General features: G+C 32.8%; 6 protein-coding genes across 10 annotated transcripts; 4 read left to right on the top strand and 2 right to left on the bottom strand.

Moving 5' to 3' along the window:
* The first annotated feature begins 8 nt into the window (after positions 1-8).
* Positions 9-2,366, top strand: LOC25488059 (ethylene-responsive transcription factor ERF071). The gene is made up of 2 exons (XM_013607718.3): positions 9-493; positions 1,510-2,366. The coding sequence occupies exons 1-2, from the start codon at positions 304-306 to the stop codon at positions 2,097-2,099; spliced, it is 780 nt and encodes a 259-aa protein (XP_013463172.2). The 5' UTR covers positions 9-303; the 3' UTR covers positions 2,100-2,366.
* A 10,088-nt stretch (positions 2,367-12,454) lies between these two features.
* On the top strand, positions 12,455-30,971 carry LOC25488058 (phospholipase D zeta 1). Of its 2 annotated transcripts, none has more exons than XM_013607716.3 (20): positions 12,455-12,889; positions 14,307-14,408; positions 14,557-14,672; positions 14,768-14,909; positions 16,484-16,651; positions 17,859-18,032; positions 18,752-18,994; positions 19,110-19,226; positions 20,367-20,506; positions 21,613-21,762; positions 22,970-23,126; positions 23,223-23,753; positions 24,143-24,253; positions 26,768-26,914; positions 26,993-27,190; positions 27,262-27,363; positions 28,929-29,060; positions 29,140-29,205; positions 30,187-30,248; positions 30,354-30,971. In XM_013607716.3, exons 1-20 carry the CDS (start codon positions 12,632-12,634, stop codon positions 30,598-30,600), a joined length of 3,363 nt encoding a protein of 1,120 aa, XP_013463170.1. In that variant the 5' UTR covers positions 12,455-12,631; the 3' UTR covers positions 30,601-30,971. The 2 variants fall into 2 exon arrangements, with proteins under 2 accessions (XP_013463170.1, XP_024631667.1); XM_024775899.2 differs by having other exon boundaries at positions 12,873-12,889; positions 14,582-14,672.
* Positions 30,972-35,145: 4,174 nt separating this feature from the next.
* Positions 35,146-39,453, top strand: LOC25488057 (probable protein phosphatase 2C 34). Of its 3 annotated transcripts, none has more exons than XM_013607713.3 (7): positions 35,146-35,300; positions 35,816-36,066; positions 36,690-36,998; positions 37,426-37,543; positions 37,811-38,034; positions 38,775-38,883; positions 39,266-39,453. In XM_013607713.3, the coding sequence occupies exons 2-7, from the start codon at positions 35,821-35,823 to the stop codon at positions 39,415-39,417; spliced, it is 1,158 nt and encodes a 385-aa protein (XP_013463167.2). In that variant the 5' UTR covers positions 35,146-35,300; positions 35,816-35,820; the 3' UTR covers positions 39,418-39,453. The 3 variants fall into 3 exon arrangements, with proteins under 3 accessions (XP_013463167.2, XP_024632471.1, XP_013463168.1); XM_024776703.2 differs by having other exon boundaries at positions 35,779-36,066; XM_013607714.3 differs by having other exon boundaries at positions 35,748-36,066.
* An 833-nt stretch (positions 39,454-40,286) lies between these two features.
* Positions 40,287-42,679, top strand: LOC25488056 (uncharacterized). The gene is made up of 8 exons (XM_013607712.3): positions 40,287-40,591; positions 40,667-40,797; positions 41,060-41,137; positions 41,227-41,271; positions 41,554-41,598; positions 41,713-41,764; positions 41,980-42,076; positions 42,267-42,679. The coding sequence occupies exons 1-8, from the start codon at positions 40,339-40,341 to the stop codon at positions 42,430-42,432; spliced, it is 867 nt and encodes a 288-aa protein (XP_013463166.2). The 5' UTR covers positions 40,287-40,338; the 3' UTR covers positions 42,433-42,679.
* LOC25488055 (uncharacterized) lies at positions 42,580-49,228 on the bottom strand. 2 transcript variants are annotated; one of them, XM_024776702.2, is made up of 7 exons: positions 48,591-49,228; positions 48,244-48,441; positions 46,018-46,290; positions 45,639-45,741; positions 45,052-45,170; positions 44,388-44,564; positions 42,580-43,568 (listed from the first exon to the last, which is right to left on the bottom strand). In XM_024776702.2, the coding sequence occupies exons 1-7, from the start codon at positions 48,885-48,887 to the stop codon at positions 42,819-42,821; spliced, it is 1,917 nt and encodes a 638-aa protein (XP_024632470.1). In that variant the 5' UTR covers positions 48,888-49,228; the 3' UTR covers positions 42,580-42,818. The 2 variants fall into 2 exon arrangements, with proteins under 2 accessions (XP_024632470.1, XP_013463165.1); XM_013607711.3 differs by having other exon boundaries at positions 42,580-43,565; positions 48,591-49,226.
* Positions 49,229-58,326: 9,098 nt separating this feature from the next.
* LOC25488053 (pathogenesis-related protein 1) lies at positions 58,327-59,169 on the bottom strand. Its single transcript, XM_013607709.3, has one exon. It carries the CDS (start codon positions 59,115-59,117, stop codon positions 58,566-58,568), a length of 552 nt encoding a protein of 183 aa, XP_013463163.1. The 5' UTR covers positions 59,118-59,169; the 3' UTR covers positions 58,327-58,565.
* Positions 59,170-71,896: the final 12,727 nt, after the last annotated feature.

Here is a 71,896-nt window from a genome sequence, read left to right as displayed (position 1 = left end):
CATATACAAAACAACCATCCTAAACCAAAAACCACAAAACCACTCTCAAAACACCGTCTTTAAACTCAACCTATCAACAACCCACCACGTAATCAAACCTTAACTCACCACCGTTTGATCATAAATCAACCCTCTAAGATTCACATATTTTTAAATGGGACCCACAAAGTGTAAGTGTATTTGATAAGCAAGTTGATGTCTATATATAAATCTTATACATAGATACACTCTCTCTCATTTGTGTTCTCTCTCACATCATTATCATTTTACAATAATTTTGTTCTTGTGTTTCTCTCAAAAAACATGTGTGGAGGTGCTATCATTTCTGATTTCATTGGTGTGAAACGTGACCGTGACCTATGGTTTGAGCTTGATCCTTCTGTTGATCTACTTGGTCTTGGTGGTGCTGCTGCTGCTGCTGCTTTTAACACCCCCTCTTCCAAAGAGCTACCACCTCTTAGCTTTGAGAAATTCTTCTCATCAGACAATAAAGGTACGTATATACTTTACCAACCACTACTATCACTTTCTTGTTCTAGGTTGTTCTTGTTCCCCCACCACTATACCAATGTTTTTATCCAATTTTTTTTGTCAACAAATTTCTTCATGATGATGATTGATGATGGGTATGCCTTTTTTTCAGTGATTGTTGATGATTTAATTTCTTAAATTTCTTTTTCTTTTTAAATGTGAAATACACTTTTTTGAAAAGGCAAATTACAAATTATTTAACACCCAATATTATGATTGATATTAAAATATCTTGAATTACTAACCAAAAAAGTTTAGAGGAAAAAATATATTTTTTTTTAGAGGAAAAAAATTAAATATCTTGTTGACTAAAGATGAAATAATATCAAAATAAAGAAGAAAGAATTAAATTAATCTTTGATTTTGATATTTTTAATAATTTATTAAAAATTGATTTTTTTTTCTAATTTTTTTGGTCAATTCTTTTTCTAATTATTTTCTTTGTATGTATGACATCATTTTATTGATTTTCACTCAATTCTCATTGTCTTTAACGCTATGCCCATTAAATTTGGTTTTGGGTGTTAGGTACATAGTACTAGATGCATGAATGGTGTTTCTAGAACAGGTTTAAAGGAAAGTTCAAGAATTTACCACTTTAAACTTTTTGACAATGAAAATTAACAGAGATGTCAATTTTGTTTTGGTCACGTTTTTCTATGTTATTTAAAATGAAAAGGTTAAAAAAAGTGAATTTTATACAACTTTATACTAAAAAATAAAATACGTGTTTGCTAATCAATGATGCGATGTAACTCAAAGATACATAAAAAATGACAGTAGCTAGCCAACCACACACATAAAAAAAAATGAAAAACGATAAACCTTTTATTTTTTTTTTAAATATTCTTTTTTAGGAAATAAATTTGTATTTTTGGTCAAAGAAAAATTAAATGTGTATTTATTTTGTGTAAAGTGTATTTTTGAGGTGTCACGTGATGATAACGCAATGAGTAATATACTATTTGTGTGATGCAGTGGTCTCATGTGACAATGTTGAGAAGAAACAAAGCTTGGTAACTGTGGAGAAAGGTAAGAAAAGCACCGGAGGCAAAAGAGCCCGTAAGAATGTTTACAGAGGAATCAGGCAGAGGCCATGGGGCAAATGGGCTGCAGAAATAAGGGACCCACAACAAGGTGTTCGTGTTTGGCTAGGTACTTTCTCAACAGCTGAAGAAGCAGCTAGAGCCTACGACACCGCGGCCAAGCGCATTCGCGGCGACAAGGCTAAGCTCAATTTCCCTGACACTCCTGCTGTTACCGCTCCTCCAGCAAAGAAGCAGTGTGTTAGCTCTGATCAAGCCAGTTCCCAAGCTAGCTCTGAGTCAGCTGGGTCTGGGTTTGAGCTTGATGAGGAAATGGAAATCAAGCAGAAAATGTCGGACCTTGAATGGATCCTTGGCTTGGATAGTGACATTCCTCAGGCCCAAGCCCCAACCCAAGTTGAAGCTCAGCCCGAGCCGGAGCCTGTGCCTTTCACCATGCCTGCTGATTGGGACAGCAGCTTCATGGACTTTTGGACTTCTGAAGACATGGTTGATCCCATCCGTCACCTGTTTTATAACTAAGAAACTAATAATTATTATTGCAAAAATGGACCACCTTATGGTGTTTTATTATTATCGGTTTTATGCTTATGTTTATGTTTAAAATTTCGTGACTGTATAAACTATGTTGTTTGTGTTCTTCCTTTATGGTGTTGTCTCTTTTGTTTCTGTCTTGGACGGTTTGGATGTTCGATTATTATTGAAATTATAAGCCATATAGGTGCGGCGTATTATGATTGTGAATATTATTTTGATCATAAATAAAGGTAGGTAAGGTGTATGAGACTATTTTTTTGCATCGTGCATGTTAATTTATGTTATGTTATGGTATTTAAATTATGTTGAGTATGATATGTGGCATATATATATATTATGATACTTGTCGTTTATGAAAGGTGTGATACTTGTTGTTTATGTATGAAATGTGTTAATCAAACATTGGATTTTGATTGTGATATAATGGATTGGATGCATGAATCTGATATCTATAGAACTGTTAGAAGAAGAATAATGTAGATTGTTAATGATGTATGTTTTAGTTAAATATTTTTTTAAGCCTACTTGACTACTTGTTAATAAAAAATAATCACACACGTACACTTATACACTATTATCAACGAATAATTTGGAATTCGAGTTTTCAAACAAACAAAATTTTTGGAGTTATCATCAAAAAAAGAAAAAATAATCTTGGAGCTTCAAGTGTCATAAATAGTAAAGCAAAAGCAACAACATCAAGATGATTGTGAATGTAATCATCATAGTTTATTTTTTAAAAAGTTGGTGATATATAAAAATAGAGTCCATGGTGCTTGACTGCTTGCTTATATATTTTAAGACGTATGATACTATGATAGTACACTTTTTCTTTGTCTCATTGAAAACTTTTAATTTTTTTTTTCTATAAAGATGTGTTATTTTAACAATCATTTATCTTGTAATTTATTGAAAAATCAAAGATATACAGATAAATGTAATTATTGACACAAAAATCATAGAGTGATTAAGAATGCAATGAGAATATCATAGATTTTAAAAAATAAAAATAAAAAGTACTATGAGAGAGTTGCACAAATTTGTAGAAATATTATTTCACTATTCAATATCCCAATTAGACATGGCAAATGGGGTGGGGACGGGTTTTAGCATACCCACCCTCGCCCCTGCTTCATTGTACCCATCCCCGTCCCCCTCCCCAAAGCCGTTGGGATAGAAAATTCAAACCCAAATCCGCCCCCAACGGGGTCGGGTTTCCCAGCCCCGCCCCAACCCCCACCCGCGAAATTGTAGTAAAGAAAAAAAAGCATGTTTTTTTTTACTTTTCACAACAACAAAAAAGCATCTAATAACAAAAAAGATACGTACCAATGAATGGAGAAAAAAATAAGAAAAGAAACCCCATGAATTAGACAACATTAATTTATAAAAAGGGCATAGGAGTGATATGATTATCAAATATGAGGGTAAAAAAATTGATTTAAAATAAACGGGGCGGTGGCGGGGGTGGGTACGGGCCGGGTTTGACCATCCCCCAACCTCGGCCCTGCCCCCGTACTAAAGAAACGGGTTTTCCCCGCACTCGCACCCAGTTAAATCGGTTTTTCCCCGTTAAATACGGGGCGGGGCGGCCGGGTCTAGGCGGGGGCGGGTTCAAATGTCATGTCTAATCCCAATTCAGAATGAGTTCACCCCACATATCATTCTAGATATGTATTTCTTGTGCAACTACTTTAAACATTTTTTTCTTTTTCGAATAAATTTTCAGAACACTCATGTTTACTTAATCAGAATCTATACCAGAAGCCTCTACAATTCCTTTTCCAATAGCAGCCTGAGTCAGAAAAAATAATAGCAGCATGACTTGATTAAAAAACAATAGCAATATAACTTGATTAAAAAACAATAGCAATAATCGGCATCTTTCATTTCCGCGTCCATAGCTTGCAGCTCCTCCAAATGTTGCAAGTCCACATCAGGCTGCTCTTGCTGCGAGTCCATATACTCTTGCTGCTCTGGCTTATGCTCGACATCAGGCTCGACATCATCACGGCGTCCTCTAGCACCCCGACGCCTCGGAGGAACACCGCCCTCCTCCCCCAGCCGTTGGCGGTGCTCTCTCCTACGGGAAGCATGCCCTGCCTCCCTTATGCGCCGAGTATTAGAGGTTGAACTTTTTCTGTAACATGCACACAACACAATCAGCACAGAACAGTACAAAACAGACGGACAAAACCAATACTGGGTGTTTCGGTAATTTATTTTCTGGATTTCAACAATCTAGTCTGGAAAGCAAATTCCGGATTGCTTCAGTACATAGGGAATAAAATGGAACAAATTACTTGCATGCATACAGAAATTGAACTAACCTTCCATGTGATGTTTGTCAAGGATTGAAATGCGGTCCGTTTGAGCATGATTTCACCGATTTTGGCTCGATTTTTGCAGTTCGGATTTTGGGATTAGAGGGAATGAGAGTAAGTAAAAAGTGAAACTGTAAAAATGGGGGGTGAACGCCCTTTTATACTTTGAATGCGTCCGGAATATGTAATCCGGACCAGAAGTTAATTGTCCGAATTTTGTTTTTCGGATGGCAATTTAGTAATTTTTGCAGGGCGCATGAGAAGGGCATAGGGTGGGAGAAGTAAATCCCTAAATGTAGGGGTGTGTGGCAAAACTTTCATACTTGATTATTATATGACGGGCTGCAATTACATGGATAGGCCCAATTAAGAAGGCGGACATTTAAATGCCAAAAAGAGTATAGCAGATTTGCTATTTGACAACCCGTATTTGTCAAATGTAATTTTGGCACGAAAGGGTGTTGTCATTAAACATCTCATATTTGTTGTTGCTTTTGGCTTTGTTTGGAAGTTTGCGGGAGAGGACTTCGAGGGGTGAGAAATATATAAAAAAAATGGTGAAATCTTTCATTTTTTGAAAGAGTAATTTTATTAGAGAATGATAAATAATGTTTATGATTAATATATTTTTAATTTTAAAAATATTATAACAACATAGATTGAATTTGAAAAATTCATATAAACCCGCCAAAATCCTCCCCAATACAATTTTTTAGTTCCCCCAAATGAGTGGAATTTTGTATTATGAATATAAAATTAAACCCCAAAGTCCTTTTCTTTCAATGTGTTTTATAAAAGATCCTGTTTTAGAGAATGATAAATTAATGTTTATGGTTAATATATTTTTAGCTTTAAGAATATTGTAACAATATAAATTTAATTTGAAGAATTCATATAAATCCTTCAAAACCTCTCAAAACCCTCATCCATACAATTTTAAAGTTTCACAAATGAGGAGGATTTGATATCAAAAACTCTGGCTCGACTTGATGAGAGGAGTGAGAGATATTGCTGGTGTTGGACCACAAACATAGAGTCTCGCACTTTAGAGAGATGTTATGATATTCCCTAAAAAAATTCAGAGAGAGATATGTTATGTTATGATATATCAAGTGTTAACTAAAATTTTGGATTGGTTGGACACCGCTTTTCACTCAAAACTTAAAATATTGAATTTATGGATTTTTTCGGATACTATTGTTGGATCATATTGGGGGCCCGTAGTATCATTCACATTGGGACATGAACAATCACACAAAAGAGTTAGACACCACATTTTAACACAAAACCTTAAGTCATTGAGTTTATTAGTCATCTCACTTTTATAAAATAATCAACCTCCACTTTTCTAAACAATGTTAGACTTCTAACTCACACTTACCACAACTTATTTCATGAATGGATTTTTTTAAATAAGACCAGCTTATAGTTTGATTTATTCGAAGACATCTAATATTTACGGTAATTCTTAGACATATCTAACATATAAGTATTTTTTTTTTTAAGGAAGTATCTTTTATTTATTTCTTTTTTTCTCTTAATCAATATAAAGAAAAGCTAAAATAATATAGTGTGAAAGATCATAGTTTACATTAATGAAATTTATATTTACTAATTGTTTATCATCTGATTTTTAAAGTTTACGGTCAAGTTCAAGTCTAAAAGTTAACTAAGATCCAAAATTTAGAGTAGGTGAATAAAAATTATATTTTTTCTCATGCTCCAAGTAAAATAAAAAAAATAAAAAAAAGTGTGGTCACACAAAGTCTCTAGCATTTAAAAAAAGAAAAATGATATTTATACAACCATTTTTTATAACTTTTGTGACAACTTTTTCTTTCATACTTATATTATGTTTTTACTTTCTCTCTCTATTGTTTTGTTTTTTTGTATCAAGACCTTATTTTTTTTTTTTGTAAATTTAGGTTATCCCAAAAGTTTTTACTAAAATTGATTGTTCAAATAACACAACTCTTAACAAAAATACAGCGTCTCTAACAAGAAGTTCACGTGATATATTGATATCTAAGGCTTTGTTTGGGAATTTGGAGGGGAGGGTATTGGAAAAATGGAAGGAGCGAGTGGAAGAAATAGAAGACATTGGTAGAAGAGGGCTTTAGAGGTTAATTTTTTACTCATAATAAAAAATTCCCCTCATTTGGGGAACTCAAAAATTGTATTGGGGGAGGGTTTTGGGGGGTTGTGGAGGGTTTATATGAATTTTTCAAATTCAATCTATGTTGTTATAATATTCTTAAAATTAAAAGTATATTAATCATAAGTATTAGTTTATCATTCTCTAAAAAACTGTTCCTTCAAAAAATGTGATTTTTTTATCCATTTTTCTATATATTTTCACCCCCCCCCAAAGCCCTCCCCTCCTTTCTCCTCCAAACTCCCAAACAAAGCCTAAGTTAACTGCAAAAAGCATACCAGGACATATTTACAGTTTAAAAATAAATTATTTTCTACAGCGTTGAGATTATCAGTTTGTATTAAAAAAATGGAGACTACATATTTTTTATTGATAAGAATGATTGGAAAAACTATTTTCGATTTGTCCAAATTAGAACTCCTTAAAGAGGAGTGTTATTTGAACAACCATTTGGTTGACAACTTTTGGGACAACCATAATTTACAAATAAAAAGTTGGTATTTGCACGAAAACCAAAGCAATCGAAAGATAAAGTAAAAAGTAACATGAGTATGAGAGAGAAAGTTGTCACAAAAGTTGTCATAAAATGGATGTTCAAATATCATTTCTCCTCCTTAAAATATCTGTTTGTTATGCTGACTGATATTTTTCCCTAAAAAATAAAAAATCTCCTTCGGTAAACAATGCTTAACTTGATGATTTGCTCAGATCTTAATCCAAAAGTTTAGGAGGGTTCAAAATCTACTAAGCCTAAATCCATTAGGTGGGACGAGTTTGAAAATACTACAATGATCTGATAAAATATCCTCAACGACAATTAACTATTGTTCGTTGTTGAATGATAATCGATCTAGCAACGACAAATAATTGTAGTTTCTAGGAACGACAGTTAAGCATGAGTTTTAGAGAAAACACGATACATTGAATTGGAATGCACAATCAGAATACAAAATGTCGTGTCTAGACACATGTGAGTCAGAAACACCATTCAACAAACAATAATTTTTTGAGCAGCAATTTTCACTCACAATCGAAACATCATCATTCATAATTCAATAACATTACACCCAGTGGCGGATCTTGAGTTTTTTTTTCGGGGGTGCCAAATATTTGAAAAATATATATTAAACAGATTCAAAAGATGTGCAACATTGTTAACTGGTGTGGTGGTAATTTTGCATGATCAAATCATGGGGATGCTAGTTCGATACCCACCAGGACCTTGTATTTTGAATAAAAAAAGAAAAATTCGCTAAAAATTATAAAAAGGGAGGGTGCCAGAGATCGAACACACAACTTTCTTCACATTGAAGCTCTATAGAGCATTTTTTTTGTTGTATTAAGTAGTTTGGGCTGCCAAATAAAAACATGGAAAAAAAATGGACTAGGATTTAAGCTCTTATATGGATCTTATCTCAATTTTGTTGAAACAAACTTTTCGTTCGACATCCTCACTTTTATTCTTTTAAAGTCTCTCTAAGATTCATTGGACCACCTGCTACCAGGTTTCTGTTATCGAGTCACTTGCCATTTATATCCACATTCTAGATGTCCAGTCATGGGTGTAATGGGATGTGTTAAAGAGTATCACATTTGATAAGAGATGATCTGACAAAGTGTTTATTAATGAGAGCAATCTTCACCTTACAAACCGGTTTTATGAGATTCTGTTAGACTCAACCACGATTTCTAAGAACGTCTTTAAATCAATCACCTAAATTGGTATCTCTTGGTTTGGACCGGACCTATTCTCCATGCTAATAGCTTGACTTTTTCGCGGTCTCTAATTGTGTTGAAATTTTAGTTTCTGAAGTATTATTTGCTAGTTAGATTTTACCCATGTTGCTGAGCATGTCAACGGGTGAGGTGAATGCTCTATCCCATGAAGCAGCTCTTGGTTTGAGTTCATACTCTTTGTTCGATACACATCATCACCAAGGGATGTAGTTATTCTTTACAACGGCCAAGGGAAGTAGTTAGTCTATGTATCAAATTTCAACTCTTTATCATAAATATAGACGGATCCTAAAATACAAAAAGTTGGTAATTAACTACTAATGATTTGCACGTGATTAGTAGTACTGTATATTTTTGTCTTTGGGTCAAAATTTTAACATTCATTCATAAATTCAAGCAGATATTTTTGCGGCGAAAATTAAATTCAAGCAGATTATGACAAAGCAAACGAATCTCCTTAAAAAAATAAAAATGACAAAGCAAACGAAATAACGTAACATCATCAAATTAATGCCCCATTATGGTCGTAGGTGGTCCAATTTGAACCATATATTAATTTCTTATATATTTTAATTTTTTTTGGAAAGACATCCTAATTTCCTATATAGAAGTCCATTTAGCCGTCTTCAATCAACTCATCAGCCATTGAAATTGAAAATCAAAGAATAATCAAGTTTAATTTAAACATAAAACAAAACTATAGTAAATCTCAATACTCTACGTATTTCCTAAACAACTTCTAGATTGCACGAAAAGTTTAAACAACAAAAATAATTAAATCCAGTCCATCTACATCACACTATTTTTTTCTTCTTAAAATAGATTGTCGTTTTTATTATTGAAATTGAAATGAAAAACAAACCAATATTATTTTTAGAAATCTATCTTAATTAGGATTTTTCACTCCTCAATAAGTCATCTCTACAAATTAATTTAGATCATTTGAGTACACTCTACCACTAATTTTAACTTAGAAGTTAGATATATTTAGTCACACCTAACGTGCTTTGTCCCTCGCAAAAAAATGTATTATAGGAAAAATTGAATCACGGTTTTCCTCAATAAATCCATGTTATTATCCTAAGTCCTAACTAACTAAAGAGAATATTTAATTTTGCGATGAGTTTGACATAACCACGATGAGCTATCATGATTTTGTCAAATCCTAACGTGATATATAGCATGTACAAATCAAGTCACTAGATAAACTAATTATGTTTTTACTCTTAAATGAGTCATGCCACTAAACTTAGGTCTCTTGAAATTATCGGTTTTATGTGAACAACCTTACATAGATAAAACACACCGGTGCAAACTCAAAGGTGTCATTTATATTTCTCTTAGGTTGTGAAGGGGCTAGGAAATGCTAACGACTATCTTTGAAACACTTTTTAAAAACAATAAACAATAAATTTTTACGAAATTAGCATACTCTATGCTTTGAAAGTTAAGCATTGGATTTTCTTAAAAAATAATTTCTTAATTTTAAATCTTTTAATAATGTCTCAGGATACTCGTTAATAAGACTATTTTAACTTAAAGGTGCAAGAATTATACTTAATATAATAAAAAACTATAATGGCACATTAACGAGTGACTTACTTCCAAATTGAGTGTGGAGTGCAAAATAATTCTATGAAGAAATATAAAATGAATAAAATGGAGGTGATCGTGGTTTAATAAGGCTCTGTTTGATAAAAATAGCGGATAGCTTATAAGCTAACTGATAGTTTATAGCTTTTAGCTGATAGCTTATAGCTGATGACTAATAAGCTAATTAAATTGTTTGATAAAATTAGCGGTTCAACTAACTAATAAAGGTAAAATTACTTAAAAGGACAATTGATAATTTAATTGTTTTAATTTAATACATATTTTATATATTATTAAATTAGTGTTTTTTAAGTTTTATTTTAAATTTATTCTTTTTTTCAGTTTTTATAATTTATAAAAATTTATTTTTAAAATAAAATAAAAAACAATCGTATATTTCTTGTATATTTCTTATCAAAAAGAAAAAATTATAATTGTATATATACGTAGCACAGTTGTATTTTATTTTAGCAAAATCTAACACAATTGTATAAAAATCATGTAGTCATGATAAAAGATTAAAAACACAAATGTTACATGTATGATTCAATTTTTTTTTTAACCAAAGGTTATATTCGTTTTTTTTTTTGTTACAAAAGGTTATATTCGTTTAAATGTACAATATAAATTATATTCGTTTAAATCTAACGAGACTTTTTTAAGGCATGATATTTATTACAATAATTAATGTGTTATTTTTAATTATAGGAGTGATAAATTATAATGGGTAAAATTGGTTTTTAGATAAAATAATAAGGGTATAAATGGAAGAAAAGATGATAAGCTATAAGCTCAAACGCTACTTGGTAACTTCTGAAAAATAGCTTATAAGCTCGTGGTAAGAGACCATTACCAAACAGAGCTTTTTTGTCAAACGAGCTTATAAGCTATAAGCTATAAGCTCATTTAGTGGGCTTACCAAACAGACCCTAAGTCACCTCTCTCCCCACCTCAGAATACTCGGGTCATAAAAGATTGCGGAGATATTTGATATGGAAAATGCTTAACATCACGACAAAAGTTTCACAAATATCACACGAGAAAAGCTCAAAAGTGGTGATTTCCTTGTTTTATCTCTTTTTGGTCATACCATTTATCTCTCCCCTTGTTTCCTGCTGTTCCACTTCATCTCCAGATTCTCTTCATTGTATTATTTTATTGGTTCTCTTCAATTACCAAAGTTTAAAGACGTGACAAAATTGCCTTTGCTTATTGTCTTTTTCTGAGCATACAGTGTCTGCTTCAGCCTTCATGTGTCTTCATATGTAGTTGGTGACCAAGTTTTGAGTGGAAAAAAAAGGTAGAGAGTAATAACTTTGAAATGGAAAACGGCAAAAGCTTATAAAACATAATTTGTGAGATATTCGCGAAACTTTTTGTCGCTACATATAGCATAGTCCATTTGATATATTGGAACATGAATTTGTACCCATAATTTCTACATAGTTATGCTATTTGAAAAAATTAATTATTTTACCCAATTGAATCATAATATCCGCCTATCAAACAACATTTTTTTTCTTGTAAAAAAAAACAATTTTTTTTTTGTTTAAAAAAAAAACATTTTTTTAAACTCGATATTTGACTATACCAAATCTTTTAATGTTAATTCTTTTTTTTTTTTCTCTCCTAATATTTATAAAAAAGTGATATATAAATATAAGGATGTGTTTGTTTCAAGTTATAATTATTGATTTTCGGGAATAAAATGATAGGAATATATGTACCTATGTTTGTTATAGGTATAAAATGTTTATGGGAATAGAAAAAATTTCCCAAGGAAAAGGGTGGGAATAAAGTTCCCATGGAGATGGGAATAAATTCATAAATAGTTTACCTATTATAATCCCTATTTTTATGGTTCCTAGGAATATTATAAAGCTAACCAAACATATTTTTTCTAAATTCCTTGGAATAAAATTCCCATCTTTATATTCCAAGGAATGTTATTCCTAGAAATAAATTTGGCAAACTTGAAACAAACACACTCTAAAAGTTTAATCTGTGTGCACAGTAAATGTAAAATTATTCCACACATCTATTCAATAATATGTTGTCACATCAATTAATAAATAAGATAACTCATCTATTTTTTAAAATATTAAAGGTGAGTATCATCGGCTAAAAAGTAAGTACTGAACATAACAACACACCCTCGTGCAGAACAATACATGACAAATTTTTATGATATTAAACAACTTTTTGTTATATACAATATTTAGTACACAAATATTTTAGTATTTTAAACATTTTGTAATTGAGAGAAAAAATTGCGTTGTATTTTAGTTTTTGTTTATCCCTTACCTTTGAGATCATCTAATCATTGAACAAATTTACAATCACACACATGAGTGTCCCCTTACTTTTTAGTAGATGCATTGGTAAAATAATTTTATACCAACTTAACATATATTTTATTTGCAACAAAAAAAAAAAAAATCATATGTTTTTGTTAATAAACATAAATATAAAAATAAATGGATTAATTAAATAAAAAAAAAGGTGAGGAGGCTAGTGAAGAAATCAAACTTGCGAACTAGTTTGACGTTGTTCATAAACAATCACAGTTCAACTTTTTTAACTTATTTTCCTATTCTTACGAAAACTAGCGCTATTCCTCTGTATCCTTCTCTTTATCTCTCTCTGATTTCGGATCCAAATCCATCAAACGACATCGTTTTACCTCCTAACCGTCGATTTCAACTCCGATGATGACGACGGAGAAGTTAATGTCCACCGGCGGTCCCCGCTACGTTCAAATGAGATCGTCTCCGCCATCGTCTCCTGCTCCTCCTCCCACGGCGTCAGAGATTATGTCACTTCCGTCTTTTCGTCACTCCGGTGGCGAGGTTTGTCGGATTTTCGATGAATTGCCAAAAGCTACAATCGTTTCCGTTTCTCGTCCTGATGCTAGTGATATTAGCCCTATGCAACTTTCTTATACGATTCAGGTTCAGTATAAACAGGTAAGAGAATCGATTTTTTTTAATCTTCGTCATTTTGTTGAATTGTTCAAATTTGATGATATGATTGAAAGGTTTGAAGTGAATTGCGTCAATCATAAGCAGGGGAATCATAGGGAATTGAATTGTATATTTGAAAATTAGTTAATGGAAGTGATTGATACAAACACCGATGCTTAGACAAGACATCGGTATTAATATTAGAAAATTAAAGTAATTGAATATAATAACATCTACCCTGCCATCTATCTGTGCCATGTCACTGTTTGGTGTGTTCGACACCAAACACTGATATGTGTTAGATGCTGAATATGCATTTGATTAGAAGTGTCGGTGCTACATAGTTCATAGTAGTATTCATGTGTATATATGTTTATGGCTTTATGCAATTATGCATGTGTCTATTAGGTAAATTTACATGATTATTTGTGTTTTCCAAAGGGCTGCTACTTTACTTAGGGTGTGTTTGGGAGGGGGATTTTGAAAGGAATGAGAGGATTGTTTTTCTTTTCTAAATTAAGCAAGTTGTAAAATGTTACTAAAAATGAACGAAATGTGATTGAAATGTTGAAATGATATATGATAATATTTCAGGGTATTCTTTCAATTTTTTAAAATCTCAAATGTATTTTACAATATAAACATAGCTGTCCAAAACCTTCCCCTCCAAAAATCCCTCCCAAACAGACCCTTAGTTTCAGCTTTGGTCTTCTTTGTTTGAGAGGGTTTTGGAGGGAAAGCGTCCGTTGTTTCTAGTAAATATTCTCTAATTTAAGAAATTTATAGAATGAAAGGAGTATGATGGTAGATTATCTAACCCCCAGGGGTTGGCCTGGTGGTGTGGGCATGGGACCTTGGACTGTGGTCCTCTCTAGGTCTCTGGTTCGAATCCTCCCGGTGCTAACAATTCTTGTGTTGAGCCAGTCCATATAGAGCAAAGCACTGGCTTCAATTGGACCACCCACTAGTAGACGGTGGGATTGGTCCCCTGGATTAATCGGTCCTTGGGCTGGATACCTAGTTTCCAAAAAAAACAGATGGTGGATTATCTTCAAGTCTAATATTTAAATCCTTTGTTTATTTTTATAAATATTATATAAATCTCCTAATACAATAAAATATGAAAATTTGACCCTCTCGTTTTTTCCTCTGAACCCTCCATCCAAACATGCACTCAATTTAATTTTACATTCCTCAAATAAGAATCTCTGCTTTTACACATGTTTGTCGGGAATTCACAATTTGCTCTGTAGTTGGTTAGAGTCTTTAGACTTGAAGTACGTGTAGAAATTTTTATTATGGAAGACAAACAACATATAACTGGAGCGGAACAATATTTTTATACATGCATTGTCATTGTCCATTTCATCCTGTTTTCCTTCATACTGGAGTATACTCACATCTCCTGTTTTATTTCCAGTTCAAGTGGGAGCTAGTGAAGAAAGCTCATCAAGTATTTATTTTGCATTTTGCATTAAAAAAGCGTGCCTTTATTGAGGAAATTCACGAGAAGCAAGAGCAGGTAGGCAATGTTGTTTATACTGATTTTCATATGATCACTTATATTTAAATGGTTTTTGTACATATTTTTTTGTATTATTTGATGATATCATGCATATGTAGCAAAGTTTGGATTTTAATATAATGTTCACTGAAACCTTATATTAAAGGTTAAAGAATGGCTTCAAAATCTAGGAATTGGAGAACACACTACTATGGAGCAAGTTGAGGATGAAGGTGACGATGATACAGTTCCTTTACAAACTGATGAAAGTGTTAGAAACAGGTGATATCCAATATGAAAATTTTATTTGCGCTCTCTTGCAATTAAAATGTGTTAATCTGTGGTCATAATTTCTTATAAGTTGGATTTTGCTACAGAGATGTTCCATCTAGTGCTGCTCTGCCAATTATACGGCCAGCTTTAGGAAGACAACATTCTATTGCAGACAGGGCAAAAACTGCAATGCAAGGGTATCTGAATCACTTTTTGGGAAATATTAGTATTGTTAACTCTCCTGAGGTATGCTTTCTGCATGAGTTTTTGAAAATAGATATCTATTATCTTAGATAGGTATATTCTTTTTATACAATTTTTGATTCACTACCATGGTTTAACCAATGTTAATTTTTTCGTTATTGACTAGATCAAGACATTGGTCACTAATTGGGCTAGAGAGTCACTAGTTAAATTGGTATATTAAATAATTTCAAAATAATTTATAACCTATATAATTCGTTTGCGGAAAATTTAGATCATACTTTAATATACATTCACAATTTTTTAGCTTCATGGTTCTAACCTAGAATATCATTTATAACAACAATTAGCCTTTTTTTTTTTAATAATGAACAATCAGCCCTTTTAAGAGAGTTGGTAACTTAATAAAATGAATGATCATTAACAAAGTTTTATAATTTCATAGATGTTTTTATCACTTTACCTCCATGATGATGCAAACCTATTCAAAAAAATAAAGAAAAGATGCAAATGATAAAAGGATGACTCGCTGAATTTTACACAAAATTAGTCGGAGTCAAACCACTTTTCACCTAGTGTCGTGCATTTTTGTTCTTGTTAGTGTTTCAGATCGGTCATATGGCTAGTTTATGGTTAGGTCAGTCAAGCCGTCCGATCCATGCTGGGTTTTGAACACGGGTTCAATTATGTCAGACATTTCAGTTGTACATTAAATTATATGGTTTGATATTAAGCAAGGACAATTCAATATTTTGTTAATTTAACAATGTAATGAATGCAATTTGCATCAATCTGGTGTTGATTATACCGTTGGTGATGACAAATTGTATTGTATGCATTGGTTCCTTGATGTCAAGGTTTGCAAATGTTGGTCTAACTAATGAATATACTAGCTGTACAAACCATTTTTCATGCAAAGCATACACATTGGTTGACATTTAGCCTTGATAAAGGAATTTTTTTTAAAAGGAAAGTAGAGCCATGTGTTTTGCTGGCACCAGTATAACTTAATTTTGGATATTAGTTTCATTATAAAGGCAGCCAGATTCCTGAGGATCCCACTATTGTGTGGTGGGGATGGTTGGATGTGCACTTTTTACCCGCCATAAGATGGCTTTTCCATGGCCAAAATCCATTTACCCCCAGTTAAATTGTAAATCATATAAATTTGCCTCGACAATGTACCCTTGCACTTGAAGTCCATGCTTCTGATTATGGGATTTTGTAGAGACAGCCAACTTCATGAATCTGTTTTAACTTTCACATAAGACCACCATGGTTCTGGTCATGAAAATGACCTTTCCACGCACAGGGCGATGGTTGCTTATGATTGATCCATCTCAGACACCACAATGGTTGGACTTGTAGTCTCGTGGACTTGGCTTCCCAGTGCCCCGTTAGGCTTGAAATTTAGTGAATTATTGACACTTCTTTTAGCTACTATATGCAAGTAAATGTAATACGTTATATGACATTGACCTTGGAATTTGTACATATTTCCAGTTGAAGTCCATGACTATTTACATTCTGTTATTAGCTGTTTTTTGGATGTTTGTTGAATTTTTGTTTAATCATGACCCCTAGACAATTTGTTTACAATAAGCAATTGTATGCAGGTTTGCAAGTTTTTGGAGGTGTCAATGTTATCTTTTTCACCTGAATATGGCCCTAAGCTGAAGGAAGAATCTGTGATGGTGAAGCATCTGGCTAAAATTATAAAGGATGATGACTCCAGAAAGTGTTGTTCCAACTGCTTTAACTTTTGTAATGACAATTGGCAAAAGGTAATAAATATTCTATTGAGGTTGGTTACCATGCTTCATTTATCATGATTTCTCTTGATACATGAAAAAGCTAAATATTTGTATGTGCAGCAATTATGCACTGCTTAGGAAGTCAGATGCAATATATATATATATATATATATATTTCATCTGCGTGGTGTGAGAAATCACTCGTGGAAGCTTGTAAAGCATCACCAAATACTACCAAACATAGTGCATCAAATGCAAGTTTAACAAGAGACACGTAATACATAACTTAGAAATAAAAATTTGGAGAGCATACAATACCGTAAGTCTCATATTTTACATATCTTGGGTCGATCGTACAAAATGACGGAGAGATAATAATAGATGTCAACCATATGATCTGAATAAGGTGGATGAAATACAAGGAAGTTTCCGTTCTCATTTGATTGAAAAGTACACTCAAGCTTAAATTTAAATTTGACCGCTCAGCTATAAGACTAGTATTGTTGTATGGGATTGGATGTTTGTGATGAATTGCCAACAAGAAAGTAATTTCGGTGTGTAGGGATTAGTGGTCACACAAGATTAGATTAGGAATACAATTATTAGAGAAAGAATGCTACTATTGTAAAAAGAATGGAAGAATCTCGCCTTACTTGGTTCGACTCCCTTCCCACACTTGTAAAATTGAATGACAATTTTTACCATGATAACATATTTTTTAAGTTTCTCAAATATAAGAGATGTGATTTTGGAAGTGGCCCATTTTACGAAGTTAAACAGACATATTTCTGACTTTTTTACAAATTCAATAATTTTTAAAATACACTACTCGGCTTATAAAAAATAAATAAATACACTACTTGGTATTTGGGGATAGTGTAAATTGAGATAGATAGGGAAGTTCGACCTGTGCAGTAATATAGATTATTTATGTTGGATCGATATACAGAATTTAGGGCAATATATGCTACAAACTTCAAAAGTGATACATACTGCCTACTAATGGGGGCATTATTGGCGGAAGAAACTAAATCTAGGCATTGCAAGTGAAATACTTGATCCCTTACCAACTGAAACCAACCCTCATTGACATTTTAAGTATTTACCTGACTTTGAATTTCTCCAGACGATCTGGTATTATGTCCTGGAAATTTAGCGGTATCATTTTAATTCTGGTTAAGTAGCTTTTATTATTTCGGTTTAACTTCAGGGTTATCACTTTCCTGTTTGTGTACAGGTGTGGGCCGTACTGAAACCTGGATTCTTGGCATTGCTGGCACATCCTTTTGCTACGCAGCCTTTAGACATTATTGTTTTTGATGTACTGCCCGCCTTAGATGCCAATGGGAATGGCCGTTTATCGTTAGCAGTTGAAATGAAGGAACGAAATCCTTTACGCCATTCGTTTAAGGTATTTATTGTTTCTTCGTAGTCTTGAGCTTGTGCTTAAAAGGGTTTAGTACCAAATGTTATTGTGTGTCTACCATATCGAAATCCTTGAAATATTTTCAGAACATCATTTTGGTTTGATCCCCTGTTTCAATGTGCAACAATTTTTGGGAGATTATTGATGCCAAACTGGTCCTCAAGTGATAAACTTGGTGGTGAGCAGTATCATTTTGATCCCAGAAAACTGTAATTTTGGGACTTTTAATATGAAGAACTACCATTTTGAGGACAAAGTGGATCAAATAATCATTTGAAGACAATTGCTGTTCCAAAATTTTTTCAAGGACCAAATCAAGTGTTGTTCTAATATTTTTTCTAGTTACTACTTCCGTTCCTTTTTAATTGTCACTTTTGACATTTTACACAAACCAAGACAATCATTAAATGTTACTACTTTTGATACAATAATTTACTACTTTTACTATAATAGCCTTATTCATTTAATATTTCATGTCATATATTTCTCTCTCCGCAATAAATAACTAAGGGTAATATTGATAAAACAACATTTAATGTTGTATTGAACTTTGAAAGTGACAGTTAAATTGGAACAAAAATGTTCTCCAAAAGAGACACTTAAAAAGGAACGAAGGGAGTATTAGCTTACTTGCGGATGTTATCTGATATATGGTGATGATTACAGAGAAATATACTTTGTTAACACTTAATTGAATACTTTAGGTGACTTGCGGAATCCGAAGTATTAGAATTAGAGCTAAAAGTAGTAATAAAGTGAAAGATTGGGTCACTGCAATTAATGATGTTGGAGTAAGACCTCCTGAAGGCTGGTGTCATCCTCATCGCTATGGTTCTTTTGCTCCTCCAAGAGGCTTAGTTGAAGATGACAGTCAAGCCCAGTGGTTTGTAGATGGGCAAGCAGCATTTGAGGTCATGGCTTCTTCAATTGAGGATGCCAAATCTGAGGTTTGTTTTTTCAGTGCCATAACAGTCAAGACCACTTTCATGATAGTTTATTTTTGTCAAAATTGACAATAATGATTGTTTTCAAATTGTTTTGTTAATGGTCCAAATCATGCAGATATTTATCTGTGGGTGGTGGTTGTGCCCAGAACTCTATCTACGGCGACCTTTCCAGACTCATGCTTCATCAAGACTTGATAATCTGTTGGAAGCAAAAGCTAAGGAAGGGGTTCAGGTAACTTTTAATTTGAACTCTTCCTACAACGTGTCTTGTCAATTTTATCCAAGACACCAGTTTACTGAATTACCTTTATCATCTACTTGTTGAAAATTTATATTGTGGAGAGATAATTATGGCCATCCCAAATAAGTTTAGTATAATGTTACTCTTGGTTTTCAGTTTTCTTAGTTTTCTGTGTTTTTTGCTGTGATAATGGCCTATTTTATATTCCTCAGATAATAATGACTACTTTTTCCCTTCTATTGTTCCTAAATTCATTTTCTGTTACAAAGTGTCTTCTATCTGATTTTGGGTTTTGATTCAAGATATGGTCTGACATGACTCCAATGGCGTGGTTGAAAGACTAAGTCAATATGGTCCTATAGATATGTCTGTTTTTGTGTGTATGGCTAGAGGATTTGAACATGAGTATCTCCCTTTGTAGTATGTATTCATTGATTGTGGGGAATTTGTATTAATTTATTGTACATTGGCCTATAGTTTGATGTAGGTATAACCAAGTTAAATTTTTGTCTATTTTTCGTCTCTTTATTTTTCTGCTGCACACCTTAGTACCACAATTTTTCTCCTGGCAAAAATATTTGAGTCATTGTTATGGCTATGACACAGGGACACTTAAAAAAAAGGGGTTGAGGGCTGTGTAAGATATGTATATATTGAAGCTTTTCGAACAATGCGTGATGCTTAATATCCTGACATGGTGCTTTAAATTAAGCTGTGTCACAGTATTCATGTTTATGTTGTGTGCCAAATGCTTGTCATTATTCATGAGTTTAGGTTCTTTGGGAGGAATGCCAGTTTGTTGGAATCTTTGAATTGTATAATGCGGATTTCCAGCTTACATTACATGGTTTAAAAAATTTCTGTTATTGAACTCCCCTCTCTTTGTAGAATCGGTGGCTCTTCAATATTTTATTTGTTTGTTGAGTTATGATTACCACTGGTTGACGGTATACATAGAACTATATAAAGGTAAATAAATTGAATTGTTTAATTACTTAATACTTCACCAGTCCAGTCCACCTAAAGATCAATTTGTTATGAAGGTACTAAGTTCCTTGTATTCCACTTGGAATTGCTTTATTTCCAGTGAAGTGACAAGTTATATGAATGCTCTTTTTTTTTTCTTTACAGATTTACATTCTTCTCTACAAAGAGGTGGCTCTTGCTTTGAAAATCAACAGTGTTTATAGCAAGAAAAAGCTTCTCAGCATTCATGAGAATGTGAGGGTATTACGCTATCCTGACCACTTTTCTACTGGTGTTTACCTGTGGTATGAAATCACCCAAAACTTTATTTGTCTTTGGTTTTATGAATGCGTGCATGTGTTATTAGAATATGAAAAATATCTCATAATATTTAGGTTGTGTCTTGGAGTAATTTTAAATATCTTGCGCGTTATCTCTTAAGATTTGTTACCATACTTCTTTTATATTTCATGATTTGTTTTCTTATTAAATTAGGATTAGGAGTTTTGTAATTAGTATGACTAATTTCCTTATCTAATTATGAGGAGTCTTGTATTACTATAAATAAGGTTTTTTATTTTGTATCGTCAAAGAATCAAGTTTCTTCTTTCTTGGTTATGCAACATTCAAACCAACACTTTACATGTTTCGTGGAGCCCATAGTATAACTTTCTTTCCAAGTGTTTATTTGTAACAAGCTCAAAGCTTAGCAAGCTTTAGCTTGATTGAGGAGGATTGTTATTTGTTAGAGTGCGGGACAAATATCTCATAATATTTGAATTGTATCATTGAGTAATTTAGAAAATCATAGATTGTCTCTTAAAATTAACTTATATATGTCTTTGTATTTTATGGTCCGTTTCCTTATTTACTTTTAAGATTAAATATTTTATAGTCCTGGTAAAATCATGACCATCCAACTTTAATCTCTAAAATATTTTTTGTTTATTTTCCCTCTCTATATTTAACAAAAACTGCTTGTTTTGGTTCCTTTGCAGGGACTGAGAATACAATTGTTGCATTTTACAGGCACTAAAAATCAACATAATTTTTACATGGACTAAACCTGAATGATCATGATTTTATATGAATTAACAACATATTTAACCCTTCACTTTATTTAGGATTAAGATTTCAGTATTAGCATGAGTTGGGATTAGTGCTTAGTCTCTTGTATGATCAAAAACCATAATCCCCATTCAAAGTCATTCTCTTTTCGCTTCCTTCCTTCCTTCCTTGTTTAAAATCTTATAACTTCAATACACCCACACCTACATGCACTTGTATGTTATGTGTGTGTGCCTTTGTGGGTATGCTGGTATGTGTGTGAGAGTTAGGCGTGTGCTATTTTCTGTATGTATCAATTTTGCAACACATTTGCGGTTTCTTATTTGTGCTTATGAATATACAGGTCACACCATGAAAAACTTGTCATTGTTGATAATCATATTTGCTTCATTGGAGGACTGGATTTATGCTTTGGTCGATACGACTCGCCTGAGCATAAAGTGGGAGATGTCCCTCCGCAAATTTGGCCTGGAAAGGACTATTACAACCCAAGGTAAATTTTGTGAATAGAAAATAAAATCACACAAGCTTTATGTAAGAGTCTATCTGACCATGTTGTGTAACTGCTAAAAGCTTCATTTTAATTTTAGAAAAGAGGCACTTCTTTTACTATTTTGAAGTGTTTGGAGAAATAATATACATTTTGTACGTGACACTAGCTAGAAGCAAAGTATCTGCTGTTAAAGAAAAGGAATCGTTGCTTATGCTAAGGAGCTAAAACAAAAACCTGGAAAAAATTTATTTTTGAATGTAGTTGTTATTTCTGGTCTTGTCTTGTATAAAAGGGTTTCTTGAAAATAAAAAAAATTCCCAGCAAGTCCCAACTGGCACCAAGTTTCTTTCTATTTGTCAAACTGGAATTACAATATATCAAGTATGAAGATACGAGGTAGCGTTAAAAAATTTGTCAGACTTCAGTTCATCATAAGGATCTAGCAATATTCTAACCTTGAGCTAGCTTTAGGGATTGAGTATGTTTCTCCAAATTTTTGGAATTAGAAATATTGGTTTTAAATATCTGAGATGAATGAGATTAAAAGGTTATGGGATTACCAATTTATTCAACAAACAGCTATGCAGATGCTGTAAAGTGATGGAAGGCTGACCTGCCCTTGGAATGCTCACACTGCCAACAAATGATGCTAACTCAGACTGAGCAGAACTAAATTTGCCTAGCAACACTTACCCAACTGTCCCTGTTCATTATTGAACGGAAATCTGAGGTCTGCTAGACCACATCCTCACATTTTACACTAGTCAGATGAGAACAAATGATTTTGGTACTACCCAAGTCTTATAGGTGGCTCCTCCAGCCATTTCTGTAGTTGTAATGGACAAAATGCTTACATTGGTTAACTCTATAATCCGACAAGGGCTGAAGAAATAAGAACGGTCTCAGAGGAATTTCTAAGATTTCTCATTATTGATTCTTCCGTATACTCGCAATATGCTACGATTAATAAGGAACATCAAAGGAGTTTTAACTTTTAAGTAGGCGGTCCAGGGTTTGAACCCTATAAAATAACATAACGACTAATTAACATTTTTGATTTTCTATTGAAAATAAAAAGATATTCTAAAGAAAACTATTGCAGGCTTTGCAATTGGTATTCATTAGGGTGTCACTCATCATTACATTGTCATAGACCAACTCTTGTTTAACATAATTCATATATTCATTTCATTTTCAAAATTGATAGGGAATCTGAACCAAATTCATGGGAAGATACAATGAAAGATGAATTGGAACGTGAAAAATATCCTCGTATGCCTTGGCATGATGTTCATTGTGCCCTTTGGGGACCACCTTGTCGTGACATTGCTAGACACTTTGTTCAACGATGGAATTATGCCAAGGTTAGACTTATTCTACCATTACATTTAAGTCTTAAGGCATTCTGATCCTTTTCCTATGTTCCTGATATGAAATAATTTATTTATTTTTTACATCAGAGGAACAAAGCTCCGTATGAACAAACAATACCATTACTTATGCCTCAACATCATATGGTTATTCCTCATTACTTGGGAAGCAGTGAGATACCGATTGAAACTAAGAACACTGTCAATGATAGAGGCTTCAAGAGAGAAGATTCATTTTCCTCATCTTCCCAAGATCAAGATATTCCTCTACTCTTACCTCAAGAGCCGGGTGGGTTGGATTCTCCTACAGCAGATCGGAAACCAAATGGGCTAAGCTCCTTCCTACATCATGCTGACAAGTCAAGAAGGATCAGCAGTGGCCTTCCTTTCTCATTCCGAAGGACCAAAGTAGCAGCAGTTGGTCCGGATACACCAATGAAAGGCTTTGTAGATGATCTTGACTCTGAGCAGTATCACGAGAAAATGCCTCATGATAGAGTGGCTCATGCCGATTCACAAAATACAGATCTTGAATGGTGGGATACACAAGAGCGGGCTGATCAGGGAGGTTTTGCTGATGAATCCGGACAAATTGGTCCTCGTGCTTCGTGCCGTTGTCAGGTATGTCGTTTTCATAGTGCTGGTGTTTCACTGACCTGCTTAATATAAATGTGTCTATTACTTATGGATTTGTTTTATGTGTGATATACCTTTTATATCCCATCTCACCAAGAGGTTTTTTAAAGTGCAACAAATACTATTTTTGTCATTAGAAACTATTTATTGAGAGAAATCAGATATTTTATTGAAGTTCTTGCCTTTAATAATTTCTTTTTGCAACATAAAGACAAAATCTTGCAGGAAGTGTTATTTCATATATTGTTGGAAGATTGACTTTAAGAGGGGGCATTATTATCTAATTGCTTTTGTTATTTTCTTTTATCTTGTTATTTTATTTTCTTATACTGGCCATTGTATTTTCTGCCATTGAAATAGATTTTAATTGATAGGTTATTAGGAGCGTCAGTCAGTGGTCGGCTGGAACAAGTCAAACTGAAGAAAGCATCCACAATGCTTATTGTTCTCTTATTGAGAAAGCTGAACACTTCATCTACATTGAGGTATTGAATAAACTTCTGCCTTTGATGTGATACAGTTTTAGATGATTGATGGTTGTTGCAAATGGTCATACCAAAAGTGGTTTTTCCTTGTTATTATTATAAGTTTATAACTATTAGGGTCATGCTAACTTGTTCCCTAAGGGCACAAGTTAAGAAGCTAAAAAAGAAAATGAAGAACAAATGTTGTATTGAAAAAGATAAAATTTTAAACTCTTTAGATATTAAATACACAATTTTCAAGATTATATTTCTACATTTGGTTTCTTAACATGTTCCCTAAGGGCACAAGTTAGCATTTTATCATTATTAATAATAGAGAGCATGTATGGAAGCTGGCAATTAGATTGAGAATATAAGAACAAAAGAGCAGGGTAATTATTTCTTCTTGAATGACAATGACTGTATATGTATTTCCTTCAAAACTAAAATGCCATTGTTCTAAACAATTTGAATATCGTGTGAGTTTCTGCTTGTTCTAAACAATTACAGAAAGGGTTTCATCTTTCTTAATCTTAACTCGGCTTTGCCTGTTATCTTTTTATGCTATAATCGTCTTTCTGAGTTTTGAGGGTTTATAATTTTCCAACTTCCTTTCAGAAGGAAAATTGACTTTTTTAACTTTTAAATAAAAGTGTGACTAAAACCACTGGGGTTGGCTTAGTGGTGTTGGCTTGGGACCTTGGAGTATGCTCCTCCCAAGGTCTCAGGTTTGAATCCCCCCGGTGCCGATTTCGGTGGGCTAGTCCATACAGTGCTTTGCTCTGGCTTTAAATGCCCCCACCCCCCCAGAAGTGGACGGTGGGATTGGGCCCCTCAGATTTGTCGATCCTTGGATCGGATACCGAATTTTCAAAAATATAAAAAATGTGACTAAATACATAATTGCTTATATTTGCAGAAAAATTCTTTATTATTGAACAAACCAAACCAAGTTTAAGTTATAACCGGTTTACTATTATATGGATGAGCAATGCTAGCTGCATGCGTTTTAACACTTGCGATTGAACACACCCACTTGTAGCATGCCACGTTACCTATATTTTTTTATAACTTGCCTGCTGACCGGTTCTACACTTCTACTTGTTAAAACATTTATTTATTTATTTATTTTCTTCAGATTCTTCATGTCTGCAACCGACCCACCTCCCTCAATCTCATCCATCTTTCTTTTTTCATTACCTCATACTTTCTACCTTCCTTCCTTCTCATTTTGGCATTTACGTTCTCATACTTTCATCAACCATAGTTTCCAGAGAATCACTTCTCTCTCTCAAAAAAAAAAAATCACTTCTCTCATTCAAAAACAATTCACTTCTCTCTAGAATTCAGACTACCACAAGGACTATTTACAGGATTGGAGACCAGATCTGAGTCCTTCTCCACAAGCTTTTGATTTCCAATGTTCCATTGTGCAATTTACTCACCTTTGGTCGGACGATGGTGGCGGTCACCGTCACCATTTTTTGCAAGCCCTTTTCAAAGCACTGTTCCCACTCTATAGAAAACAACAATTTATAATTATACATCATTCATCAAACCCAGATTTCAAAGTAAATGATTATGTGAGAGCAAGCATGTGTCGATGAATTTTTGTTTTGACAAATGCGTTGTGGAATTTGTTATTTGAAAAAATGAATCACTTAAGATGAAATCATTCTCATGTTGTTATGCATCTTCTTGTACAGTTCTTCTGTCTGCAACAACAATGATGATCGGATAGATCAAATTGAGGTTGATTTTTGATTGGCGTACAACATGATTTTGAGAATAATAATAATTAAAAAAAAAACTGATAAATTTATTAGACTTGTTCAATCAGTTACCAATTTAAGAGGTTAAAAAACAAGTGACATGTATATGAGCTTGACGAAGAAGAAGGTTTTGAAGAAAAGTAACTTTGGGCACCTGAGAAAATGTTATGTGTGGAAGATGAAGTCAATATTTGTCATATCTTTTTATTATTTTATTTTAAAACGTATTGAAACAATGGAGCCGGTTGCCGGTTTAATTTTATGTAAAAGCAATGACGTGGGCCAATAATGTAGCAAGTGTCTAAGAGCGATTGTAATAGCGACTGTAATTAGCATTGCTCTTATATGGATTTATGTATTTAATTCTGTATTTGACTGTTTTAAACTTGTATTGAAAGTTGTCAAAAACCACATCAGTTTCAGATTTAAAAAGAGAAAAGTCTCGTACTTGACAATATTTGGATCTTTTCTCTGCAATGCCTTAGTTTTTCAATAATGATTTAAATATTGCTACAACTTGTAATACACATCGTGTGCTGCATTTCATGAACATTGTTGAACCAGGCTTCATGAAGCAATAATATATATTCTGCCCCTGCCCCTGCCCCTGCCCCTGCCCCCTTTAAATTTTTTTGCTTCTTAATTTTCAAGTTGATGTAAAAAAAAAACTTCAAGCTTACAGGGATCTAATTTTTTATCTTTTCCTAAATCTGTTCTTGACTTTCTCTGACTGTTCCATTTTATCTTTGGAAACTTGTTCCAGAACCAGTTTTTTATATCAGGTCTGGCTGGAGATGATATGATACGTAATCGTGTGTCACAAGCTTTATATCGGCGGATTATGCGAGCTCATAATGACAAAAAAACTTTCAGAGTTATAGTCGTCATACCGCTCCTGCCTGGCTTCCAGGTTCTAATTAATTTCTTTTTTCAAAAAGAGAAAGTATTGCTTTTGCATGAATTTTGGACTCACTTCTTTATTATCTAGGGAGGGCTTGATGATGCTGGTGCAGCATCTGTGAGAGCCATAATGCATTGGCAGTATCGAACCATTTGCAGAGGGCAGAATTCTATCTTACATAATCTTAATGACCTTCTTGGTTCAAAAATACATGACTACATCTCTTTTTATGGCCTGAGGAATTATGGTAGACTTTCTGATGGTGGTCCTGTGGCAACCAGCCAGGTATTTTTTTACATCTATGGTCTTTTGCTTAAGTAGCTCTGGTCAGCTCAATGACATACAAATTTTTGCAGGTGTACGTTCACAGTAAAATCATGATTATTGATGATTGTATAACTTTGATTGGATCTGCTAATATTAATGATAGGAGCTTACTTGGCTCCAGGGACTCTGAGGTACAGTTCCAAGTCTTCTTCCTTTCACATGCTGTTAAAGTTTGATCGGATTTTAAGGTTTTATTACTGATTCACTCTCACACAGTCTCTTATTTCATGCGCCCTTCTAACAATTTTTTATCAATCAATGATAATTCTTATATCATAGAAGCAACTCAATTGATATCTAGTTAGCTTTCTCTCTTTTCTGCAAATTTAAGTACTTGTGTTCATTAATAACTTTGAATTTCTCGCATCATATTACCCGTTTCATTTTGAGTGTCAAATAAAAAAATAAAAAAATAAATTTGAGTGTTATTTTATCTTTTCAATGCAACATTAATTTTTCTCTCTTCAAATTTTCCCTCAAATAAATAGTGTGTGCATCACTCTCAAGTCATTATATTTGACTATGCATTTATAACCATATTTAATAATCGAATAGATAATAAGGACAATTCAGTAAACTTATTCCAGTCATTAAGTCATTTACTGTTTTCTTAAATATTTGTGAAGAAACCTTAAATGACACTCAATTAGTACTAGGTTTTTACATAGGCGTATGATAGAGACCCGAATAGGGGTCATAAAAGAAAAAGAGGGTATTATGTAAATATAGAGTGTGGTGAGGATATATGGTAAATAAAGAGTGGGCTAGGATGCTTAGTTGGCGAGCTTGTTATTCATTAGTAGTATTTATAGAGAGGTATGGAATTGTAGTGATCATTCAAGATTAGTGATGAAACCATTATGGTTAGGCACAAAGTTTGCTCCATCTCGGAGGAGCTTGGCTCTAAGGTAGTTTGAGATTCATTCCCTTCTTCTACAATTTTACTTTCTTAATCAATCAAATACATTTTATTTTCGATTGTTTTATCTCTTCACTTAAATACTGTTTATAAATTTCGGGTTCCAATCAGCATAACCGATTCATACATAATCAGTTTGTAAGGCGAAGAGTGCCGCTCTTTATAAACTCTTTTCTGGCCTTATCTCTTTTCAATGTGGGACTTGAGTTTTTTCCAGTACACCCTCTCACGCCCATCGCTATTGGACTTGGTGCATGGATAATTTGGTAGGTGGTCCAAATGGATAGGCTCTGATACCCTATTAGGTTTTCATATTGGGCCTAACTCATCCTTACGAAGCTGGCCTGTAAGGGGATTGGTGCCACGTTATCAATTCTTTTGAAGCCTTATCTCTTTTTAATGTGGGACTATGAGTTTTTTCTAGTAATTAGTAATGGAGGGAGTATCAGTTTGACGTATTTGTGATGTTAACAAACTTTTAGGAGATACCTTAATATAAAACATGCAACTAGTGAAAGAATAATTTCAACTGACTAATAATCGTTACAGCCAACTTCCTTTTTCTCACCTTAAAAGTTGTGTCATGGTTTGTGAACCCTTTGACTGATCTTTATATTATTTACATACAACAAAAAAATTTGCTTTTTCATACTATGTGCTGTTGATTATAGTTTGCACATTTGAAATATTTAATTGGGCTTTTTAAGTTGTATATGAATACAATTCATAACTGTTGCGACCTTCTGTCCCTTTAACTGTCACACGTATGGGTTTCAGATTGGTGTAGTTATAGAAGACAAAGAGTTGATTGATTCTTATATGGATGGAAAGCCTTGGAAGGCAGGGAAATTTTCTTCGAGTCTCCGATTATCATTATGGTCTGAACACTTGGGTCTCCCGGCCGGAGAGGTTAGTGATTTTCCTTTTTTGGAGAGTAGTTGTTTCATGTGCCTGATTAGTAATGATTACTTTAATATATTTTACTCAGGTCAATCAAATAATGGACCCTGTTGTTGATTCTACATACAAGGATATTTGGATGACAATAGCAAAGGTAATAATAAATATTAAGTGTATATTTGTTACTAATTTGACTAGCAATAGATCTGTAACGAGTCCTGGATCATGTATGGCAGGAGCTTTATAGTACTAAGTTCCCTTTTTTTCACGGTGTTAAGTTATATATTCTTTATAAAACAACTATTAAATGACCATTCTTTGCATAAAACTCTTTTTTTTAAATTAATTAATTAATAATTAATTATTCTTTTAAAGTGTCAAGCAAGCAAGGACATTTTAGTGGCCTGGCCTCTACCATTTTATTTGCACATTGTCTTTCCACTAAGTTTAGGATTGAGAACGAGTGTTGATTATAGCCTATAACATGGAGATTTTCCTGTTCATTCTGTGTGTCTGTAAGTTTCTTTTCTGTTTTTCTTTTTTGGCTTTAACCACTTCAAATTTTCTTTTATTCCCAGCTTGGATATAAGATCATGAAAACTTCAACCCTTTTGCTGGAATTAAGCTAATTGTTGTTCTTCTGGAACGTAGGACATACACACCAGGCCTTCATTTAAATGTTCTTTAAGGAAATGCCTATCAATTTCCATATTTTTTTCCCTACAATTCTGTGTAGGAAAATAAGTTATATTGGTAGCCAAGTTCTTGTTAACGTGACTCTTAAATCATCTAGAATAATCTTCAGCCACAGTAGTTCTTGTAGTTCTCGGCAAGCGCTCTCAATTCTATTTTTACTAATGATACCACATTCTGCTTCTGTCTCCCCTTTGTCACTAACGTGCAAGTTTTATGTGGTTTAGTCATGTTAACAATTCAGATATACCAGTGCCATCTTTCCTTTCTTTTTATGCAATGTGAAATAAACAAGCAAACAAACATGTGTACATAAATTCTCTTGCTTAATATTTTTCAGATTACTGAATACCTTAGTAGATCTTATTGTTTCTGAATAACTGAACAACAAACAATACTTCAAACTAGTATACTGATTATTATCCTTGGATACATTTTGCAGACAAATACAGCGATTTATCAGGATGTCTTTTCCTGTGTACCTAATGATCTGATACACACCAGGTATGTTGGTGTAATTGTTGTTATTTTTTTTATTTTTTTAATCTCTGAGCGAGTCTCTTCCGTTGTCTTGTCCTAACATACATTGTAAACCTTTTGTTTCTGCAGACTTGCTTTCAGACAATGTATGGCTTTATGGAAAGAGAAAATTGGACACACGACCATTGATTTAGGAATAGCCCCAGAAAAACTAGAATCCTATCACAATGGAGATATCAAGAACACTCCTCCCATGGAGAGATTAGCATTAGTAAAGGGTCATCTTGTTTCTTTTCCCTTGGAGTTCATGAGTCAAGAAAGTCTAAGACCTACCTTTAATGAAGGCGAATACTATGCCGCTCAAGTTTTCCATTGAGTATGATGTCCATAGTCCAGTACACAATACGTCTTGATTTTTTTTATACGGGAGGGATTTGTAATTATTACTTGCAGAGTTTCTTTTTATTACAATTCTGCAAATGAGTTGGGAAATTGGGGCATGGGGATCATGATATGCAGAGAAGGACGAAGTTGGGAGGAAGAGAAAGGATGCTGGAGCACGAGGGAAGTTAAGAGACAGACAGAGAGGACAGGTCGGAGATAAGTGAGTGCTTGAGAGATCCAAATCCTTATTCTTGTAAAGAATGTATTTATAACTGGTTCACTGTAAAAATCCAAAATCCATCAGTTCACATTTCATACGGAAAATAAATCAAATCAATAATATATGCCGATTACTTTCAATTATGTTTCTGTCGTTTGTTCTGCTCTTATTTTTTCTTGCTCCATCTTAGGCGAGTGTGCAAAGATATCTATCAAGTACAGGTAATCCTAAATAAAAGAAACATAAACGGATTCACTTGAGTTTGTTTGGCGGTGTTGGCTTAAGACCATGAAGTGTGCTCTTTTTAAGGTCTCATTTGATTAACCTCGATGTCAATTTTGGTAGGCTAGGAAAATGCAAATGGACGATGTTATTGGACTCTTCGAATTAGTCTGGCCATACACCAAATACTGAGTTAAAAAAAAAAATATATACATATGCATTTTGTTTCTAGTGCTAGGATAGAAGTATGTTTCTAATGCTAGGATAGAAGTAAAAGAAAAATTGTCATTAAGTTTACATAAATTAGTCAACTAGTGATTATCCATTTAATCAAACTTGTCAATGTGGTACCATTTATCTCTTCTCCTTTTTGGTAGGAATTGAACTCGGTAGTGATTTGACGTTACTTACATTGGTTGTCATGTAGTTGATTTGAAGATTTTCTCAACGAATGAAATGTCAGCTATTGGACTCACATTCGCAATAGGGATGCGAGGATGACTCATGAAAATTTTGTTAAATGATTTTTATGATTATATCGGAGAATATTATAATTAAGTCATAAATGCAAGCATTTTTAATTACTATTTCTGCATAATTTAATATTTCTAATAATTTTGAAAGTTCTATTGTGTCATATATTATGTATAATAGTAAAATAAACTAACAAAAATAGTGATTTGACCTTTCTTCCTCTTCTCTTCTTCTCAAACCCTAGCTGTCATTCCTTTCTTGTTGTTCTTCTTTTCCGAGGGATGATTTATGGTCATTTTGACCCAAAAATCACCACTCCGAATTGTTTTTCCTTCTATCCTAATTGAATAAGTGATTTCATATATTTTCTGTTTTCTTTCGTTTGTTTTTGTGATTTCGTCATCTCCGAACGACTTTGTTTGTTTTGATTTTCCGTCTTTGTGCGGTGTGTTTTTGCTTTTTCGTCTTAGTGCGATGTTTATTTGATTCAGGTTGAAAGATTAGCTTTGAACAAGTACAGATCCAATCAATGACAATTACTTTGACGTCGTCAACGTTGCAGATCCGGAGACATGCATATTTCGGAGACATGAATATAGTCATATTGAATATAGTCATATTTATAGGCATAGGTACTTTGCCGTTTTATAGTATTAACATGGATGCTGTGAGTTTGTTCACAAACTCATCCTTTTTGTTTTTAGCGAATTTGGATTTGTATTGTATTGATGTACTTTATCAATTTGAATGAAAGAATATCGTTTGTTTTTGTAAAAAAGAAGTATAATAGTAACAAAAGAAAATTATATATAATGAATCAGAGGTCTATGAATGACTTAGTGATGACATCTGTCATTTAAACATTTGTAAATTGTATGTCATGATATATCTTTGATATGATGCTCATTCATTCTAAATTCTAATATACTAGATTTGAGACAAGAGACACTTTAATCTTCTAAAATGAACCATCGCTTTAGAGAGTAAATTAAGATATCCCAACCACTATATTCAAACACTTAATGATATGTTAATTCTAGATTATTCATAAGCTGTATACATATCTTACTTTATCTTATAAATTTAAGGGTAGGAGCAAATCTATGAAAATCTGTGTTTCACAAATGACATTTTATTTGTGATTAACTTGATTTTATTTTTTTATGGCAAAATGAATTAAAGATATGACTGGTTGGTTGGATTCTGAAGCAACCATGTGTCACATGGAACAAGGAAGAGTCAGCAACCATGGTAATGGATAGACTGATGAAATGCAGCTAAAAAAATGGATGGTAATTGGTAAAGATGTTTCACATTATATTATATATATTAATTTGAGAAGATCCTAATCTATAGACCAGACATCTCTTCTAGCTTACTTAGATGTTCAATTTTCTAACCTTAAAAACTACTAGGGTTAAAACTCTTTTAGATAAACTTTGGTATTATAAAAAAAGTTGCACTTTATTAGATCAAAATGAAATAATGTTAGTTTATATATTTTTTATTTTAAAGAGTTTAACGGCGAAACCCATACTCACTGAATGTTAAGAAGTTAAAATTATAAGTTTGAATCAATACTCAACGATTAAATATCTTACACTTTTAATTAGCATCTCAAATGTACTTACGAGACAAATTAAAAAATATTATATATATAGAACTATAAATACAAAAATTTATAATTTTCAATAAATTCACGTAATTACTCTCCACATTTCATAACAAGCAGCAACATTAGTTTCACGATAAATTCTGTTATCATGTACTTTTACATTCTATCCCTACATGATTATCAAGATTCATTAGTATCTATCTAGATATGATTTGAAGCAATCTATCAATAATAAACAACTCTCATTCGGTGCAAAATGGTTTTATGATATATTAATAAATTCTTCTATTATCTTTTCAGAAAGAAAAATTCTTCCAGCCCCACCATTATGAAATGAGGTTGGTAATATTGTTGTCAAAATCTGTATGAACTATTCTAAATACGAATCTGACCCGTCGTTTTCTATATAACAATTTTTTAGCTTGGTAATATTATATGTAATCATGTTTTTAGTTTCCACCCTAAGCAACCCTGACCATTACTTTGTGTTTGTTTGTTAACCAATTCCATTGTGAATAATAAATTAATCCTAAGCTATCCACTTGTTTGACCTTTGACGTACTCATACCTTCTTAAACAACTAGCCAAGATATAGGTAGCATCTCAACACTTCGCATCTATGATGTATGTGGTAGGAAACATGTGTCAGTGTCGGACACTGATTATATTTAATATTGACACATGTGTTAATCTTCAATCACTTCTACTTTTTAAAATTTTATTGGTATTTATATGTCAATGTTGTGTCTTGTGTTCCTATAAATACTTTATAGGTTATAAATTGAGCTATTAGCATTCTTCCTTTATTTGAAATCAATTAAAATACAAGTTATTATATAAGATGTTTAAGAGTATAGTAGATTTTTCAAAGTCACATGTTCTCTCCTTCAACAATATTTTGCAATGGATCCGACTTTTTTGTTAGGAGAATGGCAACTAGTGTCCTAAGGATATTGGTTAAGCATCCAAAACAAGTAAGTTTTTATAAAAAAATTGTGTAATCATTACTTTATCAGAAGTAACATCTTATATTTTCAAAACAAAATTTTTATTTATAGATTCCTTAACCACATTGCCATGACGGCACTAGTTAGCAAAACCTTTATTTTTATTTTTATCATAACCCTCTTAATTACCAAAAAAATGGTATTCTAATAATTTAAAGTTTAGCCGATATGTAAACAAAATCTGATAAAATATTGTTTTGCTCATGATTTAGACTCTCTCAAACAATTCGCCCACAACCAAAACTCATTAAACACACGAGTTTAATAATATGGTTATGAAATGCATGTTATACAAGTTAAATATTTTTTATTTTTATTTTTTTCCTCTAAAAAAAAAAAGTTAAATATTTTTCAGCTGATTGAGTCAATTAAAGCTTGTCTAATTAAGATGGGAGATAATTTAGTTTAAATTAAAGCCAACAACTAAAACGCAATTTGATTTTATCCACTCAAGTTATTTATTGTTCATTGCTTGCTTGTCAAGTTGCCATACTAATGTATATATTTGTTAAATGCCGACCTCGTATCAAAATAGACCTTGTAAACTCTGAATTGTGGAAATAATAATATATTACTCAGTTTGCTATCTATTTAATTATTAGTTATACCCTTAAAGTTGGCTACCATATGGTTAGGGATCAAAATATGTCTGGTCAGGTCAGGTCAGACTTTCTTTTAAATAGACAAGGCTAATACTTTTTAAAAAACCTATTTAAATAGTAAATAAGTTAGGCTTTAAAGAAAGTCTTTTAAGCTTTTCAGAAAAAATTACTTATGTAAGCATGAATATTTTATCTATACAATTACTTTATTATATTAGAATTTATACTTTGATCAGACTAGATTCGGACCTTGTAAAGTCTAGCCCGGCTCAACCTATTTCTGACTTGCGTATGGTATGCTGGTGTGCATGACATTTTTAATCACTTTTCATTGCCTAAAATGCCCTTCTGTTTTGTATCTTATAAAACCTATCATTAGCCACCACCGTACATTACAAGTTACACAAAGTTGGCTGGCTAGTTGTGCTTACATTTTGTGTTCATTGAGTGAGTAATATATAAATAGCTTCAGACTTCAGAGGAATCATCTTTCAGTTTCTCAAGTTCTGGCTTCAGATAAGACTTGGTCTTGGTCATTCATTTCTCAAGCATGTAAGTTACCCTTTTATTATCCTTTCATTTATTCAAACATGGATTTCATTGAATAATCAAAATCTTGATCATATTTTGAGATAACTTGAATGCTTGTTATTAACATGCATTTTGTAGTTAAGGAGCTCTAAAATTATTGTCATGATGAAATTTATATATTTAGGGTCTGTTTGAAATGACTTATTTGAGCATATCTACTTGCATGAACACTTATCAGACTATTTCGGTCAGTTGATATAAACTATTTTTAGCTTATTTTCATAAGTTCTCCGTGATAGCTTATGAAAAAAACTTATATGTAAATAGTTTGTCTTTATTTCATTTTGTTCATAGAAAAAGCTTTTACATAAGTACTTATGCAATCACTATTTATCGAAAAGAACCTATTCTTATTGTTGCTGGCGACTACTAAGTGGTTTTTAAATCATTGCATTTCTGCTATAACAGAAACATAATAAAGAGTTCAACTTTCTGGCAGTGTATATATAATCTGCCACTCTTGATTTACAATGTAGTGGCCATGGTTTCTATTCCATCTCTTGTCAATTTTATTTCAAGAACTATGTCTTCGAATAAAGATAAGAGTTATGGAAAGGATGATGATGCAAGGAAAGTTGTGGAAGCAATGGCAAAGGAAGCAAAGAAGAATGAAATGTTGTTGAGTTCATCTGGAATTGTAAAGTCTGACAAGTCCAACAATTTTTCCTGTGTGTTCACTAAAAAGGGTCAGAAAGGATTCAATCAGGATTGTCTTATTGTTTGGGAGGTATGCCTAAATATTCAGTTTCCGAATTTCCTTGTCTATGATTTTAGCTCTATTTGGCTATAAACAATTTAATTAAGCGCATATAGCATAAACGTACTTATTGTTAAGTATTTATGTAGAGAATATTTTTATTACAAAAGATAAATGAAGTCAAACTATTTTCACATCAGCTATAAGCTGTTTTCATAAGCTATACTAGAGAGCTTATGAAAATAACTTGAAAACAGCTTATAGAGATGTTATGTCATAAGCTGTTTCAATAACCCTAGCTGTACTAGAGTAGTTTAGCAGTGCCTTTTGAATCAAATAGGCGAGCCCTTTCAGAATCCGAAAGGCGAACAACCCGCTTTGCAAAACAGTATCATAAGTACTTATGTGAGTAGATAAGCTCAAATAAACCAATTCAAGCAAACCCTTTTGGCTTTCATCACCGCAAAACTAACTTGTACGGCAAGAATTGCCTAATAATTAAAAATTCTACTCAGCTCTTATCTCTGAGCTATGTGTGACTTGGACTTTGCGCAATATATTATCTTGTTCTGCATAAGTTGGACAAAAACCTCGATGAGTTCGATTAGCATATAAAATGATATTTATATATTCTACATTGTTCATGATGCTAGGAATTTGGATGCCAAGAAGACATTATTTTGTGTGGAGTTTTCGATGGACATGGACCTTGGGGACACTTTGTATCTAAAAGGGTCCGAAAAATGTTACCAAAATTTTTGCTCTTCAATTGGCAGGAAAATCTGGCTGAAAAATCACTTGACCTGAGTTTTAAGATGGAAACAGACATGAATCTCCATGAGTATGATATATGGAAGCAGTCGTACATAAAGACTTTTGCGGCAATTGATCAGGATCTAAAGCGGCATACTGGAATTGATTCATTTCAAAGTGGAACTACAGCTTTGACAGTTATCAAACAGGTTAATTATCCATAACATATGATATTGCATCTGAACAATTTTGTAATCCGAAGTATTGCATAACAAAAAAAGCCACATCAGTTATTATGCTTTTGAAGGTGTTGACATAATTAGCCGAACGCTATGATTAACTGTTTGTGATCTTGTATGCATTTATTTATCTGTTTCCTTTAGAGTTTGTCGTTCTCATGTAAATAGTTATGTATGCTTTCCTTAGGGCTTGGTTGTTGCTGTTACTGTTGTTTGTATGCATATTTTCCATACCTAGTTTTGAATAAATAGTGAATCAATAACATGTTGATCGATGACATTATTTGGTGACATTCTCTACTACTATGACCATTTTTAAATCAATGAAATAACAAGTTTGTAGTTCACTTTTTTTGCAAATTAAATGCATCCTAAGTTAGTATTCTTGATGTTTCAGGGTGAATATCTCATTATAGCAAATGTTGGTGATTCTAGAGCTGTCTTAGCAACTACTTCAGAGAATGGCACATTGACTCCTATTCAGCTTACCACTGACTTGAAGCCAAATTTACCAAGTATATATACTCTCTATTTTTTACACACCATCACATAAAGAACAACATTACATGGTTTTTGATCTCAACTGTCAAATCTCAAATTTACGGCCGAGGTCATTTTAGACTGATTTTTTTATTGTGTAATTTGAACTGTCCGATATCAAATTAACGTACGAGATCAAGAAATGCTTGTAACTGCATCTTTTGTTTACTGCAGCAGATATTTACATAAGAAGCGTGTGTTGATATTGAAGAAATTTGAGTGTTGTTTCTTGTTAATTTCAGATGAAGCAGAGCGCATAATGGAATCAAACGGAAGAGTGTTTTGTATGGAAGATGAACCAGGAGTATATAGAGTTTGGATGCCAAATGGTAAGAGTCCAGGACTAGCAATATCAAGAGCATTTGGTGATTATTGTGTAAAAGACTTTGGACTAATCTCAGTACCAGATGTGACACAAAGAAAACTCACTACTATGGATCAATTTGTCATCTTAGCAACAGATGGGGTATGCATCTTATTTCCTTTCACATTTCAATGACTTAATTTATATTTGTCTTTAAAAAAAATGGAAAGAAAAAGTATTCAAAACTTGAAATGAAATTGTTGAAACCGTCTCAATGCATGTTTGGATTGATGGTGAGTTTGATAGAATCATGTCGTGACATCGTAATTTTAACAAAAGCTACATTTTGGACCTTCGACAAAATCATTTTCTATCGTGATATTATCAAACTAACTATCGTTCCAAACATGAATCCGATGAATATACATGCTAGGTTGGTTAAGTGGCAATGGAATGATATTAGAGTGTGAGCATATCATTAGGTCATGTGATCATTTACAGGAAAGAAAATAAACCAAAATATAGCACAAAAGAAGAAGAATGTACACAGATTTTACGAGGTTCGGCCAATATGACCTACGCCTTTGGATGATCAAAGAGCATTTTTTAATAAACAAGTGTTACTATATTAATTATGTTAGTATTTTCTCCTCAACAGGGTTTGAATTCCGATATTTTAACTCTTTGACCCTTAGTTCAAACGAGTTGAGATACTCAACCCTCGATCAAACAGTTTCTTATTTCTTTTAGGAGAACAAACATAGAGATTCGTAGTAATTCACGATGATAGAATGAGCAATCCTATTCCTCATTCATATTTGGAGCTCAAATTTTTGGGTCGAATTACAATTCGGATCACAATGTGAATTTGTTGATGTAATTTCTTCTTGTTTTCTTCTCAGGTATGGGATGTTATTTCCAACCAAGTAGCTGTGAAAATTGTTGCTTCAACACCAAATAGAGAAAAAGCAGCTGATAGGCTAGTGAAATGTGCAAGACATGAATGGATAAGTAAGAGAAAAGGCATTGCAATTGATGATATATCAGTTATTTGTCTCTTTTTTCACTCTCTTCCTTCACATCAAGTCCCTTAAACCATTAAAGTTGTTGAATAAAAATGGTACATAGGTGATTAAAGTGGTCATTAAATCAGTGATATTTGCTTTACTACACAATGCATAGGCATTCATCTGACTGTACACTTGAAAAATAATCTCCTAGCTTTAGTCTTAGACTTAATTTTACATGCTACTATTTTGAGATAGTACCTGCGTCGTGTCTCATGTGAGTCTCTCACGATTTTGTCCTTTAAAGGTGTTCTAGCTAGTCGATTTTTTTAGATAATGTATGTTTGTGTTTCCTTCCCTCACTTTTTTTCTTTCTTTCTGAAAAGGTATTTCTCTAGCTTTAGGAGAGGCTGTTTATAAACTACACTTGATTGTGATTTTATGTCTTAGAACACTTTTGAAGAGCGAATATATATGCTTTTATAGCAAAATGTATGAACTTGTACCAGTTACTTGGCACCACATGAATGAAGGTTGATGCTCTCTTGAGAATGGATTTTACCTTAAACCTTTACATCCATGGCTATGAGCTCAAAAGGGGAAGGCACAAAGAAACTACAAATGGATAGAAGGAATGAGAAATAATTGCCCCAAAACTAATAGATAGTATTGATCAATAACTTATTGCTGATTTTTCAACATTGATAATACTAATGAGAAACAAAACAACTACAAGTAGAGTGATGCATAGAAGAAAACGTTTAGGCATTTTAAAAATATAGATAAATATTCTGAGAATGAATGTTAACATTATGAATGAAAGTTAAGTATTTATGGAGTGATTTTGTAAAGTGTCCGTTACTGATACCGTTATTGTTGTTACCGTTGAATATATAGAACATGAGATTCTCTCGTATATTTTAAATCTAAATCTTTTCTTATATACATATACATGAGACATGAGATTGTGTCATTTTTTTTAGGAGCATAATTTTGTTTTGACAAATGTTTTAGGTTGATAATTGAAACCTTTAAAAGTGTTTACATTTTCTATCCAAATAAATAAATAAATAAATAAGAAAAGAACATTGTAATTAGGCTTAATTGCACTTTTGGATCCCTATCTTTCTAAAAGTTGCGGTTATGGACCCCTAATTAATTTAAATACAAAACAGCCCCCTATGTTTTGATTCTTTGGCAATTTTGGACCCCCAGTCCATTGTTGACTCGGTCAACGCTGACGTGGCACCCTAAGTGAGATGCCATGTGTCAATTTTTTTTTTTTTTTTTGCCTTGAGGGTCAAAAACTGCCAAAGAATCAAAACATAGGAGGCTGTTTTGTATTTAAATTAGTTAGGGGTCCATAATCGTAACTTTTAGAAAGATAGGGATCCAAAAATACAATTAAGCCCTTATAATTAAAACTAAATAACAGGAAACAAGAGTCAGTTCACTTACTATGACCTTACAACACCAATTATCCATTCCCCCACTCGCCCCACGCGCGTCCCTTCAACGCGCCACCCTCTTTCTCACCTCACCTCCTTTTCTCTCTCTTCTCAAAACCCACCACCACCGTCAACGAATCTCTCTCTCCGCCATGTCATCATCTCCCCCCACCTTCACCGAACTCAACTCCGATTCTGATTTCTCCTCTCTTCTCTCTCCCGACGATCACATCTCCATTTGCGGCTTCGGTTCTCTTCTCTCCGGTACGCTAACTTCCTTCATTCTCATCTCTCATTCTTCCTTCTTCATCGGTTAACTTCTTTTTTTATAAATTGCAGAACGAAGTGCCAGAAGCACTTTTCCTGATTTGATCAATTTCAGAACCGCGAAATTGAATCACTTTCGTCGTGTTTTCGCTCATGTTGCTCCTGTTTTCTTTGAACGTGGCATTGCGAAGCCCGAAACTATGGTTTGTTAATTGTTACTTACTCGTTTGTATTCTGTAGCACCGATACTTCTGATCATTAAAATATCTATTGTGTCTGACAAAACATTATACCGACACATGTGATTATATTTAACTATGTTCGCGCTTCATAGACTGTATTGTATTGTGTTGTTAATTTTTGAGAAAATATTGGAAAAACCATGATCACATTTTGTTTATGCTTTGGATTTGAAGATTTTGATCTTTGATTTGTTATAGTTTGTGTTGATTGAAAATTTATTAGGAGATTTCAAGCTTGAGTGTGGAGCAATGTGAAGGAGAAACTCTTGTAGTAACAGTTTTTGAGATAAGAAAATCAGAGGTATAGTGATGATATGATAGCATTGAGTTGTTCACTGTTTTCTTTGACTGAGAATTGGAGCTAATTTTTCATTGATTTGATTGTATCAGATTCCAGATTTTATCAAAAGGGAGGTTGAGTTTCGGTTTCTTGCTGTAAGTTAATAGAAGTTCTAGATTTTTAGCATTGTATCATATTTTAGCTTATGCTCGGAATCATGATCGGCTTGACAAAACATGGTGTTTTTTAAGGTCCAAAGTGTGGCTTTTGTAAAATCACAGTGAGCCACAGTGATTTTGTCAAACTCGTTGTAAATTGAAACAAGCAATTAGTTGTCTTATATGTGGTTTTTATGTGGGTTGAGATGTTCAATTCTTTGTAGATTAATGATGTTTTTGTATGTGGGTTTGAGATGTTCAATTCTTTGTTTGTCTTAGGTTCTTCCTGAAACTCTTGATGGCAAGTCTTTTGATTTTCCAGCGGTATGTGGAGATCCTTTTTTTTTTGTGTCGTTAAGCTTAGATTAGATTATATGGTTATTAGTACATCATAAGGAACATTGGTTGTTTAACTAGCAAATGTATCATTTTTCTCAGGTCCTTTGTGCACGTTATAGTGATGAGGAATTTTTCAACATTAGATGCAAAGGTAATTCTAAGTTCATCTTTATTAGTAAGGATAAGAGTGCAATGGTCCATTAGATGATAGGGATTTTCTCCCATCATATACTGTGGGTGATTATATTGTTTTACAGGAAAGGTTATTGTGAAAACCTCTTCAAGCATGCTTGTTATACCTAGATAGTCTCTTTCTATATTGTCTTTACTTTTCAATTTATGAGTTTGCATTTTGATTCTGCTCAGGAAATAAGGAAATGTTATTTCAGCAATATGGACGATGGAATATTGATAAAATCTGGAGAGATGATATTTTTCCTTGCCGTGTCTATCTTCGACACTGGTAAGCACTTTTGCTGAAAGCATATTTGTTATTTTCTGATTGATTTTATGTTGAATAGAAGAAATAACATAGAATTGCCATATTTTTTATGGATTTTCTGTTAGCTTTGTTTTTTTCCTGGTTGAAAAATCCTTGCTGACATATGTAGAATCCAATAGTATCATGACTGAACAAACCATTTTTTTTGTAGTGTTCTAGCAGCAAAGAATCTAGGTGACACAGCCTACAACAATTTTCTGGATCACACCTACCTTGCTGACCGTAAAACAACCATTCGCGAGTACTTGGAAACAGCAGGTTCTGGTATAATGGAAGAGGAACCCCCTGAATCCCTCAAGTTCCGTTATGGTGGTTGATAATTTCAATTCAAGATTCAGTTTTTGCTGTCATTTGATGTCTCAGTGTCAAGAAATGGAAGATGGGCTTAAACATTTTCATGTTAATAGTAAAACAAAACATATACTACATTAATAATACATTCATGTTATTTCTCTGACTTGCTGTAAGTTTTGAAATCGAGCTTAAGAATAACATTAAACAGAACCCACGAGGGTGTGTGTACAACTTTCTTCTTTAAGAAAGAAATATCCATCTCAGCTTTTACCTATTATGGTGTACATAATCAATGCTTCAATAATTCGTTGTGTGTATATACAGAAGGAAATATCCTATCAAGACTCTTGAGAAAGGAAGCATTGAGATAAATATATATATCTAATAACTTTCCAAGTGAACTTGTTTGTCACATTAAACTATTAGAACTGTTATCTTTCTCTAGATCCCGGATTAATAACTCCATCATCTTCTTATACATTGGCATGTAATGGTCATTTATCATTGTTTTTGAAAGCCTGAGTTTGCTGTACAGCTCCCTCGGTGTTTCATATAAGGAGACACGTTCTTCCATAGGATCATCAGAATTTGAATCTGAACTATCAGATGAAGGCATAGATACAATATGCATGATTCTGCCTGGGGGATAAAATCGATGGTTATCCAAGTTATCGGATGTTGTGATTGAATTACTGCATTCTGCAGCATCGGCAAGTTGATTTTCTTCTTCAGTGATCTCTTTCACTGCTGCTGCCTCTTCTTCCTGATCATGAATGTCAATGGTATCATCTTGTTTTTGAAGCTCCTTCTCCAGTTCATACCATAACTGGCCTTCTGTTATGTCATCTACAGCAGATGTGGTAATGTCTTGGTTAGCAGGAATGAGTTGTTCCTCTTCATCTGTGTCATCATGGCCCGATCCTCCACTTGAGGAATTGTGTTCATCTGTAAGCACAGACGGTGTTGCTGTTTCTTTGGTTAAAAGAGACCCAGCTATTCTCTCGGATAATAGAGAAACTCCAGTTGAATCTTCTGTATCAGAGTTTGGGGTCGGACCAACATTTCGGCGGCGGGCACTCATGCATGACCATGATGACAACGATGAGCGAGTTCTGACAACAGCTTCTGCAACACTTTGTGCACGCTTTATCATAACCTGCTAGTATTAAAAAAAAAAAAAAAAAAAAAAGGCCTTCATAAGATCACAGACACATTATATATCAAAGAATTGCAAGACTCAAGAAGGATAACTACAAATCCCATGTAAAGTTGGAGTGTGATGATCAACTGATCAATATTCATCACTTTGTATTATGCACAATGGATAACTACAAACCCTTGCCAAGAGAGAATTTTTGTTATTTAAGAAATAGGAAAGAATAGGAGAGAAATATCTCCTCCAAGGGTTTCCCCCTCACGATAGTCACTATTTCTAAATCATTATCTATTATTAGTTTTCTAAATTATTACTAGTTTGATTAAATAAGCTTATTTCCTCCAAGGGTTTCCCCCTCACGATAGAGAACTCTTGCCACCTATATAAATAAGCCTATATAACTTCTCTAAATTATTACTGGTTTGATTAACAAAGGATGATATTTTAAAAAGATGACAAAGTATTGGTGTTCACCCTTGTCTAAATTATTATCTATTATTAGTTTTCTAAATTAATATCATCCTTCACAATTTTAAAAATGATCAATGATACCTGTTCTAACTCTACCTCCCTATTTCTATATGCCAATATTAACACCCTCGTTAACTAATAACTTCCTAACTAACTCCCTAACTACGTCAACTATTCTAAATATCTATTATTCTATATCTCAAATCCCAATTCAAATCCCTCATTAACAAATTCTCAAATCCCATTTCAAATTATATCTCAAATCCCATTTCAAATTATATCTCAAAGACCACTATGTGCTGCATCCCATGAATGTAAATTAGAGATTATGGAGGATGGAGATGAAGCTACCTGAGTGCCACTGGTTACTGGCCACAAAATAGCACCAGCACCAGCTACTCTAGCTTTTGCACTAGATATAGTCGGTAGGTGAGATCCAAGTGCAGTTGCAGAGCGGTAGACAACATTGAGGACCTTTGTATGTTCAACCTGATCCCGTAAATCATTCAACCAAGACGATGCGGTGACCTGATGAAAGCCAACTTAAGTAAGAAAAAGACACATTACATCATACATTAAGGGGAGTGTCTACAGCAACCATGACTCTATCGCCACCTATATAAATAAGCTTATATAACTTTTCTAAATTATTACTAGTTTGATTAACAAAGGATGATATTTTGGACAAAATTAGTTGAATAGGAGTCGCAATAGAAACAGAATAGTGGCAATGAACACTCCCCAAACTTGGTAATAAACATCCACATTAATGTTTTACGAATAAATATCCTCATTTTCATCACCAAGCTTGACGAGATTTTTCACAATAGTCCACTATGGGGAAAAACGAATCATCTACTATCAACTATATGTCGAAGATTGTTATTCGTGTTTCTGTAGTGTGGGATTACTAATATAAAAAATCTCACCAAGATTAGAGGTGAAAATAATGTTTTAAATATTAATCATTAATGTCTACTAAAACCATCTCAAGATGGAAGGAAAGCTGCAGCACCTCAGATCGGAGACCATCAATAGAGGAAGTTGAAAATGTGGGCACTAAATCAGAACCGTTTATAATGGTAGTGATAAAATGCTTTCCTGATTCTGCTAACTCCCATGTCATACAAGCAGCTGCAAAATGACAATTATGATACAAGGAATTAGCAAAGGTACTATGACAAGAAGGGCTATTAGAGAAAATTCAATGTCTTAAATAAGTATCATAACATGAACAACTTTCTTCACTCATCTCCCCTTTAGTATTTATTATTATAAGTATAAACTGCACAGTACATCTCATGCTTCACAATAAGAATGTGCTAAAATAATCTGAAATATGCATCACCACTGAAAAAAAGTCACAGATCATTTTAAAGCACAATTAATCAAGATCATGTGATAGGAATCATAAGAATACAACAACCAAGTTTTATTCCACTAAGTGGGGTCGGCTATAATAGAGTCATAAGAATAAAATATTTAAATTAATAATGTAATTAGCCAACTGAATAAAATTATAAGAATAAAATATTTAAATGAATATGTAATTAGTCAACTGAGTAAAAAAATCATAGATAAAGCAGTATAATAATAACATACCAGGGGCAAATGTGACACAAGTGCTTGAGGAGAACTCTTTCTGCTCTCTAAGAATATATGTTAACAGTGCAGCAGTACCACCGCCAAGTGAGTGCCCAACAATCTACGCGAATATAGAAATTACAAGTATTTGGTAAATGTACTTACACAAGCATGTATATGCTAGTCACACAGGATAAAATAGAAGATAAAATGCATTTTTGAAATGAAAAAGAAATTATAAAAGAAAATGGAGTCGAAAGTGACATGGCATAAGTACAAAATAAAGGGAAACACGTGAAACTAGAAAATGTCCATTAGTACTGAGTAAATTTTCCGTTCAGTGTATAGAGATGCCCAAAATTATACAGTTCTTCCAAATAGAGTATAAGAACAATACCTTAACGTTGAAGTCTGGACATTCACCAAGAGCCTTAAGTAGGGTAGGAGTACAGAGCTTTGCAATCCACCGAGCAGCAGCAACCATACCACAGTGTGCATATCCTAAAACCAAGTTGCTTATCCCACCATCATTTAAAACCGAATGGTGGAAGGGCACGACAGCACCAGTTGCAGCTGTCAGTGTGTCTTTTATACTATGAGTTCCCCGGATCAATAAAAGTAAACATTTTGACTGTGTATCGCGTATAATTGTGAACGCGGGCTTCAGAAGCTGCAGAAAGATGTCATAACATACAATCAAATTGCAGAAAAAAACTAATGAAAACATGTTGATATAGTGGTTGAAAGTGAAATAGGAACAAAAAAATTTAAGATACAAACTTTTCCATGAAAAAATAGAGCATATTTTGTAAGATTTAGTGACTAAAACATGTAAATGAAGCCACGATAATTTCAAAGTTAAAACAAAGGTTAAGACAGAGCATGTATAAGGCAACGATATCAATAATAGAAATAGTAACCACCATCTCATACATAGACGGTAGGCTTCCGGTGTAATTTGCAACAGAAAAGTACCACTTAAAAATTTGAAACGGTCATATAACCTGCAGTATTAGACAGGACTAAATGCCGCTGGGTATTGCACATATGAGGATGATATGATGAAGGAGTGGTCACATAAGACAAGATAGTAGGAGTAAGAATGAAATCATCAGATAAAAAGTAAAGGTAGCTCCAATTGACGAAAAAGATGACAAAGTATTGGTGATTGGTAATGTGTCGAGACTAGAGAACGCCCATAGAAGCACCAATGGGAAGGGAAAAGCACATAAAAATTAGTTCAGTAGTAAGAGGTAGAGGGAGATTGAAAAACTAGACTAAACCACTAAGAGATTTGGATTCAAACGGTCTATCATTTAATATAATTCACGGCAAGATATAATGAGATCGTCTAATCCATATAAATAACCCCACCTAATAGGAAAAGACTTGTTGCTGCATTTCAATTCATACATGGGCAATCATATCTACCTCACAATTCTAATTTCTCATTGATCACATCTAAGAATTTTTATCATGCTGAAACCTCAAATGGTGATAGCATAAAATGAATAGCCCGGATTATTATTTGACAGAGGATTTACAATTCAGTATATCATAATTCACAATATAAAAGTGCCTGCTTAGACTAACACAGTGCCACTGATTGCTTGAACAGATCAGTGTATGCTCTGCCAAAATTCAAGATTGTAGTATTACAAACAGCATATTGAAGAAGATAGCAGAAACGCCAAAAACCCAGCAAAGAAAGTTGAACATGGTAAAGATAACGGTAACATTTTCTGTGAATTAAAAAAGCGGTGATAACATCCTGTGAACTCAACTCTGTTAAAATACATCTTATATTTATTTCGTTTAAAATTCAGACTCTGAAACCTCATATTCATCTTTGAAATTGTAGGATGTTGTCAAGTTAGTCCCTAAAATTAAGAAATTGACAAAAATATCCCTGAAGTTGTAAATTGTCGGTCATTTTAGCTAACAGTAACAGATATGCAAACTAACTTGACATTCATAAGTAATTTTTTTACTGACCAATTTCATTCTAAGTATTTAACTTTAGAGACTAATTTAAAATATTGTCTGGACTACATAACCAACAATTTACAATTCCAAAGATGTACTTGTTAATTTCGTAATTTTAGGAATCAACTGACCAGAACCATACATATTAAAGGACCAACTAGGACATCCACTCCTCTTGTTAGTACAAGAGCATACCCAATTCCACTATCAAACAACAAAACTCATGATGCCATTTCTAAATTCTAATCCCATAAAAGGGAAAAAAACAGTGATCAAAACTCAAAATGTAGAAGCAAATGTCATTTTCATTAGCATGTCCTTCTAAACATTGATGAAAATAAGACCACAATTTCTAAACCTATCTGAGATGCTAAGACTGAGCCTATGTGTGCCTATGATTTGTCTTACTCCCCTCCACCCCTCATCTCCCAAAAACATAAAATATAGTATAAAACAATAAACAAATACTCCCTACAGTCCTATTTATAAGCGATATTCTGGTCAACAAAAGTTGATGTATCTGGTCCAATTTTTTAACCAAATACATCAACTTTTGTTGACCTAGATGTCTCTTGTAAATAGGACCGGAGGGAGTACATAAAAGCAGAGATTGCATAATTACAAAATAAAATCATACCCCAGCTTTAGGCTTCTGTATAAGAACATCATCAAGTGTAAATCCAGCTGAATCTAAAAACACAGGAAATGGCTTCTTGGAAAAAAGCATACACAATGTTAACAACCTCAATAGCTCATACAATTCTACAATAATTTCATCTCCTTTTAGCTCAACACAATCACTTCCAGCATATACACTAGCAACTGCCAAATTACCCTACAATTCATTCAACAAACCAAACATCACTCTCATAACGTGCTCAAATTTCATTTTTTTTTTCAACAACAGTCTAAACTAAAAAAAAGCACTTTTCTAAAACCCAAAATCACAAAAACACAAAAAAGCTTAAATTTCAGAAATTGGACCTGTTTTCTCATGAAGTAATTGATCCCAAAAGCTAAATCACCAATAGGCCATTTCCCAAGAGTCTCAGAATAAGTAAACCTTAAAGTCTCCGAAAGCGTCACGATCGACTCAAGCAAAGTCGCCGGCGCCTGAGCAGGTCGCCGGGAAATCCTCCTCCTCCTTAATCTACTCAATTTCGACACATCGCCGTCGCCACGATCCTCTTCTTCATCCTCCTCCTTCTTTACCAATCTCCTACTCACATAATACAACATCACCGCAGCTCCGGCCGCCGTCGCCATTGTCCCCGCCGCCATAAGATTCCGGCGCGTCGGGGATCAAGAAATCAAGAACAACACCAAAATTGAATTTTCTTGGGTGGAAAATAATGGGTTTTCAATAAAGATTAAGAAATTAAGGTTTTTGGATTTTGGGTTTGCGTGCGATTGTGTGAAATCGGAAAAAGAACAGAGAGGATAAACAGAGAAGTGTGTTTTGTTTTTCTGATTATTACCACTTTGGAAGGAACATACACGACAATGTGAACAAGAAGCTTTGGTAGTGTTTTTATGAAATGACGATAGTGCCCTTGGTGGTTTGGGATTACGGTGGGGGTAAATTGGGGAGAAATCGGTGATGATGAAGTGAGTGAGAGAGTGGGCACGTTAGGGATGATGACAATAGAATAACAAGTAAAGAATTCTTTTAACAATACTTTTAAGTAAAATGAAAAAAAATAAAAATAAAAAATATCATGGTAAAAGTTTATTTAGTGTTTTATTTTTATTTTTGACAAATTGTGTTTTAGTATATTCTTTTTTTTATGTCACAAAGGCTCATGTTAAAAACTAAAATTAAATATTTTGCATTAATAAAACAACTTTTGACCAAAAAAAAGTATCTTTTAACTTCTAAGGAGTTGAATGTACAATTTTTGGGACAAATCTTTACATTATTTTAGAAAAAGAAAATGTTTGGTATTATATTTCTCAACTTTTATTTTTTAATTTAATATTTTTGAGAAATTTTATGGTGACAGGTTTATGATGGATTAGCATTTAAAACTTATGGAACAAAAAAAATTTAAAAAATTGTCCAAATAGAAATTGATGGTAGGACTCCCTCTGTCTCTAATTATAAGCCTTTTTTTAAAGAAAAAAAAGAGTTATATCCATAAATATAAACTCTTATACAAATTATTAGGTATATTTTTTTTTCTTCTAAATATATCCCTAAATAATACTACTAAATTGTCTTGGATTATGAAAAATCAAACTAAATACATATAAAAATAAAGGACAGTTTAGGTAAATTTACACACAATCAAGACATATTAACTACACTAGCAATTTTACTAATATATGTGAAATTAGTAAAAGACTTACAATAAGAAACATATTATGAAGTATGTTCAAGTCAAACGATGACTTAATTTATAGCATTTCAAAGAAAACATTGAAAAGTGAATATGAGTGGTAAAACTCATGTTTACTTTTCTTTATTTTTGTTGAATCATTTGCAACCATGCAAACTTTTATCAATGTTGATGTTACAAAAATAGGAAATTTTTTTTTCCTGCCCTAGTTTGTAAAAAAAATACAAAAATGCCCTACTTTTTCGAAAAATTGCGCAAATGCCCTACTTTCTGGTACCCCTCTACTCCCACTTGCGGGGTATTAAAAAAAAGTGTACCTTGCAACCCCCACTTGCGGGGTACCTTTAAATTTTTTTAAAAATTTTAACTACCCCGCAAGTCCAACTTGCGTTTTAGTTTTTCTTTTTTTTTTTAATTTTTTTTTTTAAATTTTTTAGTACCACGCAAGTGGCGCTTGCGTTTTATTTTTTCAATTTAAGGCAGCATGTCACCCCACAGCCGAACATATGCCTCATTTCTGATAGACATGTGTCGATAAAGAGTGCGTATGATGATCCACATAATGGATGGCATGATGCTCCAACAAGCCATGTGTTTTGTGTCCGACACATTGCACAAAACTTTATGCGATCGTTCAAGGATGGAGAACTTAATAAGAAAGTTGAAGGCATGGGTAAAAATCTTATTCCTTTACTCGTAAATTCAACAATATGATTTGTTTAAAAAGACACATCTAACTTTTTTCAAAACATCCGCAGGTTACGCCATGAACATCCCTACATTCGAATACTATCGTTATGAAATTGCTGTTGCGGACCGAAAGGCTTTAGCATGGGTCGACAATATTCCCAAACAAAAGTGGACTCAATCACATGATGATGGTCGACGATGGGGCCACATGACGAGTAACTTGGTAGAGTCACAAAACAACGTGTATAAGGGTATTCGAGGACTCCCGATCACAGCTATTGTGAAAGCATCATATTACAGGTTGGCGGCCTTGTTTGCTAAAAGAGGACATGAAGCAGCGGCAAGGGTAAATTCTGGTGAGCCATTCTCAGAAAACATCATGAAATATCTCAGGAATGAGGTGATTAAATCCAACAGTCATCATGTCACTCAGTTTGACCGGGATCGATATATCTTTTCTGTCCGTGAAACCATCGACCATAAAGAAGGATTACCAAAGGAAGAATACAAGGTGGACCTGCAAAATAAATGGTGTGACTGTGGACGGTTCAGAGCGTTACACCTACCATGCTCACATGTCATTGCCGCATGTTCTAGCTTTTCTCATGACCACAAGACTTTTGTCGATAACAAATTCACGAATGAGTGTGTATACGCCGTATACAACATCCACTTCGACGTGGTTCACCACCAGTCATATTGGCCTGATTATGAAGGACTGAAGGTGGTTCCCAACAAGTCCATGCGTAGGGCAAAGAAAGGTCGTCCACCAATTACTCGCATTAGGACCGAGATGGACGATGTGGAAACTGAGAGAAGATGCGGCGTTTGTAGGATGCATGTTCATTCCCGCAAAGATTGCACTAGTATTAGACATCAGTAAAAATCTAGTATTTATTTCATATTTATTGTATTTCGTAAGTTTTTTATTTTATATATATTATGATTATTATTATAATTACTTTTTTATTAATGCCTAAATTAATATTATTACTATAAGTTGAAATGGTGTGATAAATTGAAAAATGAAATGAAGTATTTATAGTAGATGAAATAATACATGTTTCATAATAATCATAGATTTTATGGTGTTTTATTGGTTATATAATTTTAATTAATTTTTTATTATTAGAGAGTAATTATTGCATGATATTTTTTTTGTCTCCATTATACTACAAAACCTAAGTAGAGGGATATTTAAAAAAATTTTAAAAAAAAACCAAAACCTAAAACGCAGTACTAAAAAATAGTGAAAAAAAAATTAAAAAAAAAAAGAAAAAATAAAACGCAAGTGCCACTTGCGTGGTACTAAAAAAATTGAAAAAAAGAATAAAAAAAAAGAAGAAAAAATAAAACGCAAGTGGCACTTGCGTGGTACTAAAAAAATTGAAAAAAAAAATTGGAAAAAAAAAAGAAAAACTAAAACGCAAGTTGGATTTGCGGGGTAGTTAAAATTTTTAAAAAGAAATTTAAAGATACCCCGCAAGTGGGGGTTGCAAGGTACACTTTTTTTTAGGTACCGCAAATGGGAGTAGCGGGGTACCAGAAAGTAGGACATTTGCATAATTTTTCGAAAAAGTAGGATATTTTTGTATTTTTTTATACAAACTAGGGCAGAAAAAAAAAATTCACAAAAATAGTCTTGTTAACAAATGCTCTCAAGTCTTAAGATACTACTTTTTAAGTATTCATAGTTTAGAAATTATTCGTTATAAAGAGTGCGCATTGGTTACTATTTTCTAAAAAGAATAATACTAATAATTTGAAAATTGGCTTAGAAAAGGACAAAAAGGTAGTTCCGCTGTTTAGTCCAGACGGGGTACGTATGCTGTGCAAGTGCAACTGTGCAATAGGATCTATTATTGGTGACTGAATCCAACCCACCATTGACCTAAGATTGTTCATTTATGTGTTCACCTTCAGTTACACTTACACGGTTACACCTGCATATTAGTACATGTACAATATATATCTACTACAACTGTTATTTGAGCTGTAAATTTTGTCCTAGTCCGTTGAGCCATGATGGTTAGAAGACTGAGCTTTCTATACTCCTTAAAATAGAAATATTATGTGATTTTGACGTAACTCGTTGGGCAAATATTTAACTTTGAGTTATGTAGTTTCACAAATATTGATATTTTGAGACACTAATTTAACATTAAAATTTTACAACAAATTACTCCATCCGTCTGATTATAAGTAATCTATTTATAATTTCCCCCAAAAAAAAAGTAATCTATTTATAATAAAAATATATTATCACAAAATAAATGACTCATTTTACTTTTTAATGTAATATTAACCGCTCTCTTTAAAAACATAAAAAGTCAATCATTTCTCTTCGTCTTTTTCTCTCCATTTCAATTTAAATAAGTGATTTTTATATAGATCAAAGTTTTTTTTTTCTTTATGCTTTTATCGTCAAAGTGTGGCGTTGAGTTGTTTGTTGTCTTGTACGACGTTGTTTGGTTTCCCGTTTTATTGTGATGTTCATTTGATTCATATTAAAAAATCCGGAGACACGAATATTTCAGTCACTTTAATTTTATCAAATTCGTTGGCATTTTGTCGTTGTATGCTATTAATTTAGATATTGTGTGTTCCTTTTCAAAAAAACTTGGATATTCTGTGTTTATTTAGATGTTCATCATTTACGTTTTTAGCGATGTTGAATGATGCACTCTATCATTTTGAATGAATGAATATCATTTTATTTTAGTAAAAAAAAAAAAACTTTTTCCAATTATAGACTCTAATTAATAATAATAATTGCATCACTCTTAATTCAATATTTTTTACTTTGCATTTATGATGATGGTGAATGTATCAATACTTCACAAGCGTACTTAAAACTATCTTTTTTCCACTTTCACCTATACATTTTTCTTAATATGAATGAAATGATCAAATGACCCGTTTATTGGACGGAGGGAGTAAATGAATAAAATATTTTAAATATATGATTAATTGTGTTTAGTGAATAATTAATGAATAAAATAAAAGTGCCACCTCTCCTCGATCATTTATTAAATATAATTAACCATAATTTTGAATGTCATTAGTCACAATTTTGAATGATTATTAGTGGATATAGGGATGACAATTGGACTCAAACTCAATAGACACCTGCAAAAAATACCTACAATGGACGGGTAAATGCCCACATTGTTGGGTTAGGGGAGAGCATGGGTAATTATCTGCAATTTTGAACGGATATGAATGTGAATACGTGCACTCTAGTACCTAACCCGTCTCATAGGCCACACGTTATATAGATTATAATTATAATTTTATATAATACTAAAATTAGTTAATTAATTCAAGCCTTTGATATTTATTTTTAAATAATGCTTTTTATTTGGCTAAATACTACTACAATGTAATTTTTTATAAGTTGATTTCAAATATTTTAGATCATATTTTAACTACATTATGATTTTTGTTTGTTATTTATTGTTAAAGTGTGGATAATAGTGCGGGTATCAGCACTTAAGTGTCATACGGGAACGAACATCAAACTTATTACCTTCGAGGATACGGACTCGATACCTACATATTTATTGAGATAGGTACACTATAGTATTCTACTCAAAGAGTAATCGTTTCCATCTCCAAGTTGATATAAATATATTTGAACATCTAAATTTTTTGGCTAATACATTTAAAATTAGAGTTAATTGTACTAGGTAGATAATTAATGAATCATTACACATTGTTGTTGTATTTATTAACCACATATTAATCTGTTCAACAACATTTAACTATCTAATTTATTATCTCCCTAAAAAAAACTATCTAATTTATTATCAAAATTTGATATCAAATTTGTACATCAAAATAACATAATTTAGTAGTAAAAAAAAAAAACTATGTCATTGTGGGCTGCGTCCGACATTATGCATTAGGCTAAGCTGCATCTAAAGCTAAGCTGAATGTCAAAATAAACTATCAAATTTGTTTGTAAAAAAATAGTATATATCTGTTTCCTTAAAAATCGAAATCGTAGGTTAATAGCATACTATATATAAAGTATATAATAAGACAAATGAAAAGGTATATGTGTGCCTCATTATGTGGCTCAAACTCTCCTACGTAAAGGTGAGACTGCCTGGTTGACGTATTTGTGTGTAATTAGGTCATCAGCTATAATGTGCTTTACGTCTTAATATCACTTAAATTAGGGGTAACACATCAGATCAATCTATCTCGAGTTCGAATCCTCTCCATTCATTCAAAAATAAGTAAACCAATGCTTATCTTTGGTGTTTGAATTTAAAAAACTATTTTCCATTAAGTGCAATTTTTTTTTGACTATTTGTCATTTTTTGCTATTTATAATACGAGTCTTGTTAACCGGTGCCCTCAGAGCAATAGTTAAGGAATATACAAATAGAAATTTTGTCTTGAAAATATAAAATGTTATTTTTAATAAGTAATAATTACATAACTTTTTGATGAAAACTTACTTATTTTAGATGCTTAACCATTACCCTTGAGTCATCGGTTATCATTCTCCTTATATTTTAGTACATGTTCCCATATATAGGATAGATGTTTTGATTTGATGTCAAAATTAGGTTATTTTAGAATTAGATGTATGTGTGCCCCTCAATAATTACCCCTTTTCATTGCACCTATATTATTTTATTTATCTTTCAACAATTTGATTTCAAATTTTCCAGTCACCTTGATTTGAATCATGTTAAAGCATGACTCGAATCATTTTGCTTAAAATCTCTTCTGAAATTTTGTTGGACTGCTTTGCGCAAATCATGTTATATCATTGACTCAAATCATGGTAAAAATAATAAAAGAGCATTGCTATTTATCTAGAGAGTTTTTATCAAGAATTTATCAAGAAAAAGTCTCAACCAATTAAATTTGTGATTTGGCGAAAATCAAAGGAGGTAATAGTGTGTAATTAAGAAAAGGTGTTAGCAAATACACTGTTTTGAAATTTTCTTGATAAATTTTGTCACTGTATCTATCATATGTGTATTTGAATCATGCTACTAAAATTTTGCTTTGGAATTTTTTATGGTGTGCTTGACTAATAAGTTGCTTTTAGAGGCATCAAAATTTAGTATTTAGAGTTATCATATCTACAGAAACTCATACGATATAAATGTCTTTCGATAATGAAAATTTTAAGTATGAAAATAGGGTTGTTTATATTAGGGGTGTTTGTGGTGCGGTTTAGTTCGGTTTTGAGGCTAAATAATTTGACACTTATCATTGAATCGAGTCATGACTCGGATCATGTAGCTTAAATATTTTTTTATTTATTTTTTATTTCATGACTCTAAACATGTTGAAGAATTTAAATGTTGATTCAAATCATGTTAGTGATTTTTTATTTTATTTTTTATGTTGAATCAGACATATTTTTGCTTGCCTATACAAATGACTTTACCTCATTTCTCACCACTTGAAACACTTATCTCTTCTCTCATAACTTCTATCTCTCATGTTCAACTTATAGGAAGTATTCAACTATTACTTTTGTCACAACCAACCGACGTTGGGATTAACCTAGCTCAAGATCAATTTGAATGGAAAAAAATGGTCGAACATCCACTTGCTCAAAAATAGGAATGTGGACAACATGAGTAAATGCTAGCCAAGCACTCAGTCGTACAAGTACAAGTTTGCCCTCAACTCAGCTGTATGAGTAAGATATCAGCCGACTAAGTCCAGAACTAAAGGTGATGGAAGACATGGAAAGATTATACACCCCGACAACAAAGTGGTTTTAGGCTATAACTCTGTTTACGGGTGCTTACTTACATTAGTGATTTTAATCATTACTTGATATGATGTAATATGGTAGAAAGTGAGGCAAAAACGTTGCAAACAATGTTAGTGTACGGTTCTTAGTTATTCTAAGCATGTTTTTGGCATAGAGTTTAGAATACCAAAAGCATGGCTGGCGTGGTTACCAAAGCAAATCTGCCGTGACTTTATTAAGCTACCATTTGGAGCTTTTGTGTAAACGCGATACATTACCGTGGTTTTCTATAGAACGTGGTTTGTCAAACGCAATGGCAAACATGCTATAAGTTTATAAAAACCTCATTGTAAATATTATTCAACACACATCAAATTGAACAAATCTTTATATATCTTTTTGGGTGGCATTTAGCTTGGACGAGTAGAAGAAATGGTCCATGATGCACCAATTTTTTTAATGTTTAGATTAGACAATCCACCAAATCTTATCATACTCTACCCACACCCTATCTAAGCCATCACCAACTCTATCTCCTTCATTGCTCTTTCTCTCTCTTGGTACTTTTTTCATTTTTATATCAATACTATTCAACAACTCCCCTACAGTTCCATTGAAATGGTGATGGTTTTAAATAAGTAGTCATACCAATATATAGCTAAATCACATAATTATTATGGTCATTGATTGAAACTGATCTTAAGTACATACACAAGAACTTTTTTATGGATTATTCATCTCAGAGGACAATAACGTAACGTTTCTACATGATTTCTTTGCCTGCTCTGGCACATAGGGAGAAGGAAATTACCAAAGCTTTTGAAAGGAACTAGTGCACAACCGTGAAATGGAATTTTTTTTCAAACTTTGAAAGCGTTCAAGAAGTTTCTTTGATGATTACTCTCCTTTTTTTTTAAAAAAAAAATAAGTTAGATTGAAAGGAGTACATTTGAATTGAAACTCAAATAGCAGGTAAATCTAAAATAAAAAACTGCAAGTTCCATGTTGTTTCCACTACTGATTTTTCTGTTTTTTTGTGTGTGTATAAACGAGTGGAATTTTTAACTGTTTTTATAATTTAAGAAAATATTTTGCAAAAAAAGTGCCAAAATTAATATTAAAAAGTATGTCCAATCCAATTGAGAATCTAGTTGAAATCTAATTATGATAACCAAAATATAAACTTCTGTAGAGTTTTTTCCCAGTTTAATAGAGTTTGCAAAAGAGAGATAAAGTTGATGTGGGTTAAAATATTGATTGGACATGATAAGTTTTGGTGGAGTGCTCTAATCTAACCATAAAAAAAATAGGTCTATTATGGACCAACTTTTTTACAGGTCCAATTTATACGGAACCATCTTTTTGTCTTTCCTCTACTTTAGTTTTATGTCTTCTTAAGTACTAGTTCATCCTTCTATACTAGACGTCCTTTGAAGTAGTCTAGAAACCCGCACTAAGGGCTAGACCTATTAGCTCATTACCCATCTCCATTGAAAGTTCAACTCCCAAGGGTGAAGAACAAATATTTGTTAATAGTCAAAGTGCTATTCATCTTGGTAAGAATCCAACTTTTTGTAATAGGTTCAAACACATTGATTCGAGATATGATTGAATACATGGCGTTATAGATGCTATGTTGTTAGAGTTAGCTAAATTTCATACTGATAATAATGGCTATAATATGATGACTAAAACACTACCAAGAGAAAAGTTTGAAACTATCACTAGTTTGGATTGATTACCTCCACATAGTTGTGAGAGGGAGATTAGATATGCTGGGTATTGGGGTCCTTCTCAATGCGAAGAAATGTTCAAGTGTTTTAGTACATTATGTGTCTCACCTATTCAAGTGGAAAGGGGTCATATTGGAGTTGTTAGAAAAGAGAATTTTGAAGCAGCCACTAAAAGAGGAGCTATTTCCATCATTCTTTCACATCAACAGTGGTACTTGCAAGCCAAGTTTTAGGTGAAGTAAACATTTTTATTTATGCAAGTGTATTATAGTTATTTGGTTTGGTATGTATGCATACACAATTTGTCCAAATTAAACAAGCTTGCACACAGGCTTGAGAATCCATTAATCTCAAAACTAAAAACACATACAATATGAATCTCTCTGTATACTATAACATATATACAGAATGGCCACATCCATTTATTTAATTCACATTAAACACCACACTTCTTATCTATCTTACCTTACTTGTCATCAAAACTACCATGGTTGAAGCTCAATGGCACTTCAAAAGGACTAATATCAAAAGGCCTCTGACCAATATAATTACCAGGTGGATCATAGTTACAACTAATAATGGTGCTACGACCATCATTACACTTAACCTTAGCACATCCAACCCGAACCGAATCGCGCCAGACAACTTGAGTATAATGTCCACACTGATAACCAACAGCACATGAATTACTGTTGTAATTATAGTACTTCTTCTCTCCGATCCACATGGTAACAGCAGCTGTTCCTGTCATGTCACCACTGCTCCATGCTAAGTTTTCTCCATATGGACCCTTGGAGTGTACCATTTTGCAGTTTGCTTTTAATTTGTTTACATAGGTTTCTGCATAGGATGCAACTTTTGCATCCCAAGATATTGGGCCAACACCAACGTCAGAGCGTGCTTTGTTGTGAATCTTGAGGTAGTCTTGTGGTGAGTTTTGAGCATATGAGATTTGTGTTAGCGTGGCTAATAAGATAGCCATGAGAGGAAGGAGATGTGAGATCATTGGGGATCCCATGTTGAGAGAAGTTTGGTTTTGGTTGATGGTGCTTGGTGAGTCATTAGACACAATATAGAAGCCTATTTATATGCAACAAAATTTTGGAGTACCTAAGATATTTTCTTATGCATGGTTTTTTCTACGCTACTCCATGATGAATTGAGGATAATTTACCCTATCAAAGAAAAATCATATATTTTTTTTATATTTATTCCTACAATCGGTTACCATTTTTATCTTAAAAATTTCAAACTTTTTTATCTCCTTCATTTAACATGTGATCTACATCTCTTTGGTTCCAAAACCTAATTGTATTTGTCATTAGGGATAAATTACCCTCAATACATCAAAGGAAAATTGTAGGCTTGCTGATAAGGTTTTTCTTACTATCAGTTACCATTTCCATCTTAAGAACATCAAACTTCTTTATCTTCTTTATTCAACATCTAATCTCCATCTCCAGAATCAAATTTTATTTATCATTAGGTGTAAATTACCCCTTTATTTATCAAAGGTAACATAGGCCTCACCATTACACAGTTTTTTTTCGGTCTAAATATAGTATCGTTATACGTTATCCAACTGACTAAAACCAAATGAATGACAAACCTCTTTTCCATAATATGTTTTAACTTTGTTTTATTCCGAAGATTGAATTTAAATTCAAAACCTCTAGTTAAGCTGAAAGAGACCTAAATTATCACATTATATGCTCTTCGGTCCCTTACACACACTTGAACACATTTTTTCTATTTCTTTTAAAGTCATACGATTTTATCACATAATCATCTAATTTATAGTATGTTGGTTGGTGAGTTTGAAAAAATAACAACGAAAAAATGATTTTGTTGAAGCTCTAAAATGTAACTTTTATCAAAAGCACATTAGTTCACTTTGAATACGATAAGTCCAAACATACTTATCAACTAATAAAGAAAGATCACACTACCTAGATGAAAAAAGTTTTAATTCGTTGGAGGTGGATAAACTTAATATTGGTATTGCCAGTTGGGCATTTAACTAATGTGGCGGCTGACCGTGGAAGTAGGACGTAACTAGAGGCTGCTAAGGGTTTATAATAGAATATATACTCAATCGTAAGATACATCAAGTATTTGTGCATATGGGACACAAGTTGCAAGAGCCATCACCTTTCATGATGACTTTGGTAAAAAAGCTTTCAACTTGTTAGTTATATATCTAATTGACTAATTATATCTAGAGTACATTTTGTTGATTTAGTTATTTGGAGAGTACATGCGTCGAGTTTTTTTCTAATGGCATATTCTTGGCATATTTATCCTTTGGTCAAGTACAAAAGAGATTCTACGGTGCAGTTATAAAATTGTCTTTTTTGAAAAAATTAATTTTAATTTAAATGATTGATTCATTTTTAAATCGTTGATTACTGATTAATGATCAATAGTAATTCATCTAGTATTGTTTGCAACATCTTAGACTTACAGGTACTATTTTATCGCTGGCATCTTTAACATGCATACAGAGTTGCTGATATCATGTCATAGTCTTAACTATTATACTTTATGGGGTGTTACACTTAAAACATGATAAAATTAGATTAAATGTATTCTTGTTAATCTGATGAATTGATGATACCATGTGGACTAAACTTTTGATGTCACTGTACAAACTGTGGGGTGTTACTCACAACACTTTTGATGCTATAATGTTAACTTCACCAGAAAAGTCATTCTGATGACTTCACCATAGAATTTTCATTTTATTAATGTAATATAAAAAGAAGAGAAATGATATTTTGACACCCATTTTGTGACAACCTACGTGACAACTTTATCTCTCATATTCACATTATTTTTTTACTTTCTCTCTCTATTACTTTGGTTTCCGTGTCACTATCTACTTTCCTTTGTAAATTAGTGATTGTCACAAAAATTGTCACTCAAATGGTTGTTCAATTAACACACCTCTAAAAAGAAAGAGTAGTGATATTTGAACAACTATTTTGTACAACTTTTGTGACAACTTCTTTTTTCTCTCTTTTCATTGGTTAAAAACAATGGAGAGAGAAAAAGGAAGAGAAAGAATAAGAGTATAATGTGAGTATGAGAGAGAAAGTTGTCACAAAGTTATCAAAAAGTGGTTGTACAAATATCATTTCTCTCGAAAAGAAAATATTTTGCAAAACTCAATAAACATGGTAAACCGATTAACCAAGAAATGGATCACATTGTTCATTTTCAAGAAACATGAAAGTCCAATATATATATTTTAAGGAAAGAGTTTCACAATGCAAGGACAGAAAATGTTAAAGATTGAATTCAAAATACCCATTTTTTCCACACTTATGTATGTGAATTTTGTCGCTAAACAATAGTCACACAATTATTTATATATTATAACTAATCATTCCAAATCAAATTGATAATAATGATATTTGTACATTTCTTATAATTTTCAAACATCCATTTAATACTTTATTCTATCTTTTCTATTTTATCACATCATCAATCTATTACATCCATAATATAACTATCTTTATCTCTTTTTCTTTCAAAGTTGTGAAAAATAAACATTTGCGATAATGAGAACTCAAACAAAGTCAACAGGTCGCAATTCACAAGTAGAAATATTTTTGACCCGTATTTGATAAACAAAGAAAAGAAAGAAAACTTCTTAACCAGTACCGTATGCAAACTTCCAAGTACACTATTCCTATTAATTTATTACCAACAAGCTATCAGGAAGAATTGATATATGATAAAGGCAGATCCTTAGATTTTGAGTGCCATGGGTATTTCTTGTTGGAAATTCATAATAAGATTTTTATGATTAAGGTTATTCAAAAGAATAAGTTTTTGATACCAATCTAAGTATCACTATTTATTCGGTCCATTCTTGACAGTGTTGATAGATATTTGGCAAGTGAACCAAATTCAATCGAAGTAATAAAAATTCGTTTTTACGAGAACTGTATTTAACTTCTACTTAGCAATTTCATTATTAAAAAGGATGTATAAAATTTATATTGATGCCTGAGGAAGTTGAGTTGAGTTGTAACATAAACGGATTAAAAACAATAAAAGATTGGTTTTAGAAAATTTGAGAGAAGTATGGTTAAGACCTTCAAATCATCTGAAAGCTCTCCTATGATAATTTGCACTCCTAATTTAGGCAATGATTATCTAGTTCAACAACAGATTAACAAAGTAATTCTACCCGATCTCTTGACCCATAATTCTCCCCTCAAGTGACAACCCCATAATCTCTTTAGTGAATTCGAAATCGTTGGAGGTTTTAACAAAACGTTAATCCCTATGTCATAACCTAATAATGATCTATATCTAGCTTGATTACTTGGGTTAAACTTATCACCTAGGTCAGAGTCAAAATCCAGGGTTAGTGGTCATTCAATCTCTAAGATCAATTTACATATTCATAAAGCTAGGGTTAGTAGTCGATGATAAACATACAAAAAGCATTAAACATAAAGTAATATGAATTAAAATTAGACTTTCATTGATATTCTTGAAGTTCAACAAATTAGGGTTCACATAGGATTACATCAGATTCATCTCAGAATTAACCACAAGAGAATTAGTTACTCATAGCTAAAGTATAAGCTAACTAACATAAGAATAAGGATTCATACATGTAATGGATGATTGACTATTAGTTTTGATGGTTGCCCACCAGATCTGCAACGCCTCTGCTCCAAAATATGCTTTAGGTCTCAAAATTCGTGGTCTCAGGCAAGGGGATCCTCTTTTCCCTTATTTGTTTATTATTTGTGCTGAAGGCTTTTCATCTCTTATAAGGGATGCAAAAGAGAGTGGCGTTATATCTGGTATTAAGGTATGTCGAGAGGCACCCTCAGTTTCTCACCTTCTTTTCGCATATATTGTTTTCTTTTTTCAGAGTAGAAGAGAGTCAAGCCCATGTTATGAAGAACATCCTCTTTGTGTATGAAGCAGCCTCTGGTCAGGTAATTAGCTTTCCCACATTTGAGATTTTTTTTTTGCATCCGCAATGTGTCTGACCTTATAAAGCATGTTTTCACTAATATTTTGGGAGTTTAGACAATTCTTAGTACCAGAAAATATTTGGGTTTACCGTTTATGATTGGTAGGGATCGAATGACAACATTTGCTTACATCTAAGATCGAGTTTGGCATAAAATCGACTCCTGGAGTAGCAAATTTTTATCTACAGCAGGTCGCGATGTTATGATTAAATCTGTTGTACAATTTATCCCGTCGTACGTTATGAATATTTTCCAGTTACCCTTTACGTTAATCAACACAATTGAAAAGATGATGAATTCTTTTTGATGGGGTCATGGGCGCACTAATCAACGTTCTATTAACTGGTTAAGTTGGGAGAAACTGTCTATGCATAAGTCCCATGGTGGTATGGGGTTCAAGGATCTTTCAACTTTCAACTTGGCTATGCTGGAAAAACAAGGATGGAAGTTTCTATCGAAACTCGATTCTCTTGTCTCTTGTCTTTTTAAAGCCCACTATTTTCCAATTAACACCTACCTCATAACACAACTTGGCCATAATCCTAGTTACGTGTTGTGCATTATCCTTCGTGCCCGTTTCACTGTGAGAGGAGGCGCTCAATGGAGCATGGGTTTTGGCTCTTCTATCTCAATTTTGAATGGGGAGTGTATCGACAATAATATATTTGGATCCCACTTTGTTCGAAATGTCACCATTGATAACTTGATGACTCCTTACACCAAAAGTTGGAATGAAACTGTGGTTCGACCAATTTTTAGTGCAAATTTAGCCTCCAACATTCTGAATACACTGTTAATTAATCAAGTCCAAAGTGATCGTCTCTTATGGAAAGTGGAAAAGAATGGTTGTTATTCTGTGTGTAGTGTTTATCGGCTATGTGTCGAAGATCTCATTAATTCTTTTCATCTTCATCGTTGGGGTTTTGGTCTGGAATATGAAAGCTCAAGGTTCCTCCTTGATGGTCGGATTTAACCAAATATACCAAATAATAAAATGTAAGTAGAGTATCGTATCCACACATATATGTGTGTGTTGAATTATATAAATGCACGTTCTATGAATGTAATACTAATTTATATATGTTAACATTTAGCAATTTAATGTTCATTTGAAAAATAAAAGAACTAGACTAGAAAATAAAGTAATAAAAGTAGTTTATTAAATTACCTTTCCTAGACTATTTAAAACTAATTTTCTCGACTGAAAAAAATTCAATTTTCGTCATAAAAATATTTTTTCTTTAAAAAGTCACATAATGTCAAACATTTTTTTTAGGACAACTTTCCTTCTTTATTTTTTTATTTACAGAATAGAACAATTTTCTTTCAGAAACAAAAGTTCAGTGAGTCTATATTTTTCTTTTAAGGAAGTGAGTCTATATTTTGTTTGTCCTAACACTTACTAGAATTTGTCAAGCATTTAGTTTGTTTTATGGGAGTTGATTTGCCATGCTTATTAAAAATTAGATTTATGTATCATTTAGTTAGGTTAAATTTCAAATCAAAAGCCATTTGAAGTTCCCTCCCATTATTCCTCAAACTTCAAATATTTCTCTTCAATCAACCTTTTACAATTAAATGGAAGCTTTCTCCAATATCCTATCATCCTTTTGTGATTCCAATCCTATTAATTTTCCCACAAAAAATCACATTTTTACTCTTAACACTACACCACCATTTACCTCAACCTTAAGAACTTCATTTATAAGACACCAACATCATAAACTCATCGTACATTACTCAAACAATGTAACCACAAACACTTCTTCCTCAAAATGTTCCTTTACAGAGTCATACCTCATCAACAATCTCGGTTTTTCACCTGATTCTGCTCTAGAAACATCCAAAGAAGCCCGTTTCAACACCCCGAAAAAAACCTGATTCAGTTGTAGAATTATTCAAAAAATGGGGTTTCTCAAACCCTAACTTGCACAACATCATTACAAAGGAACCATGGCTACTTTCTTGCAACCCATACAAAAGAGTTCTCCCAAAGTTTCAATTTTTACTCTCCAAAGGGTGTTCTAATACCGACATTATCTACATTGTGACCAAGGCACCAATGTTTCTACGTCGAAGCTTAGACAATCACATTGTTCCAACATATGAATTGTTAATTAGTTACCTTAAATCCAATGAAGAAACATTGACTTGTATAATGCGAAATCCATTTTTGTTGTACTAGGATGAGAACCAATGTTAAATTATTGGATGAATTTGGAGTTTCTGATTCAAACATTGTCACATTGCTACGAAAATGGCCTGGTGTATTTTCCTCAAATCAGCTTTTAGTATCGCATTGCTAGCAAAACTTACTGTGAGAAAATCACGATGGGAATATAAAGTCGATGCGTTTAAGAAACGGGGTTGGTGTGATGAAAATGTTGCTGAAGCATTTAGGAGACAACCTAATTGTATGTTAGCATAATGTGATAAAATTAATAATGAGTTGGAGTTTTGGGTCAATGAGTTGGGTTGGGATGCAAAGGAACTTGTCAAAGGGACAAATATTTTTGGACTTAGTTTAGAAAGGAGGGTTATATTCCAAGAGGTTTTGTTGTTCAATATTTGTTAGCAAAAGGTTTGATAGACAAGAATGCTAGCTTGATTACACCATTTTTTTTTATTTCTGAGGAGATGTTTTTGCTGAAGTTTGTGAATTGTTTTATGGAGAATGATGCATCTCATATGTTGAAGTTATATCAGGACAAAATGAACCTTCAAGATTGCAAAAGAGGTAGTAGCATGCAACAATTATCAAATGGTTAACCTTTGACTAAGGTAAGAATAACTTTTATGTGTATTTAAATTTTCAACTTTTTTGTATTTTCCATTGTCTCATTCTACTACACTTTTCTACTATTCTCTTTTTCTTTTGTACATTTTCTAACCGCAAATTATGAGTGATTTAATTCAATTGTTTGTTTTTTCATTTGGAATCTTTAGAGATTTATGAAGATAGTAGTATATATGTGGTCTTTAAAATTTAGGTAGCTCAATCTCATTATGTTATTTGATTGATAAGTTAGACGAGGTTGTTGTTTTGTCAAATTAGGGTGAATATATGAGTGGTCGTATGCTTTTTGTTATTAAAATTTGGGGACTGGGGCCACAAATGTGCTATCAATTAGTATACACAATTTTATTGATACTGACATATAGAATTTGTGTGGTATTGGAAACGAGGCTATGTGATTTGCTTCCCTTGGTTGTTATGTGTTGCAATTGTTAGTATTTTCCATATTACGGGAAGATTTTTACAAATTTTAATCTTTGAAAGATATTTGAGAACGACTTTCATGTTGACATTTTTTTTAAATGACACCTTTTGGGTTTGGAAATCCAGACTGAAAGAAAAAAAAAATTGTTTCTCGCATGCATGGCAATGGGGCGGGGTGGGGACGAGTTTTACCTTTCCCATACCCGATTCTCATATACTTATCCGTTACCCTACCCATATCCAACGGGGATGAGAAATTGAATCTCATCCCCGTTCCCGATAGATTTGGGTATCCCCGCCTCATCCCCATCCCCGCATTGAATAATTTTTTTTTAATAAAAAATAAAGTTATTTTGTATCCCCAAGAGCAACGTTGTAATACATCATCCAACAATACGCTCACTTTAACATTTGTTATACGGAATGATTTAGTTGATCCTTTAAATATCAATGGTAGTTTTTATTAACATGACAATTATCAAACAAAATAACATGACATATCAACATAAAGTAATTTTTCACATTTGGGACGGGTTTAGGTATGGGTTCGGGGTGGGTACCTATATACCCGTTACCTGTCTCATACCCGTGTTTTGAAATCGGGGAAAACTCATACCCATACCCATACCCAAACCCTGTCAAAACGGGGAAAACCCGTCAAATTGGGTATGGTTCGGACGGGTAACCATGGGTATGAGTTTTGTTGCCATGCCTACTCGCATCTGAATGAATAAACCAGAAAAAAAAAAGACATCTTACATCGTTTGGATTGACAAATTTGAACATGAGCGCTATTTAACAACTCTGGAAAATGGAAAAAAGAAGCTCCTAAGAATTCAGAATTATTTTGTTTTCTATCCTACTCATTTCTTGTGTGTCCTATTTTTTTTATTTTTTTTTACGAAAATGCTTATGTGATTTTCGGATTTTATAATCCGAATTGAGTTATTCCTTTGTCATGGGGTGAAAAAATGAGTTTTTTTTTACCAATTCAGATTTAATAATCTGAAAACCTAAAAAAATAGGGCGGCTTTTTTTTCCTCTTCTCTTTTCTTTTCAGATTATAGAATCCGAACACCCCCAAACACCCTTTTTCAGATGAAAAACAATTCAGATTATATAATTTGAACTGCACCAGCACAAATTATGAGTCTGTTTGTAATATGGATAATCAGTTACAGGACCAAATTAATCTTTTTAACTTTCATCCCTTCTGTTTTAGGTTATTGTTAGTTGTTTTCAGTCAAAAATCCGATTTTCGGGCTACTTGATCAGATTGCTCTGAAACTTTTTAGAAAATCAGAAAAATTCAAGGGACTTTTATAATCTGAATTGAGTTATTCCATCGTTTAGACCCATTTTTCATTTTCATTTTTAATTTTTCATATTCTAAAAAAAATCTCCGTTAGTTTTATTTGATTTTGAATTTTTTTTTGGTGGTATTTTTATATTTATATGATTTTATTTGACGAATTTTATCATTTTTTTACTTTGTTTTTTGGTTGTTTTAAAAAGCAAAATTCAAAACTGCTGAAATAGAAAAGATTCTGATTGCTGATTATATATAAACATATTTTGGATTATAAATCCGAACACATTCAAACTGTATTCGAATTTTATAATCCGAAATTCCATGGACATTTTTGTAAAAGTTATAGAGTGTGTGGGATGTAGATAGGGTGTGAAAAGTAATAGTCATGACTTTTTTTATCATCATTGCTATTTGATCTAAATACAACTAAAGGGAAATAGCTAATATTTGATAGAGGTTACTTTTCCCACCCTACTTTCCTTTTACATGCCCTCCAAAATTCTGAAAAATACTCTCTTTCATATTATATAATTCGAACTTTTTAGTGATTTTCGGATTATAAAATCCGAAACACATCAAAACCCACAATTCATATTATAATTTGATATAAAGGTTTCTACTGACCCAGACGTAAACTGCACAACAATTTTGGGGATAATATGAGTAGTCACCAGTGCCCATGATATCATAACCTACTTCAAAAATGAAAATTAAGAAAGACAATTGTAGAATAAATTAAAAGTGAAAAGTGAATAAAAATATTAAAGAATGCAATGTTATTTTATAGCCATAAAATGTTCCTAGATTGTCAAAAAAAAAAAAAAGGAAACTTTAAAAATGACCAAATTGACCAAAAATGAATTAAATATGCAACAAAACATCCAAACCTTGTTTGCAACGCCACAATCCACATTATGGGTTGGTTCAAATTATATAATCCGAATTCATTTTCAGAATGTTTCGAATAATATAATATGAACCAATCCTAGTTTGTGTTAAAAATGGACATTTGAACGGTATGGTAGGGTTCAGATTGGTTCAAATTATATAATTTGTATTGTGCCTATAACAGAGAAAATATAACCAAATTGGCGTTAAATCAAATTCTACTACAACATACATTAAGCATAAAAACTTCAACAAGATAAAACTCAATAACATAATTCAACAATGTAAAACAACATAATAAAACAGACACAAGATTACAGATTAGCCAAACTTAAATCTTTATTTGGTTAACTCGATTTTTCGAACTATGCTGACGAAACATAGAGGACATGGTTCTCACGTTGTCGTTGTTTCGAAGCTTCATCTATGTGAACCAGACACTTCTGTATGAGTCTACCGACTGACAATGATACTCAACATTGTCCATCTTTCTTGTACATCTATGGTCAAGACAGCTGTTAATTTGTTCTAGTTGGTCATTCAAACTTGACAGTGTCACATCAATGCAGACCCTAAACAAATTAGGGTTCTCCTCATTGTAGTACTCTGCGGCTAGTTCGGTGTTAACATCTATTGGATAATTTGATTATATAATTCGAAACATTTTGAGAATTGTTTCATATTATATAATTTGAGTTGGTCACAATTCAAAATGTTTTAAATTACATAATTTGAACATGTCACATACTGTGGACAATTGCTTGGTCAACAAATATGACTCATTTAACATGTGTTTTTTTGTCTCTTAATTGGTTGTTACACTCTATGCATGCACTGATGCCCTTATAAATACCTACCCATTATTAACAAATTCTCATTCTAACTCACATCCTCTCCTTTTCATATATTTTTTCTAAGTAGTAAATGATGCTAATGTTTCAACGTTGACCTTTCATATATAGGTTCATGTCTTCTTGTAGGAATAATATGAATGGTCAAAGGGTGATGGATCACTTTACAAATTTGCAGCAAAAGATCAGTTTGAATTTTAGGTTGCTTATCAAAGTTTCCTTATCCCACTCAATCATCTTGTATTCCCATATTCTCCCTTCCGAGGATGTGCGAGAGGGATGACAAATATTTCCTTCCTTTCTCCTTCATCTTCTTGTATCACAAATTTAGTATTAGGTGTTAATAGTTTGTTGTAATAAGCATTATGTTAATTTAAATACATTATGAATTATTGATTAAGTAATAAAATGTGTTCAATTATTGATAATTTGTATCATATCTCTTTAAATTTATGCTCTAAAATTTGGTTAATTAAAGACAAATCAAATTTTATTTTATATTCCGAAAATCAGTAAAAAGTAGTTCGGATTATATAATCCAAATGAGTGTATTTTCAGAATTTTGTAGGGTGCGTAAAAAAGATAACATAGTGGAAAAAGTATCAGCCATATTGGAGTTAAAAACAAAAGGGATCGGTGTTCAGCATGTGGTACATTTTTATTCACTGGATGATGTTCATTACATTTTTTTTCTCGCTATTTTTGAGTAAGAGGAATGCTATGCACAGTCACTTTGACAGTCGCTGTTGGACACTCACTCCCTCATTCGATCACGTCACCACTTTTTTAAAATGGGTTACTGGTTTACCGGTTCTCTAAGTTAACATTTATTTATATTTTTTAATTTTATTTTCTGCATCTTAAACACTCCTGAACGTCAAAAGGCCAAACAACTTCCATGAACTTTGATCTCAATTGAACCCCATGAAAACCCAAGCAACAATCCAATACTTTATCCTTTAAATCATTCAGCGTTACTCTCCTCCAACTTTCTCCTCCGCCTCCCCTGACCACAGCGTTCAACACCAGCTGTGAACTTCACCCGAATCAAACACCATCATAATTCAGATTGATCTATCAATTTGCCTTTTGATAGCATATTGGAGTTTTTTGTTTTATCAATTGCAAAATGAAAAGAATAAATAAGTGTTTTATCAATTGCCTTTTGAATTTATAACCATGAATTATCCCCTTCTTGATAAATCTGGGCGAATTGGGTAAGGTATATTATATCAACTAATTACCCTTTTTCTATGGCAACAATTGAGAAGAGGTATTATTGGATCGGTGGTTTTGATTCATTTTAGGTGATATATGTTGCTCTCTTATTCATAAAAGTTAAAACACACTTTCCGTTTCCGGTGACGGTTCTCGACGGCATGAGAGGGCAGTCTTTGTCGAGAGCTTGTGAAGAAGAGAGTTGAAGAATCCAGCAGAACAAGTTTAACACTGACCGCTTAGCATGATCAATTGATATTTGAACATGGTTTCCTTTCTTTCTCACTAGATGCAAGTGAATCTGTCTGGGCAACAATATTTTTTCGGGGAAGAGAATGTGAAAATAATGGTAATGATGAAAAAGCATGTGCAAGGCATTAACTGCTTTAAATAATTCTATTTAGAAAAAACTGATTTAAATAATTAAAAAATTAAGTAAATCCTGTTAAGCAAACACCGGTATCCAAGAAATGGCTAATGACGTGGCTCCACAATTAGAGAGAGTGTGCATAGGCGAGTGCAAAAGCGCCTGTCGCTAGCACTGCTCTTTAATAGTCAATTTCCCCACTGAAATTGTAAGTTTCATCAATTACCCCTTAAAATTAACAAAACTTCAATTACCCCCTGAAATTTCACAACGTTAGTCAAATTACCCCCTTCGTCAAATTTTTCTGTTAGTGAACATGACGTTTTGCAAATACCCCCCCTGAAGTTTTGCACTTATGTGCAAAATGCCCTCCAAACTTAAAAATTTATATTATTTTTTTCTTAAAAACAAACAATTAATAGTTAAATATTAAAGTTAACTATTAATTTTGGAGTTTGGAAAAACTACATCCATATATACATCAAAATAGGGAAAAATGTGTATTTTTAAAGTGACAATAATGGTTATTTCTAATAGACAAATTATTATTTTTAGAGGTTTATAAACAAATTAATAATCAGATTTAAATTTATATTTTCTCCTTCACCATCTTAGTCTTTTAACTCCTCCAACTCCTTCAACAATTTGCTCAAACCATTTAAACTACACAACCCCCAATATTAATCCACAAATCATCCCTTATTGTCACTTTAAAAAATACAAAATTTTCCCCATTTTGGAGCCTATTTTGATGTATATATGCATGTAGTTTTCCCAAATTCCAAAATTAATAGTTAGTTTTAATATTTAACTATTAATTGTTTGTTTTTAAGAAAAAAATAATATAAATTTTTAAATTTGGGGGACATTTTGCACATAAGTGCAAAACTTCAGGGGGGTATTTGCAAAACGTCATGTTCACTAACAGAAAAATTTGA

Source organism: Medicago truncatula, chromosome 2 (genome assembly GCF_003473485.1).
Source record: "Medicago truncatula cultivar Jemalong A17 chromosome 2, MtrunA17r5.0-ANR, whole genome shotgun sequence".
NCBI classification, from domain to species: domain Eukaryota; kingdom Viridiplantae; phylum Streptophyta; class Magnoliopsida; order Fabales; family Fabaceae; genus Medicago; species Medicago truncatula.
The sequence above is the reverse complement of the archived record's forward strand: the minus strand, read 5'-3'. Positions and strand labels throughout refer to the sequence as shown.

What these genes read in the sequence shown, in the direction of transcription:
- LOC25488055 (XM_024776702.2), bottom strand. Translation starts at nt 48,887, where the DNA reads ATGGCGGCGGGGACAATGGCGACGGCGGCCGGAGCTGCGGTGATGTTG. An exon ending in TTGATGGTCTCCGATCTGAG is followed by an intron (nt 44,565 to 45,051) that starts GTGCTGCAGCTT and finishes GGCTTTCATCAG; the next exon opens with GTCACCGCATCGTCTTGGTT. An exon ending in CAGTAACCAGTGGCACTCAG is followed by an intron (nt 43,569 to 44,387) that starts GTAGCTTCATCT and finishes TTTTAATACTAG; the next exon opens with CAGGTTATGATAAAGCGTGC.
- LOC25488058 (XM_013607716.3), top strand. Translation starts at nt 12,632, where the DNA reads ATGATGACGACGGAGAAGTTAATGTCCACCGGCGGTCCCCGCTACGTT. An exon ending in AACGATGGAATTATGCCAAG is followed by an intron (nt 23,127 to 23,222) that starts GTTAGACTTATT and finishes TTTTTACATCAG; the next exon opens with AGGAACAAAGCTCCGTATGA. An exon ending in AATGATCTGATACACACCAG is followed by an intron (nt 30,249 to 30,353) that starts GTATGTTGGTGT and finishes TTGTTTCTGCAG; the next exon opens with ACTTGCTTTCAGACAATGTA.
- LOC25488056 (XM_013607712.3), top strand. Translation starts at nt 40,339, where the DNA reads ATGACCTTACAACACCAATTATCCATTCCCCCACTCGCCCCACGCGCG. An exon ending in CTTCGGTTCTCTTCTCTCCG is followed by an intron (nt 40,592 to 40,666) that starts GTACGCTAACTT and finishes TATAAATTGCAG; the next exon opens with AACGAAGTGCCAGAAGCACT. An exon ending in AGTCTTTTGATTTTCCAGCG is followed by an intron (nt 41,599 to 41,712) that starts GTATGTGGAGAT and finishes CATTTTTCTCAG; the next exon opens with GTCCTTTGTGCACGTTATAG.
- LOC25488059 (XM_013607718.3), top strand. Translation starts at nt 304, where the DNA reads ATGTGTGGAGGTGCTATCATTTCTGATTTCATTGGTGTGAAACGTGAC. An exon ending in CTTCTCATCAGACAATAAAG is followed by an intron (nt 494 to 1,509) that starts GTACGTATATAC and finishes TGTGTGATGCAG; the next exon opens with TGGTCTCATGTGACAATGTT.
- LOC25488053 (XM_013607709.3), bottom strand. Translation starts at nt 59,117, where the DNA reads ATGGGATCCCCAATGATCTCACATCTCCTTCCTCTCATGGCTATCTTA.
- LOC25488057 (XM_013607713.3), top strand. Translation starts at nt 35,821, where the DNA reads ATGGTTTCTATTCCATCTCTTGTCAATTTTATTTCAAGAACTATGTCT. An exon ending in CTTGAAGCCAAATTTACCAA is followed by an intron (nt 37,544 to 37,810) that starts GTATATATACTC and finishes TGTTAATTTCAG; the next exon opens with ATGAAGCAGAGCGCATAATG. An exon ending in TCATCTTAGCAACAGATGGG is followed by an intron (nt 38,035 to 38,774) that starts GTATGCATCTTA and finishes TTTTCTTCTCAG; the next exon opens with GTATGGGATGTTATTTCCAA.